The sequence below is a fragment of the Dama dama genome, chromosome 25, assembly GCF_033118175.1.
Source record: "Dama dama isolate Ldn47 chromosome 25, ASM3311817v1, whole genome shotgun sequence".
NCBI lineage: Eukaryota > Metazoa > Chordata > Mammalia > Artiodactyla > Cervidae > Dama > Dama dama.
In genome coordinates this window covers 63,808,780-63,876,974 of record NC_083705.1, presented here as the reverse complement: position 1 = coordinate 63,876,974, position 68,195 = coordinate 63,808,780, and the positions used below count along the sequence as shown (strand labels likewise).

At 42.1% G+C, this 68,195-nt stretch overlaps 1 pseudogene; it reads right to left on the bottom strand.

The window, feature by feature from the left end:
• Positions 1 to 7,857: 7,857 nt before the first annotated feature.
• LOC133046635 (large ribosomal subunit protein eL33-like) lies at positions 7,858 to 35,159 on the bottom strand (annotated as a pseudogene).
• Positions 35,160 to 68,195: the final 33,036 nt, after the last annotated feature.

Genomic DNA, 68,195 nt, shown 5'->3' with positions numbered 1-68,195 from the left:
CTCAAACAAGGTAACTCTTCTCTATATATCTAAATCTTTTGGACAGGTTCAGTTCTGTTGCTCAGTCATGTCCGATTCTTTGCGACCTCATGGACTGCACACAGCACACCAGGCCTCCCTGTCCTTCACCAACTCCCAGAGTCCATCCAAACCCATGTCCATCGAGCTGATGATGCCATCTAACCATCTCATCCTCTGTGGTCCCTCCTCCTCCTGCCTTCAATCTTTCCCAGCATCAGGGTCTTTTCCAATGAGTCAGTTTTTTGTATCAGGTGGCTGAAGTATTGGAGCTTCAACTTCAGCATCAGTCCTTCCAATGAATACTCAGGACTGATTTCCTTCAGGATTGACTGGTTTGATCTCCTTGCAGTTCAAGGGACTCTCAAGAGTCTTCTCCAACAACACAGTTCAAAAGCATCAATTCTTTGGCACTCAGCTGTCTCTACGGTCCAACTCTCACATCCACACATGACTACTGGAAAAACCATAGCTTTGACTAAGGTTCGGTTCAGTTCAGTTCAGTTCAGTCACTCAGTCATGTCCGACTGTTTGAGACCCCATGAATCAAAGCACGCCAGGCCTCCCTGTTCATCACCAACTCTTGGAGTTTACTCAAACTCATGCCCATTGAGTCGGTGATGCCATCAAGCCATCTCATCCTCTGTCATCCCCTTCTCCTCCTGCCCCCAACCCCTCCCAGCATCAGGGTCTTTTCCAATGAGTCAACTCTTCGCATGAAGTGGTCAAAATACTGGAGTTTCAGCTTCAGCATCAGTCCTTCCAATGAACACCCAGGACTGATCTCCCTTAGGATGGACTGGTTGGATCTCCTTGCAGTCCATGGGACTCTCAAGAGTCTTCTCCAACACCACAGTTCAAAAGCAACAGTTTTTTGGTGCTCAGCTTTCTTCACAGTCCAACTCTCACATCCATACATGACCACTGGAAAAACCATAGCCTTGACCAGATGGACCTTTGTTGGCAAAGTAATGTCTAAGATTATATACATCTAAAAAATAAGAAGTAAAAATGTTAGTCACTAAGTTGTGTCCAACTCTTTGGGACCCCATGGGTTGTAGACCACCAGGCTCCTCTGTCCATGGAATTCTCCAGGCAAGAATACTGGAGTGGGTTGCCGTGCCCTCTTCCAGGGGAACTTTCTGACCCAGGGATCGAACTTGCATCTCTAAAGCCTCCTGCTTTGGCAGGCAAGCTCTTTACCATTGGCACCACTTGGGAAGCCCATGGGAGTGGGTAGCCATTCCCTTCTCTTCCCAAAGGATCTTCTCAAAGCAGGGATTGATCCTGTGTGTCCTGAACTGTAGGTGAATTCTTTAAGATATGAACCACCAGGGAAGCCCATATACATCTAAACTCTTTTAAATTTTTTTTTTTTTGGCCATTTTTGGGTTGTGAATTTCTGTTTGATGGTGGGTGAAGATGATCCTGTTTATTTAACTTGATAAGAATTTTAAATCATGTCAACTAAACAAGATTAAAACCAATATTGCTTAGTTAACCCTCTGATGACAGTTTTTGAATCATTTCTATTATTTTAGCTGCAGGAAAGTGAGGTTGTTAGCCTGTTATATTTGCTTTAAATGTATAATTATGGCTTCTATTACAAACAGAAATTGTGAAACATACTCATCCACTGCCATAAACTTTTGACTATTAAAAACAAACACACAAGAAAACTTTTCACTCTGAAGCTTAAGTTTAAAACCAGGTGTGAGGGCAAAGAAGTTTGCTAATGCTGAACACGGGCTTTTAGTCACATGGAAAATTTGCAGTACATGATGGATAAAGTTGACTTTAAAAAAAATCACCTTCTTTTTTGTAGGAAATAGAACCAGAGTTACCTGAAAATCTGCCTCAGGTAACTGCAACAGTCATTTGACTCTAGACAGAAGCCAGAGCATCCTTAATACACAATCTATAGACTTAAGTCAAAGGGAAATTGAAGGTTAGGTAAAGCTAACAGCCTGTAGAGAGTGGCAGGGTCCCCTTTGTAATAACAGTGCTTAATCACTACCTTTGCCTTCTGGATGTTTTTCTACTATTGCGTCTCATCTCCAAGGCAGGCCAGGGAAGGTGGGATGCAGGCAGCTGTGGTGAGAGATTTGATGTAAGAGAGCTTTCTCCACACCCACACATCCCTCCCCGGCGTGGGCTGAGTTCCGGCCAGCCAGCCTTTCCTGACCTCCAGGCTGACTCAGCCAGTGCTGGTAACCTAGTCATATTCCCCGTCTCTGAATTCTGTCCCACAGGCTGGGCTGGTTCCCAGCTCACTAGCACTGGGCCAGTCACTACCATCCTCTCGGGATCTTCAGGTGCTACACAGAAGTGACCTTGGTGAACACAGAAGAGTTGGACATGAGTAAATGACTAACACTTTGAACAAAGACATGAAAAGATGCTTAGTAGCACTAATCATTGTGCTCACTCACTGTCTTGTCCGACTCTTTGTGACTCCATGGACTGTAGCCCGCCAGGCTCCTCTGTCCATGGGATTCTCCGGGCAAGAATATTGGAGTGGGTTGCCATTCCCTTCTCCAGGGGATCTTCTCGACCCAAGGACTGAACCCAGGTCTCCCACATTGCAGGCAGATTCTTTACCATCTGAGCCATCAGGGAAGTCAGTGTGCTTGTTGGCTATTTGTATATCTTTGTGTATAACTTGTTAGGCAAGATGGCTGTGTGGCAGGGTACTGAGGGTGTGGGGCTGCTTTGAATGAGATGACAAGCTGTCCTCTGGGGCCTGAGGCTCTGATGCTCCTGAGAGGATGATGCTGAGAGCACGGGGGTGAGCTGAAAGCAGTCCTTTTGCTTACATCACTGCTTCTCCTGTGGCATCCTGCCCTCCACATCTGCTCTAACATCACTGGCTTTCTCCACCCGCAATGCCCGTCTGTGCATCTCAAGAATATTTAGTGGGTGCTATTGCCTCTGATTTCATTCAACGTTGAGTTTCTTGACTTGAGAGCTGTTCCATAGAGACAAAATATTATTACTGATACTTCTGGAACGTTAAGACTTCCAGCTGCATTAGCCTCTCTTTTCCTGTAATATTTTCATTACCCGAATGAAGGAAAACTGACTTCTAATTCTGGATAAGGGCTTCCCTGGTGGCTCAGTCAATAAAGCATCTGCCTGCCATGTGGGGGACCTGGGTTTGATCCCTGGGTTGGGAAGATCCCCTGGAGGAGGGCAAGGCAACCCACTCCAGTATTCTGGCCTGGATATTGTCAAGTTATAACAACTCCAGCAGGATGTAGGTAGATTTAAATTGCTTTTAGATAGTTTAAATTCTGGTTGGATGTAAATTAATTCCAAAAGTTTATTCTTTAATTAAAAAAAAAAACCAGAGAGTGAACTACATATTTACCTTCTTTTCCTGGAACTTCCTGAAGAAAACGAGAGGGGGAGTGCCAGGTACCAGTAGTGAAAGAAATCAAGGCTCTCTTGGAAATACAGGGTTATTATTATAAGAATTAATCACTATGTTTTAAATGAAAGATGTAAGCAAACCTTTGCTGGAGGCAGCATCTGAAGTCCCTTTTCATTAATGTTATTCATCTCATCAAAGAGAATCTTCATTCAAATTATTTTCAAAGTTTCCCTGTTGGTTTCCATGAGATGCCACAGGTTATTCTATAAAAGGAAATACTAGCCATAGATTTTTTTTTTTTTGCCCTTAAATTGTATTTAAAAATTAGATGTAAGAAGACTGTTTAAGGCATCTGAGATTCCATCCATCACTGACAAGTAGACAACCTTTTATTGACTTACTGTCAAATTGGCATGAGTGTGCTTTGAAGATCACTCATCTGGCTATGTATCCTGTCTCTCAATTTCAATATGTATTAGTCTTGTTATTCCATGCATTAAGGGTGCCAACCAATTTCATTACTCAAATTCACTTCCCAAGATCTACTACTGACAGAGATGTTTAAACAGAAAAATGAGATATTATTGTGGTACTCAGACTGCTTCTACTGTAAATGAGCTGAAACAGGAACACTTTAAAGAAAATATTAATAATCACAGTCTTTGGTTTCTGTAAAAGATGCTGAAGATAAGCTACACATTTCAAAACAGCCTAATTCATAACTAACCAAACATTACACCACCTTTGGTATAATCACATCTCTGCCTTTGCTATGGTGTACCCATAATAAATAGAAATTTACATATTATAAATGGCAATGAGAATAAAATAGGCACAATTGGAGTACTGCATAGTTGCTGAGGTCCTGGATTTAGTATAAGAAAATGAGTTCAAATCCAGACTTCTGCTATTTACTCTTACTTCAAGTGTTATTTAATCTCACTAAACTTTTGTCCTCTCATTTATAGACTGAAAAACTCGGTAGCAGATACATGAAAAGTTTGTCTTGAGGGCAACTGTAATGTGTTTCAGACAGAGTCTGGTATGTAATAATGGCCTGAGCAGATTGGCTATTGTTATTAGTTATTCACATTGCTTCTTATATCAAGACTGGATATAGCAACTTCCTTCTAGCAGTGTATTAAAAATTAAAAATTTTATTTTCCAATTTATTTTTTTGGTCTATTACAAAGTTTACAAATCTCAGATAAATTTGGGATCATTTTTGTAGCAACTCAAGTTAGTATTTTATCTTAACTCCTGTTAGGATTTGACAGTGTTTCTCGGTCAAAGGATCGTGGGAAGGTGTGGGTGACATCAGCTATCATTTACTTATATTAAGATTTAAAAAATTGCTAAATGCAGTAAGAAGATTGGAAAATGGCTTTGCTTAGTCATTATATATCATTTTTGATTTAAGCAGGCTCATAGAGTTGGACATTCAAGTTGTTTCTCACATTTTGCTATAGTAGTGAAGGACATGCAAATTTGTAGAAAACAAAATTTAAAAAATAAAAAAATCAAACAAAACTGAGAACCCTTTCTAAATGGCTACAAAATAGACCCCAAAACTTGGAGATATAAAAAAGTGTAACTCATACGTGACTTGTGGGAATGTAAAATGGTTCAGCCACCATGGAAAGCAGCGTGGCAGTTCCTCAAAAATTAAACATAGACTTAGCACATGACCCAGCAATTCCACTCCAAGATCTATACACCCCCAGACTGGAAACAGATGTTCAGACAGAAACTCATACATGAATGTTCATGGGAGCTCTATTCACAATATCCAAGTGGTGTGAACAACCCAAATATCCAGAAAGATATCAGTGAATAAATAAATTGTGGTATATCCATGCAATGGAATATTATTTAGCCACAAAAATGAATGAAGCATTGATGCATGCTACAATGAAGTGCCTTGAAACCATGATACTATGTTGCAGAGGCCAGACACAAAACTCTACATATTGTTTGACTTCATTTATAAAAAGTATCCAAAATAGGTAAAACCACAGAGACAGCAAGCTGATTAGCAGTGTTTCAGGGTTGAGGGGAAACAGAAAGAGGGTGACTGCTCATGAGTAGGGTGTTTCCCTTTGAAGGGATGAAAATATTCAGGAATTTGATAGTGCCGATGGTTGTACAACATTGTTACGGTCCTAAAATGACAATGAATCGTACACTTTATTTATTTATTTATTTTTTCCGATTTCAGGTTTAATTGATACATTTTCATGTTATGTGTATGCAACACAATTAAAAACAGAATTGCTCCATGGTACCCCCCCAAAATACCAATACATGAAGAACCTGTAATTGGAGATATGCTTTCAAATAATTTGTCTGCTTTATCTTGGAGTCATCTCACCCAAATTGCTTTTGGTCAAATGATTTCCTGCTGAACTCTGAGGAGTCCATTTTCAGCAAATAGTGTTAGGTCTTTTTGCCCCATCCTCCTGGACTAGACTTGATTGAAAAAGCATTTTGATGGAGATAAGAAATCTGTAGTTTAGCTGAGGAGCTGTCAAGGAAATCCATTTCTTAATAGTTGTCTGTTGTTCGTATTCTTCTTCTCAGTCCCTCTTTGACTTTTTCCGATTCCTCTGCATCTTTCCTTTAACTGTTGCTTGTATTTCAGGCTTTCCAAGAATACAGAACATTCTTATGGTGATGCTTAGAGGTGGAAGTGGGTGGTCTTGGTTTTTGTTAGATTGAGACTAGTCCTTAAAAACCTTCACTAGACATATTGGGCTCTGCTAAAGACCTTTTCACGCTTGGATTTATGTCCGCGGGCTTCCCTGGTGGCTCAGCTGGTGAAGAATCTGCCTGCAGTGTGGGAGACCTGGGTTCGATCCCTGGGTCGGAAAGATCCCCTGGAAAAAGAAATGGCAACCCACTCCAGTATTCTTGCCTGGAGAATCCCATGGGCAGAGGAGCCTGGTGGGTTACAGTCCGTGGGGGTCGCAGAGAGTTAGACACAACTGAAGCGACCAAACAAGCACCAACAAAGGAAGATTTTTTTCCAATTGAACTGAAATCCTCATAATTAACCATTTGAAAGTACACAATTTAGTAGCATTCAGTACATTCACAGTGTCATGCAATTACCACTTCTCTCTGGTTTCAAAACATTTGCATTACTCTGGAATAACAGCCTGTACATTGACTATTCACTCACCATTCTACCCACCCAGCCAATCCCCTGGGAACCACTTATCTACCTTTATGGATTTTCCTTTTTTAGGTGTTTCATTTAAAAGATTCTTGTAACGTGTAAACTTTTGTGCGTGTCTTCTTTTACGGAGCATAATGTTTTCAAGGAGATTCAGTGTCATAGCAAAGGTACATTATCTTTTTGTGAACCAGTGAAGTTGCTCAGTTGTGTCTGATTCTGCGATCCCATGGACTGTAGCCTACTAGGCTCCTTCATCCATGGAATTTTCCAGTCAAGGGTACTGGAGTGGGTTGCCATTTCCTTCTCCAGGGGATCTTCCTAACCCAGGGATCAAACCCAGGTCTCCTGCATTGCAGGCAGACACTTTATCATCTGAGCTAGCAGGGAAGCATGGCTCAGTAATATTTTATTATCCCCTGGAGGAGGGCATGGCAACGCACTCCAGTATTCTTGCCTGGAGAATCCCATGGACAGAGGAGTCTGGTGGGCTATGGTCCATAGGATCACACAAAGTCAGACAGGACTGAAATGATTGAGCACGTACACATGCGATGACCAAAGATGCTGAAAATCTTTCCATGTGCTTGTTGGCCATTTATATATCTTGTTTGGAGCAATGTTATTCATATCTTTTGTCCAGGTTTTAATTGGGTTGTTTGTCTTTTTGTTGTTCAGTTGTAATAGTTTTTTATAATCTAGATGCTGTCTTTGCCAGATATATAATTTGCAAATATTTTGTCTTATTTTGTAGGTTGTCTTTTTGCTCTCTTGATAACATTCTCTGATGCACAAAATATTCTAATGTTTATAAAATTCAATTTTTTAAAAAAAAATTTGTGTTCCCCATCCTGAAACCCTCTTCAACCTCCCTCCCCATCCCATCCCTCTGGGTCATCCCAGTGCACCAGCCCTGAACACCCTGTCTCATGCATCGAACCTGGACTGGCGATCTATTTCACATATGATAATATATATGTTTCAATTCTAATTTTTTCTATAGTTGCTCTTCCTTTTGGCCTCATATCTTAGGTCCTATCACCGAATCCAAAGCCATAAAGATTTACCTCTGTGTTTTCTTCCAATAGCGTTTATTTTTAGACCTTATGCTTATTTAGGTCATTGATCAATTTTGAGTTAACTTTTTATTGTGGAGCAATAAGGGTCTGACTTTATTCTTTTGCATGCATTTATATACTTACCCCATAACCTTTTGTTGAGGAGACTATTCTTTTCCCACTTATTTTTTTTTTTTTTACAAATTCACAATTTTATTTACTTTTCAATAAGTTTAAATCCTCTGAGGGTACAGCATCACACTGATTCTGTGTCCAATGGTTTTAACAGGAAAGTTGCTTCAGAATTTGGCTTGAACCATGCCACTGTTTCCATGAACACGAGTTATCTTCTCTCAGATTACTCTGGTTTTATTAAGTTTTCCACCAGGAGTTTCTGTGTTGTTCTTTGCTTTATGCACATAAGCACATCCCTTGCCTGGATAGAACTCAGTTTCATCTCGAGCACATACACCTTGGATTTTCAGGAAAGCTGTGTGCTCCCTCTAGTTCTGTAGACCCTGCTTATAGCCAGCAAAAATGGCCTTGGATAACAGTCTTCTAGACACATTTGTCGTTTTAGAAGTCCTGTTCTCAGCAGGCCTCCACAGGGTCCAAGGTGGCTAAAGAGCTCCCATTTATTGATCTTGCCACCCTTGTTGAAAGCACTTGAGTGTAGAGCTTTGAATTTATTTCTGGGCTATCATTTCTAGCCCATTGGTCTATAAGTCTATTGTTATGCTAGTACTATACTGTTTTGATTACTGCAGCTTTGAAGTCAGTTTTGAAATTGCAAAATGTGAATCTTCCAATTCTTTCTTCCTTTTTCAATATTGTTTGGACTATTCAGAGCCACTAGCAACTCTATATAGATTTGAGAATAACATTTCTGTTTCTTAAATAAAATGAAATTTTAAGAAGGGTTGTGTTTAATCAGGGCTTCCCTAATAGCTCAGTTGGTAAAGAATCCATCTGCAATGCAGGAGACCCCAGTTTGATTCCTGGGTCGGGAAGATCTGTTGGAGAAGGGATAGGCTACCCACTCCAGTATTCTTGGGCTTCCCTTGTGGCTCAGCTGGTAAAGAATCTGCTTGTGATGAGGGAGACCTGGGTTTGATCCCTGGATTGGGAAGATCCCTGGAGAAAGAAAAGGCTACCCACTCCAGTATTCTGGCCTGGAGAATTCCATGGACTCTGAAGTCCATGGGGTTGCAAAGAGCTTAAAATCAGTAGAATGCTTTGGGTATACAGCAACTTTAGCAATATTAAGGCTTTCTGTACATGAATGCTAAATGGCTTTTTAGTTATTTAGGTCTTCTTTAATTTCTTTCAATAATGTTTTATATAGTTTTCAGATGTACAAGTCTTTCAGCTATGTGGTTAGCTTCATTGCTTGGTTTTCATTCTTTTGGATACTATTGTAAATAGAATTGTTTTCTTAATTTCCTTTTTGGACTGTTCACTGATGATGTACAGAGACGCAGCTGATCTTGTGTGTTGGCTTTCTACCCTGAACTTTGCTGAATTTGCTCATTAGCTCTTGCAATTCTTTTTGTTGGATTCATTGGGATTTTCTGAATATGGAAACATGCCATCTGCAAATATAGTTTTAATTCTTACTTTCCAAATCGGATGTCTTTTGTTATTAATTTTTCCTGCCAAATTACTCCAGCTAGGACTTCCAGTACAGTATTAAATGGGAAAAAGACCAAGATGCCCATTTTCACCACTACTATTCAACAGTCTACTGAGACTGATGGACTTTGCAGAACATGTTTTGTTTATTCTAATTCGCAAACTAAAGCCAGTGGTTTAATAAAGACCCACTTTTTCTGAGGTTAGGTGTTTTGGCAAATTTGTTATGTAGAACATATCTAATAAAAGAAATATTGGAAAAGTCCTCTTAGGAGGAATACAGGGACTATACAAAGCAATGTGTCTTACTTGATTAGATCTACTTTGTGATGAAAGACCATTGATTAAGGATCATTTCTAAAATTAGGGCTATTGATTTAGTAAAGTTAGTGTTTTCTTTGGTACCTTGTGGTTCTTTCTGGTTTATAATACATCATGAATTAAAAGTGGTGGAAAGAGTAGGGAACTTCCAACAGCTGACACTTGGAGAAATGCCAATTGACAACAAGGGAGAATGGAAGAAAAGCAGAAACAGAAAGAATTTAGTGAAAGGACAAGCTAAATTCTACTACTTCAGTGACCATCACCCTGCACTATGCAATCTGTTACTTACAACCTCGAGTTAGCAGTGAGAGACCATATTATGTTCAATATAACACATTCACTGTGTTTAACAAAAAGTCTTATAAATGTGAAATTAAAGTTTCTTTGGAAGGGAAAGGTTCAATTTTGTGTATTTTATACTTACTTTGCATATTTCATCCCTTCTCAATATCAGGGAAATAAGTCATTATTTGAATGATAAACAGTCTTACACATATTTTTTAATTGAAGTATAGTTGATTTATGGCTTTCCAGGTGGCTCAGTGGTGAAGAATCTGCCTGCCAATGCAGGAGACACAGGTTTGATCCCTGGGTCAGGAAGATCCCCTGGAAAAGAAAGTGGCAACCTACTCCAGTATTCTTGCCTGGGGAATTCCATGGACAGAGGAGACTGGTGGGCTACAGTCCATGGGGTTGCAGAGTTGGACGTGACTGAGCACACACACATACACACATAGTTGATTTAAAATATATTAGTTGCAGGTGTACAATATGATTCAGTATATTTATAAATTATGCTCCATTGAAAGTTATTTAAAAATATTTGTTGTATTCCTGTGCAGTATAGTATATCTTTGTAGCTTATTTATTTTATATATATATAGTAGTATATAAAATATACCTTTGTACCTCTTTGTACCTCTTAATCCTGTATCCCTATCTTATCTCTCTCACCTCCCCCTCCCACTGGTAAACACTAGTTTGTTTTCAAATGTTTTATTTTTTAGATCCACATACAAATGATATCATATAGTATTTGTTTTTCTCTGTCTGATTTATTTCACAAAGCATATCCCTGAGATCTATCCATGCTGTTGCAAATGACAGAAGTCCAATCTTAAAGCAATCTTTTAAAACAGAGTTCTCAGACAAATTTCTGAAGAAGTGGGTAGGGAAAAGCTGTGAAACATCACAGTAACTCCTCCTTGTGAAAATAGAGTGACAATGAAGAGCCTTCATGGAGGTAAGTTGAGTATAGCTCTACAATAAGTATTTAGACCAATGAACAGATGGTCCTAAGCAGCTAAATCTTTGGGGGCCACGTAATTATTATTCAAACCAGGACCCATTCGAGAAAAGGATGCACTATTAATTATACCAGGTTAAAAGGTATAAATCAGTAGTGTCTTGGGAAGGCAGAGACAGCTGGTCATTCTAATGAAAATGACTTATTCTTCATGTTATTATTGATTTACCATGGGAAAAATTAGTAGTGAAAAAAGTTTATTCTTCAAAGCTCTAAGCAGATTTTCAAAGAAGGGGAAAATGAGGTAAGAGTCTGTTATGTGGTTGCCCTTTTGGCTTTCCTTCATGCTTTTCTGGAGTGGTCTATCCTGGTGATGTGCACCTAGATGGAAGTCAACCAAATCAGTTTGATACTGAGTATGGCCAAGACAGAGCTGCCTGAGTTTGGTCCAGGCAAGGACCAGGGTGAAGGGGAGCTTGTTTCAGCCAAAATCTTTTGGGCCATTCTTTTGTCCTTCTTAGACTTCATACCAAAAAAAGGCAGCCTGGGACCACATTGGTCTCACCAGGGCCCATACAATGAGAAGTCCTAAAATTTGGTTTAACTGCACTTGGTGATACCGGGAAAGATTGAGGGCAGGAGGAGAAGGGGACGACAGAGGATGAGATGGTTGGATGGCGTCACCAACTCCATGGACACGAGTTTGAGTATAACTCCAGGAGTTGGTGATGGACAGGTAGGCCTGGCGTGCTGCAGTCTATGGGGTCACAAAGAGTCGAACATGACTGGGCGACTGAACTGAACTGAATTGCACTTGGTTCCAGGGATTAGCAGGAAACAAGCAACAACACTCTTCTCATTGGGAATAGTTTTATTCCCTGCCATTTCCTTGATAAGTAAATTTCACAGCAAAGCAATCACCATGTAATAAAAGCTATTACATGATCATACTTAATCATGTGGATGTCTTTTATGATTCCAAGGGCTAAAGGTAGAGATGGTTAAAAACCAGAAATGATTTCGTTTAGGTAAACATGGTGAAAATTACTTGCCTGGCTTCAGGAAGACCTTACATTTAATCGTCACTCTCCATTATATGATTGTGAGTTTGTGTATCCCTCTGACAAAGACTCAGAGGAAAAGGCTGTTGAAACAATGACAAACGTAATGGGGATCATTCTCTGAGTACCTATTATGTACAAGGTCCAAGTAGTTTGCCTAGAGAAACATGGATCATTAGGCCTCCTTGGTGGCTCAGTGCTAAAGAATCTGCCTGCAAAGCAGGAGATGTGGGTTGGATCCCTGGGTCGGGAAGATCCCCTGGAAAAGGGAATGGCTACCTGGTCCAGTAGTCTAACCTGGGAAATACCATGGACAGAGTAGCTTGGCGGGCTACAGTCTATGGGGTCGCAAAGAGTCAGACTCAACTTTGCGACTAAACCACAACTTTCAGGCAAACTCTTCAGAGTAGACTGTTGGAAACGAAAGTGAAAGTTGCTCAGTCGTGTGGGACTCTTTGCGACCCCATGGGCTATACAGTCCATGGAATTCTCCAGGCCAGAATACTGGAGTGGGTAACCTTTCCCTTCTCCAGGGGATCTTTCCAACCCAGGGATTGAACCCAGGTCTCCCTCATCACAGGCAGATTCTTTACCAGCTGAGCCACAAGTGAAGCCCAAGAATACTGGAGTGGGTAGCCTATCCCTTCTCCAGGGGATCTTCCTGCATTGCAGGCAGTTTCTTTACCAACTGAGCTATCAGGGAAGCCCCTGTAGACTCTTTATAAGCCTGCTTTGTTGATGGAGGTGGCAAAGCTTCTGCCTTTTGCACGCCCTGTCATTCACACAAATCATGACCAGTGTGAAGAAACTGATAGTATTGTCCCTGTTCTGTTGTGACACTAATTGACTCATTCTGAAATATCTATGTAGCTTTTCTGGGGAGGTATGTGCAAGATGGAGTGTATCTCTCTTTTTTCCAATTGGAGTACCCACCCCAATGCAAATACTTTCATTACAACGCTTTCGTACATACATTTCAAGGTAGGCCTTTTGAGAAATTATATCTTGGCTTCCAGAACTGTATGTGAGACTGTAATATATTTCCAAATGTTTAGTATCAACAAGATTTTGTGAATGCTGGTATCCCAGAAACTCAAAGAACATTGATAATGACAAAGGAGGCCTCTGAAATGGCCTTTTGTAGGTTCTCCTTTCTCTTCATTTGTTCAAAACTGTTAAAAGTGGGATGCAAAGCTTGGTATTCCATCACTTACCAGTTGTGTGACCTTGAGCAAGTTAATTAGCTTCTCCATACCTCAATTTCCTCTTGGAAAAATAAGTGTAATAATAATGCCTACCTTTGTGGTGATGCATTTTTTTAATTTATTTTTTAAGATTTCTTTTTCTGATGTGGACCATTTAAAAAATCTTTATTGAATTTGTTACAATATCGCTTCTGTTGTTTATGTTCTAGTTTTTTGGCCAGGAGTCATGTGGGATCCTAGCTTGACCAGGGATTGAACCCACACCTCTTGCATTGGAAGGCAAAGTCTTAACCACTGGATCACCAGGGAAGTCCCTGTAGTGATATATTTTAAACCATGCACCCATTTTCTATTTTTTAATTAGATTGAGTCTACAATTCCAACTGAAGATACGGAAATGAAAGAAAATTTCTACTCTTTTTGGAATGGTAGGGGAAAGCCTCAGCTGAAGTATTTTAAGAGAAGATTGATTATATCTCATGATAACTTTTGCATTGAAAAAAAAAAAAATGAGCCTCAGGGTCTTGAGAGAAGAGAAATGGTATCTCTATATCCTGACATCTCTCTCCTGGGCAACTTGATGTCTCCGTTCCAGTTGCAACGTTTGGATTAGACTGTAGTCAATCTGGGGCTTCCCTTGTGGCACAGTACAAAAGAATCTGTCTGCAATGCAGGAGAAGCAGGAGACATGGGTTTGATCCCTGGGTTGGGAAGACCCCCTGGAAGAGGGCATGGCAACCCATTCCAGTATTCCTGCCTGGAGAATCCTGTGGACAGAGGAGCCGGGTGGGCTGCAGTCCATTGGGTCACAGAGTTGGAAACGACTGAAGCTGCTGAGCGTGCACACGTGTAGTCAATGTGGCTGGAATACTATGACCCAGAGCTAAGAGGACAGCTAACTGATTGGAGACATTCCTATCTGTTTGTTGATGAAGGAAACAGTTCTCATCTGATGATAAAGAAATAATTAGCAAGAATTTGTGCTATGAAGTTGATGGAATGAAAAATGTTATTCTTGATGGAAGCTTGTTAGATTAAGACATTGAATCCCTATTTATTTTGTGTCTTCATCTACCAGTCCACAATGGTGGCTGTTTATGGTGTTTATAACTAAAGCCATGCCAGGGTGAAGAACCATTCCTTTTATTCAATCCTCTGGAGCAAATATTTGAGAACCCCGAGTTTCTAAACTGAGATAATCTGCCGGCAAACTCCTGGCCTGGACATTTTACCTAAACTGTAATTTGTTTCCCTGGGTGATTGACATCTGCTTAAGATATTATGTGCAGCTTAGCCTCAGTATTTTTCCTTTTCTGTCTTCTGTCCCCCCCTTTTTTTTTTACATTTGAATGAACACTTGATGTTATGGCAGAAACAAACCATTATACTTATTATTATGAAGCACAAAAGCATCTAGAAAAATACCTACTGACCATTTACCCATGAACCATGACTAATAGTTATCTAAATGGAATGAAGTGTAATGACTTCAAGAAGTTCATAGGAAAAAAGGGCTCAGTGTCTCATAACAGTAACAATTGAAGGGTTATTTCCTCTCTTTTATAGAAGCTTTAATCTCAAAGTGCTTAGCAAAAGCTCTTTTATATATCCTGGCATGATTCCTTTTTAAAAAATTTTCTTTCTTTCTTATTTAATTGAAGTATAGTTGGTTTACAATGTGTTATTTTCAAGTATACAGCAGAGTGATTCAGTTATATACTTCTATGTATGCATATATGTATATATATTTATATTATTTTTCAGATTCTTTCCCCTTATAGATTATTGCAAGGTATTAATTGTAGTTCCCTGTACTACACAATACTAATTTCCCTTGTTGCTTATCTATTTTATATTTAGTTGGAATAATTCTTTTTGACAAGCCTTGTAATACTGTCCTCAGAAACAGATTATGGAGAAATGACAAGAATAAGATTGAAGTTGACCAAATTCCTCAAAAGAGATAATTTTTAAATTCATAACTCAGGTCTGTGATGTAGTGATGTCATGAACTCTTCCCCATGCTGTTGCCAATGGCTCCTGTATCATAGGCTTTTGTGAAAATATTTTCCAAACATTCAACCTCAGGACATGTTTCTTGTCTTTGATTTTTAGTTTTTAATATAGTTAGAGAAGACAGAGATCTCTGATAGAGGGTGTCCTTCCATTATACTTTGGAATTAAAAAAGATAAAAATGGTAGATATTTCTTTCATTGACTGCAGTCATCTCTTGAGCTTAATATTTGGTGTCAGGGGAAGATGAATTCCTCAGAGATTGCATTTTAACTTGAAGGTTCAGTGAAGTGAAGTACCTAAGTGTAATAAGCAGACACAGGGACCAGAATGCTTGGCTTTTCCCACCACCCCATGGATGGATGAAAGGACTGTCTTGCTGAAAATCTTACCTCCTATGCTTACAGACCTGGGGGGCTTAGAGGCACAGAGTGCATTTCCTTCATTTTCTGTGGATAACTAAGCTATCAAACCAAATCAAATCAAATGTACTTTTTATCTTAGACATTATTTCTGGGTTATCTTTTCATTTCTCAGTATATAGGATGACTCAGCATGTTTGAAACTGTGACATTACCTTGGTTCAAAAATAACTTTCTGAATTCATTATCCCGCTCTTATGTCACAGGCAGAATTTGAGGAAAAAAAGTCATTTGATATATTTTTATTCTATGTTTTAATTCTAATAAGAACCAAAAATAAATAGTAGTTAAGACAAAAAAATCCTCGAGTCTATTTGACAGTACACATCAATCCTTGAATTCATATAACACCTCCCTCCCAATTTGATGGTCTCAGGAGAGTTGCATGATCTCCAGATATTCAGAGAGACAGGAGCTGAAGGATCATCTGACTTCAAATCCCAAACCTGACAGCTACTTGCATCTGTCGTGTTAAATATAGTTCAGCATCTTCACCTTACTCAACGCTGTGACATTTATCAAGTCCTCACACAAAGATGTGGGTGGTGCAGAATGACAAGATCATATTATTTAATAGACTCATAAAGTCAACTAAAAATAATGAAGCTTCAGTTTTGATATCATTCGTTTTTTTTGTTTTGTTTAGGGTTTAGATGAATGTTGGTCAACATGCATATATACCAGTTGGTGGGGTGGGGGGGCTTACATTTCAGGAAAGGGGCTAATTATCTGAAGTGATTTGTTACTTTGAAATATTGGTATGAGAGAGATTTGTGTAGATGGTCAACTTTTTGTAGAGACAACAAGATATCCTGTTTAATCAACTATAAATGATATACTTGAAGAGAAACATTATAGCTTTACAACACATGCATTAGACTCTACAGTTATATAGTAGAATGCATTTGCTCAAAATTCTTGTTTCCACCAGTCCTGCCTTATTTTACTCTAGCATACATCATGAATTAAAAGATGTATCAGGATCATGGAGCCAGGAATGGACACCTTAGGATAATTTCTCAGGTGTCTTTGTTTTATTGACATTGCCTCCACTGTTAGCTTCCACCTGATGTCATACAAAGCCTATCTGTTATCTCCACAGAGTTGTTTAACTTTTGATCTCTCCTTAGGTAGTTGTTTCTTTCAGAAGTCAAAATTTCCCTCCTACCTAAACGCTCACTGACTTTAAGGTACACAGCCTTGAACATGAGCCCTGAACGTCTCTAAAGCAAGCTTTCTGTCCAACTCAAAGGCCAGTATGGTACCTTTGTAAAAGCACAGTTGTCATTAGAGTGGTTTTTCCTGTTGTTTTGACTCTGTTGTTGTTTATGATTAGAGACATATATGACTTAAGCCATTGAATTGGTTTTAAATAATCATTAACGATAAATGCATCTATCCTCAAAGTGGGCATTCTATTTGCTCAAATAATAGACCATTTTTGGAATTCCCTTCAGAGGGTTTATTGCCCACACGAGAGAGTGAGTCATTGCTTCACTTCAAAGGTTCGGTCTCTGGTTGTCCCACCCTCTTTCCCGTGTTATTCACCTGACCTTCACCCAGGCTTATCCTGCTTTTTCAGCCACTTTAGTTGACTGTTCATGAGTCTGCAAGTAAGTGGGCTCTCTCTCTGGACCCCTTTAGCATCTACAAACAAAACTGCCTGGGAACTAAAGCCATCTTTTCCTAAAACTCTGCTCAACTCAAAGATCCAACAGAATGATTCTTCTCCATCAATCAAATTATTTTCTGAACTCAGTTTGTGTACACATCCTTGATTTCCTAAATACCACAGCTTTCTTTCCAGCAGCTTCATCTCCCATGGTTCACCCACCCAGAGAGGTGATACAGATTTATGCCTCTATTTACACATCTTCCTGTCTTCTTCAGAAAAGTAGGAGGGTTTCTAAGTCTCTATCATTACTTGATTAACACCACACTGGGTGCTTACACTTTATACAGGCTTGCTCTTCTACTGTATCCTGAACTTTTTCATTGACATCCTTAAATATTATATAGTAGTTAACATCAATGTATAATAATGTTGATTAGCAATAATAATTGCGATTCTTGGAACCATCTTTCCCCATATCAAGTCCCTTATATACAGAATTAATGAGATGTTTTTAAAACTAAAAATATTTGAAGGGGCTTTCATATAGTTAAGCTTCATGGGGAATGCCTACTTGTCTTACACACTTAAAGGTTGTCCAAGAATGTTATTTCCATGAGGCTGATGGTTGTGTCTGCTTTTATACACCAATGAATTTCCCGTGCTTAGAATAGTGTTCAGTACACAGTAAGTTCTCAATGACTATGCAGTCTGCTCTTTAGCTACTTTGGGAAGCTTGAAGATATTGTTGATGGTGCTGGTTTATGAATCGAAGCATGGCAGAGTAGGCATTCTGCCCCAGATCCTGAGTAACTGGGAACCTAGAATCACATTGGCCACAACACGCCCTGAAAAAGTAAGGTCAAAAGCTGTCTAATGCATTTGCACAGTGAGAGATAAATCAGGAGGCTTTGGTTTCTAGGACATGTTAATGGGATGCAGGTTTAAAATTTGGCCCAGAACAACATTAAATGCCTCTGATTGGATATCACATCCTGGGCAAATATTTGGGAAAATAGAAGGAAAAATTTTCTTCCTGTTTATGATCATATAACCAGTTGGATGAAAAGAATGATGCTCTTTTTTGCCTCCATTTTAAGAATTATATTTGCTACTGTACACTGTTATATTTTCTGATAGGTGAAAGCTGAGGGACCAGAAGTCATGAGCTTAAACAGCACAGTGGTCTGGATGAGGCTCCAGCTGAGGGAATGTAACCTCAGGTTCTCAAGATACAACTTCCTGGGTGGAAATGAATGAAGAACTGCTGCTTTCCAATATGCCTGATAACCATTCCAGGATGTGTAATAAAGCATTGGCATATGCCGGCCAGGGGAGGGCACCAGGACCATAAAACCATGTACCAAGATAGGCCTTGTGTCTTGTTTTGTATTTTTAATTACTTTAATCACTTCACCTGAAGCAGGAGCTCTGCTACTTTGGCCACCTGATGTGAAGAACTGACTCATTAGAAAAGACCCTGATGATGGGAAAGATTGAAGGCAGGAGAAGGAGACAACAGAAGACGAGATGGTTGGATGGCATCACAGACTCAATGGACATAAATCTGAGCAAGCTCCGGGGGTTGGTGATGGATAGGGAGGCCTGGCGTGCTGTAGTCCATGGGGTCGCAAAGAGTTGGATACAACTGAGCGACTGAACTGAACTGAAGATAGGCCTTGTGTCTTGTTTTGTTTTGTATTCTTAATCACTTTAAAAAGATTTACCCGAGTATCAAAGAGTATTCACCCTGTGAAGGGGCTTAGTACACATCCACTGATATTCATCTTGCGAAGACATTCAGTGCTGGTAAATTCCATGAGCTGCTAGCACTGAATAGCTCATTAGAAACAGAGCCAGAGTTTAAATTCAGTAGCGTTTTCCCACTTTACTACTACCTATTTCTTTCTTTAATGTCTCCTCTATGAACATCATTGATCCAGGATCTAAGAGGAAGAACTTATTTCTGCAGTGCAATCTACAGAAGCTATGTCGGAATAACCAGGGTGAGGCCAAATTCTTCCTGCTGAGGGATTTTGCCCCAGAAGCCTTGCCCTTTACAATGCCACAATGAGCCTTTGTGGCATTCCTTGGGGAAGTGATCAAGATGCTCGTTTCCATTTCTGGGCTGCTGTGGTGCTTTGGGTGACCCTGACAGAATGAGGAGGAGATTTGGGTTGAAGAGTTTAATTTGTTTTTGCTCAAGCCTTGACGTGGTGTCAATGGGCCAGGAAAAAACAGCACAATTTGTTGACTGTACTATGTAGATTTCTTTAGGGCATTCAGAAAATGGGTTGGAAAAACTGGAATCAGACATAAAGCAACAAAAGGTCACTATCAGTGTGCAGAGAAATTGTATAATGTTTCTGGAAGCAATTTTTTGAGCTTTCATATAGTCCTCTAGCCTTGAAAACTCCCAGTTCAAACTCCAGGCAAAATCAATCCCTTACAAATTCCTACACCTGTATATTATTGTAGAAATAACTAACCCGCTCCACATTTCCAGTTGTTTTTATGCAATAGTAAACGCACATTTTTTGTACATTAAAAAATAAACTATTTTCTTTTTTCAATTGAAGTATAGTTGATTTACAATGTTTTAACTGTACAGCAAACTCATATATATATATATACACACACACACACACACACATATATTCTTCAGATTCTTTTCCATTATAGGTTATTATAAGATATTGAATATAGCTCCCTGTGCTATACAGTAGATCCTAATTGTTTATCTGCTTTGCATATAGCAGTGTGTATCTGTTAATCCCAACTTCCTGATTTATTCCTCCCTCCTCCCAAATATGAATTTTTAAATAGTGTTACAAAAATAGAAAAAGATGCATATTTGGTGAACAGAAATTACAAATGCCATCTAGGCCAATATAGAGAACATTACTGGCAACCCAGAAGCCCTCCTCAAGACACTTTTCCCCCCAAAAGTAACCAATATCCTTACTTCAATCACTGGTTGTTGGTTTTGCAAATTTTTGAACTTTCTGTAATTGCACTTGTACGGTAGGTACGATATACCTTTAGTGTCTTGTATCTATCTTTGATCCAACATTTGCCCGTCCTATGAGAGTCATTTTTTGTTACCTATAGCCAGGTTGTTCACTCTTATTGCCAAGAGCATGCCGTCATTTGAAAACACCACCGTCCGTTTACTGTTGGTGGACTTTGGAGTTTCCAGTTTCCGTAAGCAGAGTGTTTCTGTGAGCATGTGAGCATCTTTCGATACACATATGCGATGTTTCTTCTGGGGATACACTTAGGAGTGGAATATCTCATCGTAGGGGCAACCTGTGTTCAGCTTCAGGGGCTATGGCTAAACTGTTTTCAACTGATTGTGCTAATTTACACGATCACAGCAGTCTATGGTGAATCCATTTGCTTAATATCCTCGCCTGAAGGAGACATGGGTTCAGTCCCCAATCTGGGAAGACCCTACACGCCACAGAGCAACTAAGTCCATGCCCTGCAGCTAATGAAGCCTGTGCGCCCTAGAGCCTGTGTCCACAACGAGAGAAGCCCTGCAATGAGAAGCCGGCGCACCGTCAGGAAGAGTAGACCCTGCTTGCCGCAACTAGAGAAAAGCCCGTGCAGCAGCAAAGACCCATCACAGCCAACAATAAATACCAGTGTCACCCGCCAGATTCCTCTGTCCACGGGATTTCCCTGGCAAGAATACTGGAGTGGGTTGCCATTTCCTTCTCCAGGGCATCTTCCTGACCCAGAGATTGAACTCACTCTGCATTGCAGGCAGACTCTTTACCATGTAAGCCACCAGGGAAGCCCCCAAAGGCAGAATCTTTTTCATCTAAGCCACCAGGGAAGCTAAAAAATAAATGAATAAATAAAACTTTTAAGAAAATCAAGTGACATATGGCACTTGAAAATATGTGGGTTATTTTCAAATATCTTTTGATACTGATTTCTAACATAATTTCACAGTGTTAAGAGAACAGACTCTATGATTTCAATACCTCAAGGCCATGAAATTTTTGCACTTTATGTCCCTGGATCTGTTCCAGTGGCTCCTAGTTTACAGCCTATGGGAACTTGAATAGAATTTGTACCCTATTGCTATGTGAAAATTGTATAAATCTTAATTATGTTGACTTGATTCACAGTACTTTTCAGATCTACTATATCCTTCTACTTCTCTGAATATTCATTCTATTAATTTTTGAGAGCTTGACATTGAAACTCCAACTAAAAATCTTAATTTATCTACTTAAAAAATAATTGTAATATATAGTGGAACTATACTTAACCTTGTCCTGCATTTTCCAAGTCTCCTGTAAATGTGTTATCATTCTTTCATAATTTAAAAAAATAAAAAAATCAACTGATAGTATTTTCACTGTCTATTCTGTGATGTAGGTCTATTGATTTATCTCTGAATCTTTTTCTAGATTGTTTTTGGATCTTTGCATTTTCACATAAATTTTAAGTCAGATTGTAATTTCCATAAAAATTCTTGCTGTGATATAGATTCATTTGGGAATCACTGACATCTTTATAATGTTGAGTTGAGTTTTTCAATACATGGGCATGGCATAGTTGTCTTCTAAATTAGATTTTAATAGATTTCTGTCAATATTCATAATTTTCAGTGTAGAAGTCTTATAAATCTTTTTCAGATTTCTTATTTTTTTTATCTTTATTATACTAGCTGAAACCTCCAGTTGTTTGAACAGAAGTGATCATAGTGACATAGTTATTTTATTATCTATCTCAAACAAAGATTTTTTCATATTTCACCATTAAATATATGGTTTATTGTAAAGCTTATTGGATACTCTACATCAGGATAAAGAAATTTTTTTTCTATGTTTCCTTAAAGTTTTTACTTTTGTTAATATGAATGTTATGTTATGCTTAGTCACTCAGTCGTGTCTAACTCTTTGTGACCCCATGGACTGTAGCCCGCCAGGCTCCTCTGTCCAAGGGGATTCTCCAGGCAAGAATACTGGAGTGGGTTGCCATGCCCTCCTCCAGGGAATCTTCCCAACCCAGGGATCGAACCAGTGTCTCCTGCATTGCAGGCAGATTCTTTACCATCTGAGCCACCAAGGAAGCCCTAATATAAGTGTTGAATTCTACCAAATGCATTTGTGTATTTATTGATGTGATCATATGATATTTCTTTCTTTTTTCCTGTTATGGGGTGAATTAAATCAATTGATTTTTTTAAATGTTAAGCTAATATTGCATTACATTCCTGGAATCAAGCCAATTGGTTGTGTGCATTGTTATTTTTAAAATAGTGTTGGATTTGATATGTGAATGTTTGATGAGTACTTTCCATCGTCAACAACTTCCAGTCAAAGACCACCAGGAACACACTTGAAGCTGAATGATATAGGTTTAGTGCTCATTGGAATGAGGGAAACTGATCACAATGGAAATCATCATAACTCAATAAGAGGGAGTTAAGAATTTATTATAAGATTCAGTGTTTTCAGGGAGGGTTTAAGGAAGTAGAACTTTGCTCTAATCATGTTGTCAAGGATAGAGTGGAGAAGGAAATGGCAACCCACTCCAGTATTCTTGCCTGGAGAATCCCAGGGACAGAGGAGCCTGGTGGGCTGCAGTCTGTGGGGTCGTACAGAGTCGGACATGACTGATGTGACTTAGCAGCAGCAGCAAGAAGCGAGAGGCAGGGATTCCCTGGTGGCTCAGTGGTAAAGAATCTACTTGCCACTGCAGGAGACACAGGTTTGATTACTGGTCTGGGAAGATCCCACAAGCGGAGGAGCAATTAAGCCCGGGCACCACAACTATTGAGCCTGTGCTCTAGAACCTGCAAGCTGCAACTTACTGAAAGCACGTGCGCAACTCCTGAAGCTCGTGCATCTGAGAGCCTGCGCTCAGCAGCAAGAGAAGCCGCCACGATGGGAAACCCGCGCACCGCAACGCCAGAGTATCACCCAGTCGCGCAACTAGAAAAAAGCCCAGGCAGAAACAAACACCCAGCACAGCCAAAACTAAATAAGTAAATAAACTTATGTAAAAAAAAGAAGCAAGGGGCAATTCTATAATTGGGGATCTTAATAAATCTTATCTATAGTGCAGGAGGAATGCCAGGAGGCTGTTAGGATAGAGTGAATGAATTAGTGTTAAGTCGCTCTGTCATGCCCGACCCTGAGGTGGGTTAGTATTTAGTCGTTTTCATGGTTTGAATAGTGGATTCATTCAGTCTGTGTTCAGACAAGATCATCTCAGTCTGTCTTGATCTACCTGTAGTTACAGAGCAAGTTTACTTGACCTTGGTGTTCGTGGAACGCTTTCTGTTCAACAGGATAATACTGAGGCCTGACTGGTAGGAGCAGCCAGCACCCAGCTAGTGTCAGAATCTGCTTTGCTCTTTCTCACATCTGTGCTTGTAAGACAGACTGGTGTGCAGTAATGTTCTTTTTTGCTTTTTTTTTTTAAAATTTCTTAGATTTTGGACTTCCCTGGTGGCTCAGATAGTAAAGACTCCACCTGCCAATGCAGGAGATGCAGGTTCAGTCCCTGGGTCGGGAAGATCCCCTGGGGAAGGAAATGGCAACCCACTCCAGTATTCTTGCCTGGAGAATCCCATGGACAGAGAAGCCTGATGGGCTACAGTCCACAGGGTTGCAAAGAGCTGGACACGACTAATTAACACTTTCAGATTTTGTCACATTCTTTTTGGATTTTGGTATCAGGTGTATCCTAATGTGAATCAGGAAAGCTGAGCACTGAAAAATTGATGCTTTTGAACTATGGTGTTGGAGAAGACTCTTGAGAGTCCCTTGGACTGCAAGAAGATCCAACCAGTCCATCCCAAAGGAGATCAGTCCTGGGTGTTCATTGGAAGGACTGATGCTGAAGCTGAAATTCCAATACTTTGGCTACCTCATGCGAAGAGTTGACTCATTGGAGAAGACCCTGATGCTGGGAGGGATTGGGGGCAGGAGGAGAAGGGGACAACCGAGGATGAGATGGCTGGATGGCATCACTGACTTGATGGGCATGAGTTTGAATAAACTCTGGGTGTTGGGGATGGACAGGGAGGCCTGGTGTGCTGCGATTCATGGGGTCGCAAAGAGTCAGACACGACTAAGCGACTGAACTGAACTGAACTGAATGTGAATCAGGAAGTGTGGTCTCTTTTTCTATTCTGTAGAAAAGTCTGTTCAATATTGGTATTAATTATTCTCTGAACATCTGGAGAACACCCAATGGTGAAGTTGTGTGAGCCTTGGCAAACACTCTCTCCTTGACCGAAGTTTAGTCAGGCTCTTCTGAGCCCTTTCTCAACCAGGCCTTCACCTTGGTGGCCAGTTTGGCCTGGCCTGCATAGCCCAGTTATACCACAGATCCAACTACGTTAAATTAGAAAGACTCCCCTATCCTTAATATCTGCTCATTCTGGCATGATGTCAGCAAGAATCCTGTTAAATTGGTTTGGCAGGAGTCTCCCCCTCCGCACTCCCAAATTTTCATCTACTGAAAGGTCCATTTTCCATACATTCGTTCTGCTTGTTGGCTAAAACCCCCAGCTATCTTTTCTGTATGACGAATTGAGCCCAATTCTAAACTGAGCTGTCTTTTCCCTGATTGCAATCATTTTTGAATAAAATCTGTTTTTACTGCTTTAGCTACTATATGCCTCTAATTTTCTCTCACAGCCTGGAGATATCTTCATGGAGTTAATACTATGATTAAACTTTCAATTTCTTTTTTTTTTCAGGCAAGTCTTTATTGGGCTCTTGCACTGGTTTTAGGAGAGAGTGAAAACAAGTAACAGATCCTTTTGCTCACTCCGAGTATGGGCAAGCTGGTTCCTCAATCGGAGTGAGGGTAGGGTGTGTCCCAGGATCAGGCTGGAGGGTTAGCTAGGTGGTCTGCCCACCCTTTGTACATTTTAATTTCTTTATTAGATATATCACTATTCAGATTTTCTGTTTATTTTAGTGTCACATTCAGAGTTTTTTAAAGTGGAATCTGTCCTTTCATCTGTGTTTTCAAAGTATAGTTTTGGAATAAATTTTGTAAGATTGCTTTAAGATCTTTACATACCTATGCGATTGGCAATCATATCCCTTTTTCTGCTGTTTATCTTTATATTTTATAGCATTTCTTTTTCTTTTAATCAGTCTTGTTAGACATTTGATTTTGCTGATAGTATCATATTTAAATCTCCACAGGACATTATTCAAAGCTGGCTTAATGCTCAACATTCAAAGAGCAAAAATCATGGCATCTGGTCCCATCACTTCATGGCAAATAGATGGAGAAACAATGGAAACAGTGACAGAATTTATTTCCTTGGGCTCCAAAATCACTGCAGATGGTGACTGCAGCCATGAAATGAAAAGATGCTTGCTCCTTGGAAGAAAAGCTATGACCAACCTGGACAGTATATTAAAAAGCAGAGACATTACTTTGTCAACAAATATCTGTATAGTCAAAGCTATGGTTTTTCCAGTAGTCATGTATGGATGTGAGAGTTGGACCATAAAGAAACCTGAGCACTGAAGAATTGATGCTTTTGAACTGTGGTGTTGGAGGAGACTCTTGAGACTCCCTTGGATTGCAAGGAGATCAAATCAGTCAGTCCTGAAGGAAATCAGTCCTGACTATTCATTGGAAGGACTGCTGCTGAAGCTGAAGCTCCAATACTTTGGCCCCATGATGCGAAGAACTGACTCTTAGGAAAAGACCTTGATGCTGGGAAAGATTGAAGGCAGGAAGAGAAGGGGACGACAGAGGATGAGATGGTTGGATGGCATCACTGACTTGATGGACTTGAGTTTGAGCAAGCTCCGGGAGTTGGTGATGGACAGGGAAGCCTGGCAGGCTGCAGTCCATGGGGTCGCAGAGAGTCAGACACGACTGAGCAACTGAACCGAACTGAGCTGTATATACATTGCTTATTATCCCTACATATCCCAGGTGGTGTTAGTGGCAAAGAACCCACCTGCCAATGCAGGAGACATAAAAGATGCTGGTTTGATCCCTGGGTCAGGACAATTCCCTGGAGAAGGGCATGGCAACCCACTCCAGTATTCTTGCCTGGAGAATCTCATGGACAGAGAAGCCTGGTAGGCTACTGTCCATAGGTTCACGAAGAGTCAGACATGACTGAAATGACTTAGCATGCACGCATTGCTGTGTTGTAGTCTTCTGTTTGATATACTGGGGAAAACCATTGCTGAATGCTGGATTCATTCATTCATCCACTCCTCTTTCTTTTTGCTACCTTGGGCTCTCAAGGCCTCTTGTGTAGTCTCAGAGCCCATTCACTCTTCCTGGCTCTGAACAATTGCTTAAAGCTCTGTTGCCTTCTCTACCCCAGTCTGCTATGGATGCCAGAAATCCCTTCAATAAAGAACAGATTCCGTGGGTAGAGGAAGTTTAAACGTTTCAAAACTCTGAGAACGCAGGAGAACATGCTGACCCTGGTGAAGGACAGACAGCAGATTCTCCCTTAAGAGCAGGGGTAGGTGCGGGAGAGACAGGCTATGACAGAAAGAAGCCAGTCACGTGTCTGACAGTGGGCACTGGCAAGGGATCCTTCTACTGCTGCAATAACCAGAGGGGCCAGGAGCCTTGATTGTCCTTGTTTCTTCCTCCATTGGGGTATAATTGCTTCACAATATTGTGCTAGTTTCTGTTGTATAACAGCATGAATCAGCCGTATATGTACATACATCCCCTCCCTCAACCTCCCCTCCCACCTCCCCTCCCCACCCCACCCCTCTAGGTTTCCACCGAGCACTGAGCGGAGCTCCCTGTGATATACAGAAGCTTTCCACTGGCTGTCTATTTTACTCCAGTTTACTATGGCAGTGTATATACGTCAATACCAATCTCCCAGTTCGTCCCACGCTCTGCTCTCCCGCCCACCGTGTCTACATGTCCGTTCTCCATGTCTGTGTCTCTATTCTTGCCCTGCAAATATTACTCAGCCATAAAAAGGAACAAAATCGGATCATTTGAAGTGATGTGGATGAACAACCTAGAGTCTGTCACTCAGAGTGAAGTAAGTCAGAAAGAGAGAAACAAATATCGTATCAGTTCAGTTCAGTCGCTCAGTCGTGTCCGCCTCTTTGCGACCCCGTGGACTGTAGCACGCCAGGCCTCCCTGTCCATCACCAGCTCCCGGAGTTTACCCAAACTCATGTCCATTGAGTAGGTGATGCCATCCAAGCATCTCATCCTCTTTTGTCCCCTTCTCCTCCTGCCTTCAATCTTTCCCAGCATCAGGGTCTTCTCCAATAAGTCAGTTCTTCCCATCAGGTGGCCAAAGTATTGGAGTTTCAGCTTCAACATCAGTCCTTCCAAAGAACACTCAGGACTGATCTCCTTATATTAACATATATAAGTGGAATCTAGGAAAATGATGCAGATGAACCAATTTGCAGCCTTGACTGTCTTAATTGCCTACTCAGACCCCCAGTCCTCAGGGAGATGAGTAACTGAGAGGGTGTTACCAACCCACTTTCTGATCATCTTACCCCTGTGCCACCACCTCCCTGGTTATGCTTGTGGCCTAGGGAAGTCAGATGGCAGGAAAAACAACCCCATTTCAAGCTCTATCTCTGGGATTTTATTTTACTAATTAGTCTGTAGGGGGCGCAGCCCTTCTGAGAATTTGATTACTGTGGAAGCATGGTGTGCTTCTGGTATAAATATTCTCTTCTCATCTGTTGTCTGTTTGCGTATGGGCTTCTATAAATACATTAATTGGTGCCACTTTTAACTGTCACTGCTGTCCCTTTTTTTGACAAGCATATATTAAACTCTCTTATGATGGAGCAAAATAAAACCACCCAGCAATAGGGGTCTATTTTGGCAGAAGAGGAATGTAACAGAAAGAAAATTTGTAGTCTTTTGTGGTAGAGAAAGGACTGTTAAACTCATCGGTGATAGCGTGCATGAAAAATTTAGAATATAATTCTTAGATGTGGATTAAAGATAGAAAAAACAAAAAAGAAAACAACCCTGCAGGATATGACTGAAATAAAGCAGGTAAAGTGAAATTATCAGAACAGCTGCAACTTAGGAAATGGGCTGAAACCAATTTCAACTTCATTTGAACATTCATCAAGTCATACTTATTTTAGATGACTTTGGTTTTGGTAGTGTTTCAGAAACCATATTCCATATGTGTTCCTATCTGCTTGGAAAGGCTGTAGCCACTTAACGATGGAAAGCTAACTAACACACATCTCAATTTCTTTGTGTGTGTGTGCGTTTTATTTTATTATTGGGCCATGCTGTGTGGCATGTGAAATCTTAGTTCCCCGACCAGGGATCAAACCCATGGCTCCTGCCTTGGAAGCACAGAGTTCTAACCACTGGACCGCCAGGGAACTCCACAAGCATCAGTTTCAAGCATCTTTTCAGCTTGGTAGAAATTGGGATTGTATAAAATAGAGTATATTCTTACTAACTCCTGTCTACATGACATTTGAGGACATAGTAGAAAATCCTTTTAAAGGTCTGCTACTCTGTGCTCTAATGGTCACAAAACCAATGTCTTGGGATTTGTCAACTGACTAAAATTTAGGGCATACTGGGGCCCTTTATGTCCCGATGAGCTTAGATCAATGCCATCCCAGAGCAACCAACTAGTATATCAGTCAGGATTCAGCAGACAAACAGAACCAGTGGCTGGGACCTGGCACTTCTGACATCACTAGGGCAGGCATTAAGAACTGTCTGGAATCTCTCAGGCAGGAACTAATGCTTCAGTCTATAGGTGAAATTTCTTCTTCCACCCAGGAACCTCAGTTTTGCACTGAAAGCCTTCAGGGGATTGTGATCAGTTGCTCACTTGTGTCCAACTCTTTGCAACCCCATGGACTGTGGCCCACCAGGCTCCTCTGTCCATGGAATTCTCCAGGCAAGAATACTGGAGTGGGCTGCCATTTCCTCCTCCAGGGGATCTTCCCAACCCAAGAATTCTACCTGTGTCTTCTGTGTCTCCTGCATTGCCAGGCAGTTTCTTCACCACTGAGCCACCAATCATATTATCAAGGGTAATCTCCTTTTTTTAAAAAGTGAATTGACTACGGATGTTAATCACATCTACACAATACTTTCACCTTGATTAGTGTTTGAGTAACTGGGTATTGTAGCCTTGCTGTGTTGACACTTGAGACTAATCAACTGGTCATGAAAAACTCTCCTCTGCTTTGAAAGGAATTGTCTGGAAGTGCCATGCAGTATGGTCATTAGAAGCAGCATCAGGCATGAAAGTCTTGGACTGTGCAGTCTGCTTTCCAGCTCCTCACTGGAGTCCTTCTTGTGGTGTGAGAGAGAGCCCGGATCATGCTGCCCTGTTCTTGGGGTTCCTAATACTTGGACGTGGGACTTGAAGGCAAAGCTCTCTTGTTGCTGTTGTTCAGTTGCTAAGTCACGTCCGACTCTTTGGGACCCCACGGACTGAAGCACACCAGGCTTCCCTGTCCTTCACTATCTCCCTGAGCTTGCTCAAACTCATGTCCATTGCGGCCATGATGCCATCCAACCATCTCATCCTCTGTCACCTCCTTCTCCTCCAGCCCTCAATCTTTCCCAGCATCAGAGTCTTTTCCAATGAGTCTGCTCGTCACATCAGGTTGTCACAGTATTGGAGTTTCAGCTTCATCATCAGTCCTTCCAATGAATATTCAGGGGTGATTTCCTCTAGGATGGACTGGTTTGATTGGCTGTCCAAGGGATTCTCAAGAATCTTCTTCAACACCACAATTTGAAAGTTTTCTTATTCTACATGAAAGAGGCACAGAATGAATATCTACCCTTGGTCAGCATCTCTTTGCCTCTTCTTCTAGAGAATGGAGTATAGGCAAGGCCATTGATAATTCGTAATCACTGTTTAGTTCTGAAAGATGCTTCATTTGAAAGATCTTCAAATGAATACCATTTCTGTGGGTATGGATTCTATACGTACAGGCAATGTTTCCTTTTAGGACAAAACATGCGCTTGATCGATCAGTGTTCATTCGTAGTAGCTTTCACTGTGGCTTCATATTTTTAGTAGCTGGAATAATGTTCATTACAGCTCATGTAGCTTCTTTAGCTTGTTCAATACTTTTACACTTTTCACTATGTTTTATGCCAGATCATACAAAATGAATGCTTTAAGAATAAATGTAACAGGCATCCAATAAGAAAGAAAATTACTTTGAACTTAGGTTTAGATTCTATTCCTTGGTCACTAAATATTGACGCAGCAAAGTGAAATATGAAGAGGAATAATTATCCAATTTATTGTTAAGTGTAGCTTGTCATAAGATTATAGAAATTCTTCTTCCATGAAAAGCTCTTTCAATCCTCTTTTTTCTTGGGTAGCCTGAATTTCATCAAATGTAACTTTAAAATTCAAGTTCTGTTTATATGAACATGTTCAATCATACTAAGATACTTTGATGTCTCCTAAGCATGACAGATATTCCTTATAAAACCTTGGCTTTTTCTTTTTAAATGCCTCTATACATGAAGAGTAAAAGGGAAGTTTAAATATTTTGATTTTCACAATGATCTCTAAGAGAATTCTAAGGAGGAAAAAAAAAAAAAAACCCAAGCTACCGTGCAATATTGCTTATTGACTGAATAAAAAGCAACATTGTCCTCATTTTGTGCAAATAGGAGGTGACTCCAGGTGCCCCAGTGCACAGCCAGGGAGCTGACAAGAGCAGGACCCACAGGGAAGCCATCTGGGGCAGTGAGGGCAGTCAAGCTGGTGGCCCAGGGCATCCTTTCAATTTGTGGTGGTAAAACCTGGGGGTTGGAACCTGCTGCATGGAAAGGAAAATTTTTATCCCACCCCTTTTCATCTAGATTGAGGGAAAACATAAATGGGAGTACTTGTGTTAGAGCCTCTTGTAACAGATTTCTTGGAAAGCATTTTTTTCTTAAGTGTTTTCTTAAAACTTTGAAACGGAAAATGTGGACTATAGGGCTCATTGGTGTGTCCATGGGTGGTCTTCAAAGGCTGGACCGAGACTCTGTGTTGGGTGTGTGCCCATGTGGGGTGAGAGAGGTGTGGGTAGGCCTGGCCACCTTATTTCTGAGACCTCTAGAAAAGAAGCCACATGCTTTTTCTTCTTTCACGTTCCTGAAGCTCCAGAACACTGGCTCCATGGTATCCCAGCGAGGTCTCGTTTCAGAGATTTCCAGAACTGGGAGGCAAGGAGGGGCTTACCCTGCCTCTGCACACTGCTCAATAAAACATTCTGGTGAAGTGCTAAGTCCATGAGAGCAGTCCGTTATGTATCGGTGATAACCTAGCAATCACTGTGATTTAGGTAGAGAAGTCTCATTTCTATTATAATAATGCATAGACTCTGATTATGAAAGATACATTTTACATTGTGTCTTAGAGCACAACTGGATTTGTATATGTGCATACATACTTACAAAATTTAAACAGAAGTTTCACAGACCAGTTCCCAACCTTGTTACCTGTGATTGGTCTGACATTTTCTGTCCCATCCCATCCTATCATATCCCATCCCTTCCCATCCATTCCATCTATCCCATCCCATCCTATCCTATTTTATCTTATCCTGTCCTATCCTACCCTATCCATGTTCAATATGTTAGTTATGACTCATTAAATTGGTCTCTTGACACTTTAACACCAGGAGAAAACACTGGGTCTACTCCAAAAAATAAGATCAATGGTGGTACAGCTTTGTGAACAATGACAATGAAAGAAGCTCTTCTGGACTGAACAATCTGGGGCCTTCAGATGCACCGATTCCTGCCCAGCTCTCCTCCTCCCCAAGGTGAAATGGAAAAGAGAAAAGATAAAAAAAAAAAGTTAAAAGGATAAAGGTATGCTCTTTCAGTCCAATACAGATACACACAGAGATGTGTATACTCTTTATTCTTTACTATTCATAAAGGGGACTCTTTGTGGCCCCATGGACTATGCAGTCCATGGAATTCTCCAGGCCAGAATACTAGATTGCATAGCTTTCCCTTCTCCAGGGGTCTTCCAAACCCAGGGATTGAACCCAGGTCTCCCGTGTTACAGGCAGATTCTTTACCAGCTGAGCCACAAGGGAAGCCCAAGGATACTGGTGTGGGTAGTCTATCCCTTCTCCAGTGGATCTTCCTGACCCAGGAATCAAACTGGGGTCTTCTGCATCGCAGGCAGATTCTTTACCAACTGAGCTCTCAGGGAAACCCTCCGACTCATAGTCCCGAAACTTGGCTTTCCTTTCCCTGAACTGGGATGTGAAAGAAGAAAACCAGTGGCAGCTAAACTGGACTGGGCATTGGTGCTGGGAATGGGGACTCTTTTTTTTTTCCAACTCTCACACCTCATCCATACAGAAGTTCCCATCAGACAGGACTTTGAGTAGACTACTTGGTGATCTGGATTCATGTCTTGATGTGGCTTTAGTTTGCTCTTAATGGTCAATTCAGGCAGACATTCTGAAAGCCCCTGAAAGGGAAATTAACTGCCTACTTTTCCTATGATGTTAATGGTGCTCCCTTGGGCTTTCAAAAGCAACTTTCAAAGGAGAAGGTGATTTGGTCCATACTTGTGTTTATTTTTTGGTTTTCCAGTGTCTGGACTTCTTTATTAAAGGCTGTCACCTTTGGGTTTTAACCACAAAGATTTAGTACCATGTTTTTAAGAAAAAGAAAGTCAAGGGGGTTAATGAAAGTTAAAACTCTTTGGATCTCCTGGTAGGTCTCCTGTACCAACACTTGTTTTGCCGCCGTCTCTTGTCTGGGTACACCAGGTACACTAGGTCTTTGCAGACCATCTGGACCAGAGGAAAAACAAAGTAAATATTACCAATGGTGGCCGTCAGCCTCCTTTTTTTTTCATACTGGACAAGTCTCTTTTTTCTCATCCCCTTTAAAATTTTGTCTGTATTTGACATTTTGAATCACTCCAGAAGACGGAATATGGTTTTTGTTGAAGCCACCGGCTGAGCATCTGCTACGTACTTTGTCTGGAAAAAGCCCCAGACATCCCTTTTTATTTGCCTCTGACTTTAGGAAAATACTGCTATCCCCGGTCTCACTGGGTCATGACTCTGAGACTGTGGTCCTGTGGCTTCAAGCATGGAGGAGATCCAGTGTGGAGATGAATACCGGAGCCAGGGTATTCCGGATACCCTGATACCAGAGCTTAGGTATCCCTAAGCACCATGGAGTTGACCTTCCATATTACAAATGGCCCTGAGACCTGGTCTAGGAGGATCTGGCAGTGGGTTTGCCTGGACTTCAAAGCTCAGATGCAGTGAAATGCTCCCACCCCTCACCATGTTAGTCACACACTGAGTGAAAATACTGAGATTCTTGGAGCGGCAGTGATTGAAGTGTTAGAAGCAAGCTTGTCATAACAAAAGTCTCTTGTCATGGCTTTGCCTAATGGACAGGTGGATCCGACACTGAAGCATAATTCTTAGTCTGAGTCTCTGTCAAGATAGTCACCATCTCTTTTCTCATTCCCCCAAGGCAGCTCCAATCCTTACTTTTATTTCCCTGTTTATCCAATCTCTTCTTTTGAAATGCTAGTTCTTTTACTCATAGCATGCAAACCTGTTAAAAAATCTCTTCCACTTTGGAAATCAAAGTCTGCCCTTCACTGTCCTCTTCTCCCTTCCACCAGTGGTTTCTTCTTTTTCTCCCCAGGTATAACCTCTAGGCCTGTGTGTCTCAAATGTTGGTCTGCACTGGGATCGTCTAGAGAGCTTATTAAGGCATCAGTGACTGGGCTTCTTTCCCAGAGTCTCTGATGCAGTAGGTTTGGGATAGGGTCCAAAATATGCAATTCTAACAAGTTCCCAGGTGATGCTGACAGTTGAGGACCCAGTGTGAGACCCACTGCTCCAAAGAACACTCTCCATTGGCTCATTGCATATAGTCTCTTTTCATTTGCTACCCCACCTGTGGCAACCTGACCTCAGCCCCACCACCACTGACACCCACATGTTGAATTCAGTGGACACTTTGTATCTTCTTGAGACCCCTGTGACATTGCTCACCCAACCACGTCTTTTTTCCTCATTTGGCTCCCATGACACCACTCTCTCCCTATCACCTCCCATCACCTCCTTCCTTTCCGCTTGCTCTTTCAGAGATGCTCTGATTGAGATACTTTTCAGCAAGCTCTTCCAGTCACAGCAGGTTTCATTCTTCCTCAGAGCCCTGTCCTTGCTCGCTGCTCTTCTCAATTTATATCCTTCCTGAGATGCCTCATCCGTGCCTGGAGCTTTGCTTGGCATGCCAATAATCCTGATCGACTCCTCTGCCACACACCTCTCTTCTAGCACTGCGTCTGTTTATCCAGACTCTTGAGGTTAAGTGTGTTCCCAAACAGGCTTTTGAAATTTACCCCAAGTCTCCTCCACTTGTTTTTCTTCTTTCCTCAACTGATGTCCATTTTTCCTGAGCCAGAAATCTGCGCCCCATTCCTATTTTTGCTCCCTCATCTGTCATCATGAAGTCCAATTCACCATCAGGATGTCTCTTCTATCTGCCTTTCTTTCATTTCTCATTGCTAATGCTTTCGTTTGCTGCTGCTTGCCGAGATCACTGAAAAGGCCTCTTAACTGTTGACTCTGTCTCCAGGCTAGAAGGACCACAGGGGTAGTTCACAGGATCAGAGGAGCGAAGGAAAGGACATTAGCTTTCTGGCATCTCTGGGAGCTTTTTAAATACTGGGAATAAATGGGTCACTCAAATCATGTGACATTTTGCTATACCTCGAATTCTGGTCTTGTCTCTTGATGCGCCACCACTTTTTATGAGAATCACACATCTGGAGCAAATATAGCATTGCCATTCATTTTTGATTTTCCTCTAGTACAGTGCATGCCATCTTCTTTTTTCCTTTGGGTTGTATTTACTTATTTATTTTAAATGTATATTTATTTATTTATTGGCTACACCACACAGCATGTGGGATCTTAGTTCCCCAACCAGGGATCAAACCTGCATCCCCTACACTGGAGGAGTACCGTCGCACCCGCTGGACCACCGGGGAAATCCCTGTCATCTTGACTTGGCTGTGGCTTTTTTTTTTTTTTTTCATGACACATCACTGCTGAGATGGAAGACACCTCCCTCAATTTGGATTTTTTGTTCTGGGTATTCTTTAATCTGCATACCTGCTAAGTCATTTCAGTCATGTCCAAGTCTTTGCACCCTATGGACTTCAGCCCCAGGATCATTTGTCTGTGGAATTTTCCAGGCAAGAATATTGGAATAGGTTGCCATTTCCTACTCCAGGGAATCTTCCCTTCCAGGGATTGAAGCTGCTTCACCTGCATTGTCAGCAGATTCTTTACTGCTGAGCCACTGGGAAGCCCACTTAATATGAAGCACTGCCATAATTCTAGTTTGCACATCTGCCTCTTCTTGAGTCTGTAAATACCTTTCTCAGACATGGTCTTATTGGATCAATGGCAGCATAAGAGAGTGCTGAAAAATGAGGACTCTGGAATCCTGAGTTTAAATCCAGACTTCTGTGAGTTAGTTCTGTAATCCCAAGTAAGCTACTTTACCTCTTTGTCATGAGACTTGTCACATGTGAAAATTTGTCAAATGTGAAATAGGGATTATTGTGAAGACTGGCCAAGATAACCTAAATTGCACCACATAGTGTCTGGAACAAAATAAGCTCTCAAAGTTGTTAGTTATTCTGATTGTTTTTTTCTGTAATTTACTGAACCATCCTTCTTATTGCTGAATACTTGAATTGCTTCCATTTTTCTCTTTTTGTTATTGTAGCTAACATTGGTAGAAAATGTAAATAAATAATAAGTAGTGACTAGAACTGGGATTATTTCCATGTCTTCATATCTGAAGTCAACAAATTGATGTAATTTTTCATTTATGTTTGAAATAGTTGCTGAAAAATCTTTCATATTATTTGTGATCTTTTCCATACCACACAGCTCATTGGACCTTCCAAAATGAAGTATTTCTATTCTGCCAAGCCATTGGAAGAGAAAAGTGTAAAGGAAACATACAACAGATGAGTTTTTACTCCAGTGATGGGTAGAGAGAAAGCGTTGTAACTTTGTTTCTCTGTTTGGATTGTTCTACTCTTAGATGGGAGAACTTGAGGCTTGGAAAAACACCTGGCCTTTTTTCTGCTGTACCTTTGTCTCTATCCCAAATAACCCGGTTTGTAAACAGAGATTGAGAGGCACAGCTTCTTCTAAGAAATGGGCTAAGGGAAAGCACCTTTGAGGGGTTGGGATTCTACCTATTGACATGACTCTGGCTTCAGCCTATGTCTTAGTCCATTTAGGTTGCTCCAACAGAATACCATAAGTTCAGTTCAGTTCAGCTGATCAGTCATGTCTGACTCTTTGCAACCCCATGGACTGCAGCATGCCAGGATTCCCTGTCCATCATCAAGTCCCAGAGCTGGCTCAAACTCATGTCCATCGAGTCGGTGGTGCCATCCAACCATCTCATCCTGTCATCCCCTTTTCTTCCTGCCTTCAGTCTTTCCCAGCATATCATAAACTGGGTGGCTTTAACAACATGCATTTCTCACTGTTCTGGAAGCTGAGACGTTCAAAATCAAGGTAGCAGACCAGTTTTTTCCTGGTGAGAGCTCTCATTCTGTTTTACAGATGGCTGCCTTCTGGCTGTGTTCTCAGATGGTAGAGAGAAAGATCGAGATCATTTCTTTCATGTCTCTTCTTGCAAGGGCACTAACACCATTCATGATGGCCTCACCCTCATGACCTAGCCACCCTTCAAAGGCCTCACCTCCAAATATCTTTGTTTTGGTGATTAGGTTTCATATATGAAACTTGAAGGGTCACAAATCTTCAGTCCAAAGCGATTTCCTTCAGGAGGTGAAGGATAGGGAGTCTTCTGAGAGGAGGTCTTTAAAAGGCCTCCAGAGACAATTACATTTTGAGCATGATGCCATCAGCTCATGTTACAAAAGCAGGATGTATTTACAACTGGAGTTTCAAAGGACCTACCAAAAGAGGTATGATATTCATCTCTGCCCTTATGGTACTAAGTAGCAGAGCTGAGATTTTATCATTGTTTCTTGTTCTTATTAGTAAATAATCCACCAGTAAATAAGATTTTTATGCTTAACCAAAATCTATCCTATTATAATTTAGTGAATTTGTTTTAGTCCATGTTAGAGTGGAATGGGGTGAGGATAAAGATGAGTGATCTTCAGCTTTGGTAGTTCCCTTAATATATTCTTTTTCATAGTAAAAATTGAACTGTTAGAGAGTGTTTCTGTTTTCTCCAAGATTCAGTTCAGTTCAGTCGCTCAGTCATGTCTGACTCCTTATGACCCCATGGACTGCAGCACGCCAGGCCTCCCTGTCCATCACCAACTCCCGGAGTTTACCGAAACTCATGTCCATTCAGTTGGTGATGCTCCAAGGTAACTAGCCTCAAACTCATTTCATCCATCTACAAAGTTTCAGTTTTAGCACCATGTAATGATCTGAGGCTCTCCTATGTAGTTTGCTGCTGGTCCCAGGCAGTATTTTGGATCTCTTCTTTTCCAGGTTTGCAAATCAGCATTGTAGCCTCAAAATCAGCATGAACAGTCCCTTTCCAACTGTATGCACCATCCTGGGTGGGTTATCTTTGTTTGCTGGGTAAAGTTCTATTAGCTTCCTCAGAGCAAAGATCCTGAGATGAGAACATTCATCTGGGGTTCAGAGAACAGGGAGCAGGGAGGTAATGTGCCTGGGGACAGGCATGGACCACCTTGATAAAAGCGGTCAAGGTGGTTAATGTCAAAGTTTCAGTCACCTAACTCCAAAATGTGGAGTATATTTAATATCATTTACATGTGGACTATGCTTTTACTCCTTGTTCATTCTTAATTACAGGTTAGCTCATCTATGGAAAATCTTTATTCACTTTTGTTTTTGGCAGTGGTTAACATAGCCTGTAAGTCTCCCCTTGACTGTGGTCTTCATTATATAATATTTATTACCTCACTTAAAAAGAAGCGTGGGAATAAATATACTACTATATACAAAATAGATAGCTAATAGGGACCTCCTGTATAGCACAAGCAGGTTTTCCAGGTGGCACTAGTGGTAAAGAACCTGCTTGCCAATGCAGGAGATGTAAGAGATGCAGGTTCAGTCCTTGAGCTGGGAAGATCCCCTGAAGGAGGGCATGATGACCCGCTCCAGTGTTCTTGCCTGGAGAATCCCATGGACAGAGGAGCCTGGCAGGCTACAGTCCATGGCGGGGTACAAAGAGTCAGGCACAACTGAAGTGACTTAGCATGCATGTATAGCACAGGAAACCCTACTCAATACTCTGTGATGGCCTATATGGGAAAAAAAATCTCAAAAAGAGGGGATATATGTATATGTATTTAACTGATTCACTTTGTTGTACATCTGAAACTAATACAACATGTAAGTCAACTATACCCTAATAAAATTTTTAAAATCAAAAGACATATTTCTTTCCTCTTAAATTACTATTCAGTATTATTTGATTTTTTATTTATCTGCTCTGCTTATTTTTTATCTGCTCTGTTCAGTGTCCTGATGATTCTGGCATTCTGCCATATTATGTTACTTTTTGTAAAGGTGAAGCTGAAGATCAAGGTACCATTTTCTAGCTTTGATTCATAAGAAATAAGAAAATAAATAAAATTATCACATGTCTAAAAATAAATAAATAAAAATCACATGAAAGAAACAACAAACATGGGATGAATTCATGTTTAGATTATATACTGATGCTTTCCAGAATTTCATACCTTGTTATGAGGAGAAATGGATAAAAATCCTTTGATTTAAACAACATGAGTGAAGTGCTTATTTGTTTCTGTAAAGCCTCTCAACACTTCAAGAAGATTTTATAGTTTTATGAAACAGTGAGTTTCCTTGCTAAGTGATTATGGCCAAGGCATATTTCCCAGATTCCTTTCAGTTAAATATGGTCATGTGAATGGTCACTAGAATGACCATTCTAGTCAATAGAATGTGAATGGTGGTGAAGGATGCCATAGCCAAGGCTGAGCCGTATCATCTCCAGCTTTCTCTTTCAGAGTCAACCTTGGAGGGAAAACAAGGAAGACAGTGAAACCACAAGAGAGGTGGAGCATAGATTAGAGTAATTGCTTGAAGGATAATCTTCATCCGAGACATCAATTTCAGAATTTTCATGAGCAAAAATAAAGCTCAGTTGCATTAATCTGCTGAGGTTTGAGTGTTTACCCATTTTATGTTTAGAAGATTTTAATTTTATACCATTTTTTTAAAGGTAACTTTCCACATACAGTTATTATAAAGTATTGGCTATATCCTCCATGTTGTACAATACATTCTTGAATCTATCTTCCACCCAACAGTTTGTATCTCCTACACCCACACCACTGTGCTCCTCCTCTCCCCAATGGTAACCACTGGTTTGTTCTCTATATCTGTGAATCTGCTTCTTCTTTTTTTTTTTTCCATTTATTTTTATTAGTTGGAGGCTAACTACTTTACAATATTGTAGTGGTTTTTGTCATACATTGACATGAATCAGCCGTGGATTTACACGTATTCCCCATCCCGATCCCCCAACTCCCACCTCCCTCTCCACCCGATTCCTCTGGGTCTTCCCAGTGCACTAGGCCCGAGCACTTGTCTCATGCATCCAGCCTGGGCTGGTGATCTGTCTCACCCTTGATAATATACATGTTTCGATGCTGTTCTGTTTCGAGTCTGCTTCTTTTATGTTATATTCACTAGTTTGTTGAATGTTTTAGACTCTACATACAAGCAATATCATACAGTATTTGTGTATCTCTGACTGACTTATTTCACTTAACATGATGTCCTCCAGGTCCATCCACGTTGCTGCAAATGGCAAACTTGTATTCTTTTTCATGGCTGAGTAGTAGTCCATATGTCAGCTTCTTTATCTGTTCATCTGTTAGTAGACACTTACGTAGTTTCTATGTCTTGGCTACTGTGAATAATGCTGCTGTGAGCATTGGGGTATGTGTGTCTTTTTGAATTAGTGTTATTGTCTTTTTTTCTCAGATATACGCCCAGGAATCAGTTATCTGTTTATCTTCTGGTAATTCCTTAACCAATATGCTAGGCCCGGGTTTTTGCCTCGGATTTTGCCATTGCCACTGTTAAGACCGCGAGCTTTGGAATCGCGTAGACCTAGGATGGAATCTCCTCACTAGCTCTGCAGATAGTTTGACTTCTCAGGACTTCAGTTTCCTCATCTGTAAAATGGAGACATTATATCTGCTGTTTGTGAAGGTTAAAGAGAAAGTATTTTCACAGTGCCAAACATATAATAAATATTTTATATTTCTATTTTATTTTCATCTTTTTGTTTACTTTAATGGAAACTGGTTCTAATCTAGAGGATTTTAACTATTATCTCTGTGATCTCTATGTTATTTATGATCAGATTACACGCTATGCAGTTCCATCAATATGGTTATTTTCTTTGTCTTCTCTCTGTATAAACGTCCCTTTCTTCATCTGGAAAAAAAGAACTCATTCTTAAGGCTAGCTCAAAAATTACCTCCTGTGGTATATTTTATTTTGCAAAAATGGCCACAGCAATATTTGTGATCTTATAAGCTCTTCTGGAACTTCACTATTTCCTCATCAGGACAGGATTTTGTGACCATATCCTTGAATAGAATGTTAGCAAAGTTGATGTTGTATGACTTCTGAGACTAGGTCATAAGTCACATGGTTCCCATTGACACTCCTTTTCTGGAAATTCACCCTTAAAGCCCAGACACCATGTCGTAAGGGAGCCCAGGTAATGTGGAGTTGCTACAAACAGGGGGTCCAGCTCACAGGCCAGGTGAGGTCCCTGGTAGGAATCAACATCAGTCTTCAGAAATGTGACTGAACGAGCTTTCAAACAGCCTCAGCTGACGCAGAGCAGAACAGAGGTGGGCTGTACCCAGTGAGTCCTGACCAAACTTCAGATTCAGGAGCAAAGCAAATGTCATCATTGTTTTACGCTTCTAAATCTTGCGGGTAGTTCATTAAACAACTATGAATAGCAGAAACACCTCCTCTGTAAAGCCACCCTGACAGCCTTTTGGTTTTCTCCCTTGCCCAGAACTAATTGCTTTCTTCTGTATTCCCTGGCATTTTATTTATTTCACAAACCTTTAACACTTTGTTAAAGGTTTATGAAAAATTTGAGGACAAGGATCAGAGTTTATTCTTTTTTGTATTCCTTGTAGCATCTAACACATAGAACATAGTCTAGAGAAGGTACCGAGCAAGGGTGTATTAAATGATAATTGAGTTAATGTTGCCCTTCTGTGTCAGAGCTATTATGCCCCACGTAGGAATTTCCACACTATATTAACTTCTGGAGACACATACATCAAACAAGTTGCATAAAGTTCAAGAGCGACAATGACCATTTGGGAATTTATAATGAGAGTAGATGGGAAAAACCACCAGAAAGACATGAGAGGATGTCCAGCAGTTATTAAGCAATACTTGCTGTTTTTTCTGGTACTCTATATAGCAATTTTAACACATGCTGTCAGGGGGTTTCAACGTCATGGAACCCTTGATTACCCTGACCAGAGTATCTTTTGCAGAAGGAAGTGTTAAAAATGTCATGAGCTCACCGCGACTTTCAATGCTACTCTTTTCAGCTAGATCACAACATGTTCTGATGTACTTAGGAAGCACAGTTCTCATTTTCCATAGCTATTTTCCACGTTCTATCATTACCAACTTTGGTACAAGGAGATATGCGTTTATTTCAAGAGCTTCAGGATCATTTTTTTCTCATAAACAGAATGAACATTCCACTGAATGTCTAGGGACCTAATTTTTCCTCCTTGCTCTGCCATTGCTGGGTGCGTGATGCTCAAAAAAATTCCTTTTCTTTTCTTCAGGTTTCCATTTCCTCACTTATGAGATGAGATAAAGATTAATGGTCCCCGAGGCCATGTCCAAGTCTAGCTGTAACCATTCTATAGCCGAAAAGATAACACTATATATATATATATATTTTTTTTTTATGGAAACACAATGAGCTTAGACCTTCCTGACCCATAAACAAAACTGAGGGGGTAGGGAGCATTAGGGGGCTTCCCTGATGGCTCAGGGGCTTCTCAAGTGGCACTAGTGTAAAGAACCCACCTGCCAATGCAGGAGACATAAGAGAAGTGGGTTCAATCACTGGGTCAGGAAGATCCCCTAGAGGAGGGCTCAGCAACCCACTCCAGTATTCTTGCCTAGAAAATTCCACGGACAGATGAACCTGGCGAGCTGCAGTCCATAGGGTTGCAAAGAGTCGAATATGACTGAAGCGACTTAGCACACACTGGCGGCTCAGACGGTAATGCAGGGGACCCAGGTTGAATTTCATCCCTGGGTCAGGAAGATCCCCTGGAGAGGGGAATGGCAACCCACTCCAGTGTTCTTGCCTGGAGAATTCCATGGACAGAGGAGTCTGGTGGGCTACAGTCCAGGGGGTCACAGAGGGTCAGATACTATCGAGCGGCTACTATACTTAGGGAGCATTAGGATTCTGAAATTATGACTATCTTCTCAGTGACTGCACAAAACTAGCCTGTTTATCAGCTATTTTCTTTTCAATGAGTTGAAACAACAATATATTTTAACTGCTCAGAAATGATTACAGAGAGGCACCATTCTGAAGAAGAAATCCCAACAGGGCTACTGGGGGGCAAGTCTTTGATCTGTCATATCAGATTCCCCTATCTGTGTACATTCACTGTAAGATTAAAGACATTTCTATGACCCCTTTAAAGCTAAATCCATTAGAGGTTTGTCTTAAAGAGATACGGAGCAAAGGTTAAAAAATCACCCTAGGGTTGCATTTTTATACAACAAGAATATCCAGCAAGATGATATAGATAACGAGAAGCAGCCAGGATTACATTATTTTTTCCCTGGTGTGTTCTTTGACTAATAAAACAGCACAGAACTTGTCTTCCTATGACATTTTTCCAATTTTTCTGGGTGGTCAATGAAGGGGAACATCACCACCACTGTTTTTTCTCACCTCATCTAGGAGATTTTTCTTTTTGTTATTTTTAACACTTTAAATTAGAAAAGCGTTTCTAGCTCTTGGATTTTGCAGTTACTAGTAACAAGAAATGAAATGACATTTTGTTTACAAGTCTTATAATAATGGGAAACTAAATGATGAAATAGATGGCAGGTATGTAGCATCGATTTTTGTGACACGAGACTGTTTCAGGCTTCATCTTACACCTTCAAAATCAGGTCATCTTTGCCCCATGTCTATTTCCTCATTGCTCCACACTCATATATGTTTATAGAACGTTTATGTGTTTTTCAGCAGTTGATGGTGATTGAAATAGTTTAGGTTCCAAGAGCGAAATTGAAATGATGTTTTCCGGGGCTCAGAACATCCACCTGGAGGCCATGAGACGGTGGACTCTTCTGTGCTGGGAATCAGGGCCGGGCTTATTCTGCTACTTCTCCCCATTTTATGATCTTGTTAAGGCTGACTTCGACCTATCTTGTGGTATTTTTCCCACAAAAATAAAATTCTTAATTGGGCTCATTTTCATGAGTGACTGTAAAATTTTTATATTCAATCCCACTTGTTAACAGAAGGAAGCAGCCCTTCCTTCCCCTCTATTCTTGGAACAAACAGAATAAAAACAACAAACAGAATAGCTACTAGAAATATTGGACTAACTAAAAAAAGATAATGAGTTCAGTGTTAAATGGTATAAGAGTCTTAAATGGTCCTCAAATATAGTCCTTCATTTAATTTAAAAATGCTGTGTTATTCTAAAACACGTCTCCCCCTTTCCCTCCCCTTTCTCATTGCTCTGGACATTCTTTTACAGTGGAGAACTTTCCATGATAGAATTGTCATCATATTCATTTTAGGTATGGGTTATTTCTGGGAGAATGAAAGATTAATTGACCAGAGGCTGGGGCAATCTTTATTATTTATTATTTCAGTCCTTGCATACATGCAGGCTAAGTCTTTTCAGTTGTGTCCAACTCTATGTGACCCCATGGACTGTAGCCTGCTAGGCTCCTCTGTCCATGGGATTCTCCAGGCAAGAACACTTGAGTGGGTTGCCATGCCCTCCTCCAGGGGATCTTCTCGACCCAGGGATCGAATCCACATCTCTTACGTCTCCTGCATTGACAGGTGGGTCCTTTACCACTAGCGCTACCTGGGAAGCAATTCTTAAATATTTAGTAGATCATTTTCTTGATTAAATTTGTTTATGAATCACGGTAACTTTGATAAACATTGTACAAGGTTACAGTTGGGCTTACCTGGTGGTTCAGATGGTAAAGAATCTGTTTGCAATGCAGAAGACTCAGGTTTGATCCCTGGGTCGGGAAGATCCCCTGGGATAGGAAATGGCAACCCATTCCAGTATTTTTGCCTGGAAAATCCCATGGACAGAGGAGCCTGGTGGGCTGCAGTCCATGAGGTTACAGAGTCAGACAGGGCTGAGCTACTAACACACATACACAAGGATACAATAATGCAGCTTTTCTTATTGTACTATAATATTATATTTGAGTTGGTTTTTAAATCAATGGAAATCTAATTGGTCCTCAGAGATGCACAGGCAATTCCTATTGTGTGTGTGTTTGTGTAAGGGAGGAGGGGAATTGAGGAGAGAGGCAGTTTAGACCCCTGGATCCAGCTGCACCTAAAGGCATATATACTTCCAAGAGTTTCAATTTCAGGAGCCTATATATTCCTTTTCTTACCTGAACTCGTGTGAATTGGGTTTCTGTCATTCCTGTGAAAAAAAGAGAAGAATATAAACTTAAAAAATTATATTTAGAGGGCTGAAGAAAAGCTAAAGAGTAGGTAATAGGAGCCTGCAGAGACCAATCCAAGAAGTGGGGAGACTGGGTAACATGTCATGTCATCACATGTTGGGGGCAAGAGCCCCGTCCAGAAGCTTGACTTGGGAGCCAGGACAAACTCCCAGGGAACACTCTTAGCAGCAGCAGGCAGAGGGGAAGGTGCGCTGCCAGGAGCTGGGGAAAGAGTGGGCGGTTTCCTTTTTCCATAAAAGGGGCTCCTAGTCACTTTGGCTTGAAACCTTGGCATCAGCACTTCCGCACCCCTCCTCCCCCCGCCACAGCCCACACATCCAGTCATCTTGTGCTGTAAACTCTCCTTCCACAATTCCTCTTGGACTCATACCTTCCTCTGCCTTCCCACTGCCAGCAGCTTGGTCCAGGTGCCCACCAGTCCTTTCCTGGCACCGTAAGGGCCTCCGTGCAGCTCCCGTGCCCACAGTCTGGGCCTCTGTCATCTGTTTTTCATTCTGTTTCCAGATTAGCCCCAAGGCTTGGTTCTGATTATAAAACAGCCGCACGTGGCCAGAGGGCCTCGGATCGGGGACCCAGGGCGGCTCGGACTTGCTTGGGATCTTAAGAAAGATGAGGAACCTTGCTAGCTTTGGGACTCTAATCTTTTTTTTTTTTTTTTTAAGATTTTAAAATTTATTTTAGTCTTGGCTGTACTGGGTCTTCGTTGCTGGGCGTGGACTTTCTTTAGTTGTAGCAGGGCTGCCCTCTCGTCATGGAGCACAGGCTTCTCACTGCGGTGGTTTCTGTTGTTGCAGAGGACAGGCTCTAGGCACTTGGGCGTCGGTCGTTTTGGCACATGGGCTTTGTTGGTCCCTGGCACATGAAATCTTCCCCGACCGGGGATTGAACTGGTGTCCCCTGCATTGACAGGCAGATTCTTAACCACTGGACCACTGGAGAAGCCGAGCTTCAATCTTTGAAGTGAAAGGTATACCAGGTGCGCTGAGATTCATGGCCTCTACATCATCTATAAAAAGTCCCAGCCCTAATCTAACTGTTTCAGCTCTAACTGCTCTAGCATGTGTATACCTTAGCCACCGTGAAATACTTTTTGTCCCTGACTGCCTCCATCCCCTTCCTTGGACATTGCTACCCCTGTTCATTCCTACCTCTGCTCATTTCACCCTCAGACTTTTGTCCACATGGACATCCTATCCAACCTCCCAGTCCAAGTGCTGCCCATGAAGCTTTCTTGAACTCCCAGCTGAGAGCCAACTCATCCCATCTTCTCTGTCAGGATGCTTTGCTATGTCCTATTTTTGTGTGTATGCTAAGGCGCTTCAGTTGTGGCAGATTCTCTGCAACCCCATGGACTGTATGTAGCCTGCCAGGCTCCTCTGTCCATGGGATTCTCCAGGCAAGAATACTGGAGAATCAAGTATTGCCATTCCCTCCTCCAGGGGATCTTCCTGACCCAGGGGTTGAGCCCACATCTCCTGTGACTCCTGCTTTGCAGGCAGATTGTTTACTGCTGAGCCACCAGGGAAGCCCCGGGCATACATCATGCTTTCTGCCAAATTATAGCTCAAGGATCGAACCTTGGCGGTATTCATCATTGCAGCCCTTAAGGCATCCAGTGCGGTAGTTAGTTCTCAGTAAATGGTTGAGTGAATGAAAACACATCCTTTATTCCTGTGTGGCCAACTCATCTTGCAAAGCCCCTGGGAGCAGCCTGATGTTGTAGGTCTGTTGAACTGAATTATAGAATAATAATAATAATCATAAAGGGCCTTTAAGTTTCCTGCTTAGTATCACTGGGGAAGCATGACCTCATTCCAGCCTGGGTCAACCGGTTGTCAGCCATGCTGAGTGTTAGTGAGAGTCTCATTCAGAAACCTTCTATAGCTCCACATTGAGACCAGTCTAGCCAAGCTTCTCCTTATTCTTTGCAAGACAAGAATAAGCCTGTTCCGGGCAGAAAAGGGTGGTCTCCTTCTGGTCCAGATCTTGACAGTGTAGACAAGGGTGGAAAGGCTAGTTCAGAAGAATAAAGAAGAGATAAAAGGAAGGAAGAAAAGTCTGGGGGGAAATGGTAGCTCAGACAGTAAAGAATCTGCCCGCAATGTGGGAGACCCGGGTTCGATCCCTGGATCAGGAAGATCCCCTGAAGAAGGAAATGGCAACTCACTCCAGTATTTTTGCCTGGAGAATCCCATGGACAGAGGAGCCTGGCAGCCTACAGTCCACAGGGTCACAAAGAGTCAGACACCACTGAGCAACTAACTCACAACACAAAGAGTACATGGAATATGGAGATGACAAGGGTCCCATAATCCTTTTCATAGCAAGATGACTGACTATAGATCTGTTGACATGTTGCGGTGAGACTCGGGACTGACAATACCAGATCCTGGGGCTAGCCAGGGCCTAGAATTACATGGCTCTCTCCCACCTTACACAGTGAACCTTGAGACCTTCCTCCGGAATGCTGGCTTTTCTGCAGGGCTGAGGGGAAACGGGAAGCTGTACTTGGGTGAACCTTCGCTTCCTCCTCATTGGCTTCCCCTCTCCACCCACAGCAGCTTAAATCATTAAAGTCCCGTGTAATTAAAACTTCATCCAAGTTCCACCAGTTGTATTTGCTGGCCACAGTGAAGTGTATAAATATCTTAGAAAGACATAAAGACAGAGGCTGCTTCCTGTCCGTGGTTTGCCCCGCACACAGGATGCTGTCTGTCTGCTTCTGTCTGCAATCAACAGCCCAGGGAAGCCTGAACTCTCTGCTCCCACCAGCCCTGCTCTCACCGGACCTTTGTCCTGTAGCTTCATTTTTACACGGCTCAGGTCTGAGGGTCTTTGTTGTCAGTGGGGTTGGCTGGCTTTGCTCTGCTCATTACAGGACCTGAACTCTTGTTCTCTCCATTTCTCTCTCTCCATCTCTTTCTCTCTTCTCTTCTCTTTCTCTCTCTCCATTTAGGTTTTGATCTCTTACTCTTGCACACATTTATATTAAATTATCTAAATAAATGTTCTCGATGCAAAGAGCCACCACATTGGAAAATACCCTGATGCTGGGAAAGATTGAGGGCAGGAGGAGGAGTGGGTGACAGAGGATAAGATGGTTGGATGACATCACCGACTCAATGGACATGAGGTTGAGCAAGCTCCGGGAGATGGTGAAGGACAGGGAAGCCTGGCGTGTTGCAGTCCATGGGGTCGCAAAGAGTCGGACGCGACTTAGAACAACAGCAAATAAATTTTCATTCTCTTGTTTAACTAGAAAACTGAAGTCTCTCTCTCTTTCCCCCATCCTCTATGACAACATCAGATTAATTTCTCTGAAACAGATTGGTATCACTATTTCGTTGCTCAGAAAGATTCTCATTGCACAGTGGTTTTGCGTTACTTACAAGATGATGGTGACGGTCTGCTGTGTGTCCATTCACTGGATGACTAGTGGTGAGCACACATCTCTTGTCAGGCGCTGTCAGGGGCTCTCCCGGCATAGATGCTCCAGGGCAGCTGCGGTGAAGGGATTAGCCTGTAGATTGGTCTCTCGTGTGCGGTTCTGCAGACCTTGTGTCATGGGCAGTGTGTGTCTCTAAGTCAGAGCATACCTTGCACGGTGTGGGGTATCATTGAATTGGTGACGACTCTGCCATGACATCACCTTACCTGAGATGTTTGCAGCAGGTTTGGGGTCAGCCTGTGTCTTAGTTTGAGATGGGGATGAGAATGCAAGTATTAATAATTTTTCTGGGAGATGGTCCCAGATAAGAAGGGGATGAAGCCACTAAAGAAGGCATAATCAGATCAGTGACCTGAAGGTAACAGGTCTGGAAGCCATGCAGAGCAGGCCTCAGACTTACCCTAGCTGAGGCTCCGGGCAACCGGGCATCATCCGACCTGTGTCCCCAGATGTCATTGCTGAGACCCTGGCACCACTGATGTCCCCAGACGTGAGTAGTGTCAGGGCCCTGAAGCAATCGTACTTCTTGCTCACCTGTACATCCTGTGGTCAATGACATGGGCTTGGGGTTGCCAGCTCTGCTCTAGAGAGAGGGGCAAGGGCTGAGGGGATGCGACAGAGGACTGAGGGATTCGCTGTAGCAGGGAGACCCCCTGTTTCTGGCCTGTGGAGCCCCTTGTACAGTTGATTCTCATTATTTGCTCAGGAATGTTTGCTAGAGTCACTGTGGACACCAAAGGATGGAGCACTGAACCATTGCTTCAGAAGGAAAGGTACTTTTGGGTAATGAGTCGACATACTGATGCCCGACCTTGTTTGATGTGTTTCTGTTTAAAGACACTGTCTATAATATGCACTGTTCATTAACATTGGACTCAAGGCCAACTGCACTTTAATTCACACCTGATGAAGCTTGTCTAACATGCTTTCTCTGATAAGGCCCGTCCCAGCCTTTTTGCTCCGTGACACTAGATAGCACTATGTTTTGGGGCCGTTTTAAACAACAAAATCACCAAAATTAAGCACAGAAAATGTGAAAAGTGTGGTCCAGGTAGACCATGAAAAGGCCGCCTGTTTGCATTGTGAGAACTGACGCCAGCAGGCAGTGTTTTGCCTTGTTAGACCCCCGCTGGGAATGCGTGCATCGGGCAACTTGACTTTTGCTGTGCCGTCTGTGTCCTTAAGTGATTGTGAAAATGCCTTGAGTTTCATTGATTTTGGGGTTACAGAAAAATTTTATTGAGTATGGTGTGTGGTAAGTAGCTAAGTCGTGTCTGACTCTTTGTGACCCTGTGGACTGTAGCCCGCCAGGTTCCTCTGTCCCTGGGATTCTCCAGGCAAGAATACTGGAGTGGGTTGCCATTCTCTTTTCCAGAGGATCTTCCCTACCTGGGGATTGAATCCACATTGCCTGCATTGCAGGCAGATTCTTTACCGCTGAGCCACCAGGGAAGCCCTTTACCGAGTAGGTGAGTTTCAATTATGGAATCTGTGAATAAAGAGGATTGAATGCCTTTGCCTTAGGATAAATATGGTAAAACCTACCATGAGGCTTAGTGGGATATGTCCAACTCCACCACACAAACTATGGCCTGGTGTTACTGTGGGGATAAAGAAGTGACTAGGGCAGGCCTGTGCCACCAGTCGAAGTCTGTTCAATAGTTACCTGTCCTTAAACAGTTGTTTAAAAACACCAGGAGGTAATGCTCCTTAACAGAGAAATCTCCTTGAATCGGAACAATGTGTCTCTGGCCAATTTGGATTTTCTTGGTGATACCGGCGTCTGCAGTGATGCAGAGAGGTCAGCACCTGAATTAGATGGATATCCATATAATTAATACATGAGTACATTTCAGATCACTTATTTAATGTGTTGTACATGAAGGAAGAGGCTTAGAAACATGAATTGGCTTGGGAATAAGAAAGGCAAGCAAGAGATAGTAGTTTGTGCAAGTGAGAGAGGAAATAAGAGTTTGCCTGTGTGTAACTATCTTATATATAAAAATAAAAAATTAATATAATATATATATATATTAGATGTAGGCTAAACCAACTAGCGCTGATGCTATACTGGCTGGAAACAATGGTAAGCACTAGGACAAAGGAACTAGGTTTGTGGCTGATACAGCCATTTCTAAATGGCATAGAGCCGGGGAAAACTGGTTAGAAAATTAGAGAAATGAAAGTGCTAAATATGTTTCCTTTTTCTTGTGAAGGATGTTCAGTTGTTTTTGTCCACTGTCTCTCTCTCAGTTAATTATGGCCCATGTTTGATTATTGGCATGGAAGAAAAATTGACGAATTATTTCTGGATAGATTTTGAGGCTAACATGATAATACGTGTTAATAAACATCACCTGTGACTTTTTGTTTGTTAAATTCTACTAAGATAGAGTCTTTCACTGTAATTCAAAATGAATGCTTGCATTCATTCATTTATTCACTTGTGGGTCACATACTGAGTGTTCATTCTGCCAGACACCCTTCTGGGTATTGGGAATATGGTAGTGAACTAAACCTAACTCCTTCCCTATGGAGCTTACTCAGTAGCTGAGAGAGGCAGGTAATAAATAAATATACACGTAAAACAGAATTTCAGATGCTGGTAAGAGCAATGGAGAAACAGCGGGGAAGGGAATGGGGCACCTTTGGTATGGTGCTTCAAGTCCTCAGGGTCCCCCTTTGACCCCAACTTCTGCCATCAGGACCAGTTCTGGTGACTTTGGCCAGCTGTGCCCTCCCTGATACTGAGCCTAGGACACTTCAAGGAAACCAGCTTTATCCTTGGATGTTGTTGTTGTTCAGTTGCTCAGTTGTGTCTGACTCTGTGACCCCATGGACTGTAGCACGCCAGACTTCCCTCTCCTTTACTATCTCCCGGAGTTTGCTCAAACTCACATCCATTGAGTCGGTGATGCCATTCAGCCATTTCCTCCTCTATCATCCCCTTCTCCTTTGCCTTCAGTCTTTCCCATGATAGGGTCTTTTCCAGTGAGTCAGCTCTTTGGATCAGGTAGCCAAAGTATTGGAGCTTCAGCTTCAGCATCAGTCCTTCCAATGAAACTTCAGGGTTGATTTCCTTTGAGACTGACTGGTTTTATTTCCGTGCAGTCCAAGGGACTTTCAAGAGATGCATAACCCCAAAGTGCAGGCAGGAAGGGGTCAATAAATGCTTCTTGTTTATGCCCCCAGGGGTGTAATTCTGATACCCGATTTCCTAAGTGTTCCCCCAAAGGCATCCAGAAACATCAGGGAGACAGTCACCTAGACTGCACATCCTTGGAGGCCTTCCTTTCTTGCCTGTTTCTTTCACCTGACCCTGCCCTTCTGCTGCCCTGGGACTGAATTCTCAAATAAGTTCCTGTGTGTAGACTTTTGTCAGGGCTCTGCTTTAGGGGACTCCAGGCTGAGATGGAGAATGCAGAGATTTGGATGGACTGCAGATATAAGTGGTTGCATAAGATACAAGGTGTTGCAGCTATAAATGGAGTTTTCAGGGAAAGTATCACTGAGAAGGTGTATTTGAGAAAAGGCCTGAAGGAGAGATGTAGCAATCACGTGGATAATTGACGTGTGAGTGCTGAAGATACAGGAGATGATAGTAAGGACAGAGGCCTTTTATCAGTGTGGCTGGAATGCAGAGTGAGGCGGAGTAAAAGAAGATGAGGACATTGGGATGAAGGAGGCCCAGGTCCCGTCCCATGGTGCCGTGTTAGGACCTGGGTTTCATTCCAAGCGAGAGAACCAATGTATTCTCAGAAATTCTGAGCGCTTTGCCCATTTTTATTATTATTTTATTATTATTATTATTTTATTTTATGTTTATTTATTATTTATTTTTATTATTATTTTATTATTTTATGTTTACATAATATCTTTGGATCCCCATTTTAATAGGCAGGTAAGTATTGTCTCCTCAATGAGAGCTGTATATTCTCATTCTCAGCTTTCTTGGTTTGCTAACCAACAGGTAACTTCTTTGAGGACAGCACTTTCCTGGTGGTTCAGAAGGTAAAGAATCTGCCTATAATGCAGGAGACCTGGGTTTGATCCCTGGTTCAGGAAGATCCCTTGGAGAAGCGAATGGCTACCCATTCCAGTATTCTTGTCTGGAGAATCCCATGGACAGAGGAGCCCAGTTACAGTCCATGGGGCCGCAAAGAGTCAGAGATGACTGAATGACTAACACTTTGAAGACTGCACACAGATATTATTGTGCTATATCAATGCATGTTGGTCCTAGAATATTCTAACTTCACTTATTGAGCAGATATTTACTGAGTGCTACTGTGTGCAGGACACTCTGCGGCAGCAGGAAAAACTCAAGATTCCAAGTGCTTGAGAACGTGGTAATGCACAATGCCTTCTAAATCAACCGGAGACAGTTCCTGGAAGTCTTCTAATTAAGTATGACATATTCAGTCTGTCTCTTGTACATTACTTTCTCTCCTTTTTGCTTCTTTCTCTCCTCTTTTGCTTTTCTGGGAAGAACTTGCATACATCGAACCACGTTCCTGATTACTTCAGATTTCATAAATCCTATCACTATCTTCATGCATTTTACATCTCTACTCTAATTTGTCCCTATTGACTACAGAAGTAATTCTTCTTGGGAGTCTTTTGAGAGAAAAGGAGAGAGAGAGAGAGAACTAACTGCATTGAGTGCATATATATTTACCATTGTTATATACTCTGCTTGGATTGATGGAGAGAAATAACCGGAGTGGGAATTCAGTGGATATGAATGACCTGCGAGGGCTTGAAGAATTTGGAAATTAAAGGAATAACATAGATTAGCGCTCAGCTTTTCTATCTGCTGTGCTCATTCAACATGATATGGGTTCTCTAAAGGGTGGTCACATCCCATGAATGTCTTCTGTCTTGCTCCTAAGAGAGTCTCCGTCACAGCTTTAGATGTTTCATCTGGCCTCACCTTGTCTTGACTCTGACATATCTGGCTCTCTGTTTGCAGGTCTTTTCTGTTTTTACTTTTTGGCTGGGCTCCATCTGTATTGCAGCCTGTGGGCTTCTCCAGTTGTGGCACTTGGGCTCTCCGTTGAGGTGTACGCCTCAATAGTTGCTGTGGGTGGGCTTAGTTGCAGTAGGTGTGATATTAGGTCCCAGACCAGGGATCGAACTCCCATCCCCTGCACTGGGAGCACAGAGTCTTATTCACTGGACCACCGGGGAAGTCCCTATGTTTACAGGTCTTTCCAGTATCGTGCTGTTGTACAGAGATCGTTTGCGATTGTGTTGCGTAGTTTTCCTTTTCTTGGGCTTCTCTTCCCTCCTGAACCATCTCAGTCGGCGGGATCCCGCCTCTCGTCCCCTGGGAGCTCTTGGCCTTGTTAGCAGGACTCCTATCTGAGCCTGCATTGGATTTCACGTCTCTTGGAACTTCCTCATAATTAAGAAGAATCGCAGGAAAATTACTAGTTCTTTTGTCACTTCCTTTACTTTCTGAGAAGTGAAATTGTAAGTAAGGCAGGTTAAATCCAGACATTCATCAGATGACCTGATTTTAAGATGGAAAATTCCAATATTTCTAAGTCAATGAAGTCTCTCTTTATTTCCATAACTTGCCAATGTGCCAATTTTTTGATTAGAGTCAAGATTAACCAATTTCTTCAGCATGCTTCCATTACAGTACCTCTTTTGTTCCTTTTTCTATGTTTTATACACATCTTGTATATGTATATGTATATGATATATATGTACATGATGTTTATGTATACATATTCTGCCATTATCTAGATTTCACTACTAAAATTTTATTCTTGTATTCACAGATTTCCCCAAAGGTTAGAGGGACCAAGTGTTACAATCTGCCTGAGACACTTCTCATTTATCTGTTCTTCCTGGAAGAACTAATAATTAATACCTCCTCTTTTGTTTTCAAAGGTGTGCTAGTGTGGATTCTAAACCACATGATTACCCTATCAAAGTTGTTCTTTTTCCTCTAGCGTTCTGTATCCCCTCTCAACGACTGAATCCTGAGTTGGAAATCAAGATTAAAAACAACATCTGTGCCCCCTGGACCTTTAATTTCCTGACCAGCGCTTTTAGCCCTTGGGGATTTTTCTAGTCACATGCTCCTGGCTGTGTTGAGTCCACGTCTGGCAGAACTGTGCCATCCACTCCAATGGTTTTTTTTTCCCCCCCTCTTGGGTCTTTGACGCCTTAGTTTCAGTGTGCTGGTTCCTCTGATTCTTTCCTGCAGGATGTGATGTTTTGGTCCATCTTCACTGGGTCATCGGTCAGGCCTGTGGGAGGTTGGGCTCCACCTTTCATATGGGTGAACAGGTTCGGAGTCTCTTTTTTTCCTCTTCCTCTTCTCTTTCACCAACCTGTATCCTGAGAATCTTTGATACCCAGAATTGTTATTTTCTTCTGGGAATTGCCATGCGGAACCCCACAGGCATGCAGACAGGAGTTGGCTCCAACGTTTTGACCTGTTCTTCAAGCAGGGAGACCAGCTTAGATGAAGGTGGCCTGCAGCAGAAAGAAAAAAAAAAAAAAAAAGAATTCTAGCACATTCCCATAGATTGTAGAAACAACCCTCCCCACTTGTCCACTTCTGGGAAGATAGGATGTGTTGAGGTGTCAAGCCCTTAACTTCTCCCCTCACACTTCCCGGAGCAAGCTCTTCTTTGACCTGTCCCAGGTGGAAGGACACAGCCCAGCGTCAAGTCAAGTCAGCCGTCAAGATTGTGATCTTGAAGTCAGGGAGCTCTGGATTTTGTTCTTTGCTCTGTGGCCTCAGGCAAGTTACCTTATTTCTAAGTTGCCTTCCTGGTGAAATGAGAATATCAGTTCTTACCCTACTGGACTTAGTGTTAAAAGTGTTAGTCGCTCAGCTGTGTCCAACTCCTTTTGACCCCATGGACTGTGACCCACCAGCCTCCTCTGTCTGTTCTTGGGATTCTCCAGGCAAGGATACTGAAGTGAGTAGAAATTCCCTCCTCCAGGGCATCTTCCAGACCCACGGATCGAGCCCTGATCTCCTGCATTGCAGGAGGATTCTTTACCATATGAGCCACCAGGGAAGAGAGGACTTATTGGATTTAGGGGAGCGTTAAATGAGGGCTTCCCAGGTGACTCGTGGTAAAGAATCCGCCTGCCAATGCAGGAGATGCATCTTTAGGTTGGGAAGATCCCCTGGAAGAGGGCGTGTCAACCCACTCTGGTATTCTTGCCTGGAGAATTCTGTGGACAGAGAAGCCTGGCAGGCTACAGTCCATGGGGATTCGAAGAGTCGGACATGACTGAGTGACTAACGTTATTACACCTACTACTAAATGAGGTCATAAGCAGAATATGTTGAGCATTGTACCTGGCACTTAGTGTATACTAGTAAAGAGCTATTATTCTTATAATATTAACTATTAGTATTAGCTTTAGGGTCAGAATTATACTGAACTATCGACGCATCAGATTCTATCTTATGGAGGCGACAGAAAGCCCTAACACAATGACAACAATCGTTGAGCCAACAGTGAGACTCTGAAGGCAACCCTGTCTTGTACTTTTGAGAGGCTACTGGTGGCTAAGAATGCCAGAGTCAATTAACCAGCTCATAGACCGTGTGATGGTATAAAAATGAGTTTGTCTGCATGAGCAATTGAGTGACTTTGATTTTTGTTTTGCAGATTCCTCACTTTTTAACTGGGCAATGGATAACATCCACTGTTACTTTTCTTCTTGGAGAAGGGTAACATGGTGTGAACAAAGAGTAGAGAGAAACTAAGGTCTCAAGTAGATCTTGAATTGATGACCCGACCAGCTCGGAACTCTCGAGAAAGCTTTACAGGTATATCTGAGAGTGTAACCCTCAAATGAAACGTGAGTGTTGCTGAGCTATTTTTCCTTCTGGAAGCCAGGGGGAAATTCCTGACCCTCTTTGATTTTTTTTTTTTTTTCCTTCTTAAATTGTTTTCCAGATCCTATCTCAGTTGGTACTCATAACCAGCTGAACCAACACTTGCTGGAAGAGTTTTTGATAACTCCTTTCAGTTGGTAAAGTTAATTAGAGGATCCTGCTTTTCTTCTATAGCCAATGTTACCCATTTCACGAAGCCTTGTATTCAGATGATATTATTTCTTTTTAGAGTTCAAACTTATTTCCTATTCCACATAGTCAGATGATCTGGTTATTTCTGAGCACCATTTCTAGGTGGGAAAACTGTGGATAAACTGAAGTTCATAGCACTTAAGCGATGCTCCTAAGAGCTTATGATGAGTCAGGGAACAAAACAGGAATAGAAACCACGATTCTAGTCTCCCAAACTGTTTTTCTGACCACTAGACCACACTTCCTCTCTAGACTATGAAACACTGGAAAATAAGAGTCAGGCAGAGAGTAAATATGGGAGGCAAACCCACAGAAACACAATTTTCCTTGTACCCAAATCATGTCATTTAGCAAAGGAAAACAGAAAAACACCCCAGACTCTTTGCTGTCATCAAAATTATAGCCTAAACCCATAAAGGGATATAGAATAGGAAGTGAGTCTGCCCGGAATTGACATACACTTTCCATTTAAAATGAACTTGAAAAATGGTCCGTTTTTCAGTCCTGATGTGTTTTCCCCTTGTATAAAAGGAGAATCTAAGCATTCAGTTTTATTTAGATTCAAGGGTATTGTGTTACTCTCATTCTTTACACAATAAAGACGTATTAATCATTTATAGTGTGTTTAAGGCTTTGTGGGAACAACAGGCTTATTAAACATAGTCTCTATCACTAAACTTAACATTTTGTTGGCCAGAGACTACATACCCCCATGAAGAACTGAAGACAGTTGATGAATATCAACGAGTAGGAGTGATTAGAAAGCAGTTTCTGATGCACAATAGTGAAAACCTAAGCCACATTGTACGAAGACTTGGGCTTGAGTCCCAGTGGTACCAATAGCTAACTTTCAGTCTTGGACAAATCAGATTCTATACATCAACTGGAAGCAATAACAATTATCTGCCTGTCTTCCAACAGCACTGGTGAGGAGACCACCATGAGAAACTATGTGTAAAATGGACTGTAAACTGGAAGACAAAATGTGGCAGGAATTCACCTTGTAGGAGGTATCAGAATCAGGCCAGAGTTACACAGACAAGCCTTTCTCCTTTGTATCCACAGTCCCCCGTGATCCAGCTTTCATGAGGTATTCGGCATGTCCAAATGGAAAATAAAACAAGAAATTAAAAGCAGGTTCCCTTTGAAATTATTTTTGGCTATGAGTACAGAAAATAATATGATATTTTTCCTTTGGCAAATAGCTCCTTGCCTCATCCTTTGGAATGAGGGTGAGTGAGAGAGCTGAACACCTTGTGTGAAACTGCTGACAATGGTTGTGAACAGATTTTACTTGCGAGGGACTTCCCTGGTGGCTCAGATAGTAAAGAATCTGCCTGTCAATGCAGGAGATGCAGGTTCAGTCCCTGGGTTGGGAAGATCCCCCGGAGAAGGAAATGGCAACCCACTCCAGTATTCTTACCTGGAAAATTCCATGGACAGAGGAACCTGGTGGGCTACAGTCCACGGGTCTCAAAGAGTCAGAATGACTGAGCACACACACACACAATGGATGTGAGAGAGGAAATGGAAAATAGTTTTCCATTTGGAGGAGCAAGGCATGCCACTCAGGGAAGCCGGGTCCTCTGTTGACTGGGACACAGAACGCCCAAGTCCTGCCCACCTGTGGTTCCCAGGAGGCATCGGCAGCACCACTTCATCACCCAGGCGATGTGGCAACCAACAGGAATCCTTGAATGACCTTTTCATGGAAACAAGCCTGAAATTATGTTCAGGGTTCCCATCTGTGGATGAAACAGGGTATTGTCGAATGGGAAACTTGAGAAAAGGCAGGAATTTACTTTTAAAATTAGGCAAGGAAAATTTAACATAATTATTGTTAAAGTAGAGTCTGCAAGAACATTTTATTTCCCGGAGGTTGTGTGATCTTTCTTATCGAGGAAACGACTAACTGGAAGACTTTTGTCTAAGATGCTTTCATTCATCTCTGTATCAAGTTACTCTTTCACTGCAGTAATTCATCACATTTTACATTTAACAAAAGAATGTAGATTCTTACGTTGACTGGGTGACCCTAATTGTGATATCAAAAGAAAACTATTTAAAGTTGTCTTCAATCTAAAATAAAGCAATTATTTAGACTACAATCCCTGTCTTCTTTAGGGGGCAGTGCATGGCCTAATGTAAATAAGGCTGTAGAGTCTTTGTGCCAGATGTCGAATAATAGGCAGCATTTAGGAAATAATAATATTCTGGCGCCTGCCAGTCCTCAAGCATGTTCTTGCCTGTGAAATTCATATGAAAAGCATTGTGGGTGGTTGTAATATATTAGCGCCACCTAGTGGTGATGGGCAGAGCGGCCTTTGTTGACTCCCCAAGATTCCGCCTCCATTAAACAGGGCTTCCCGGGTGGCGCTAGTGTTAAAGAACCTGCCCGCCAATGGCAGGAGACCTAAGAGATGCAGATTTGATCCCTGGGTTGGGAAGATTCTCTGGTGAAGAAAATGGCTACCCACTCCAGTATATTCTTGCCTGGAGAATCCCATGGACAGAGGAGCCTGGCGCGCTGAGTCCATCCATTAAACAAATTACCGCCAAGCACAGCTGATTGAACTCCATTTATAGTCTTCTATTTAAATTTGTTGCCACTTTCCACTTTAAAAATTAAAGGTACTGTACAGTCGAGGTAAAAAGATAGAGAAGTGTGCAAACCATTGTAATAAGGGCAGTAATAATAATTGCTAACATTTATTGAGCACAAATATGACAGACTTTATACTAACTGCCTTTTATAATCCTTTTAGTCAGTTCTCACAAGATGCTTCCATGCTGGCTCAGCGGTAAAGAATCTGCCTGCTAATGCAGGAGACTGAATTTGATCCCTGAGTCGGGAAGATGCCCTGGAGAAGGAAATGGGAGCTCACTCCAGTATTCCTGCCTGAAAAATCCATGGACAGAGGATCCTGGCGGGCTACAGTCCATGGGGTCACAAGAGTCAGACAAGATTTAGCAACTAAACCACCACCACCAGCACCATGAGATTCTGTGAGGCTGATATTCTTTTTCTCCCCATGATGCAGGTGAGGAAACTGAGGCACAGAGTTCCGACACTAGCCTAGCGCACACACTGGTATTTAGAGGATTAATGCCTTCCTTGGCTCGGGTGTGATGCTAAGTTGCTTCAGTCATGTCCGACTCTTTGCAACTCCATGGACTGTAGCCCACCCTGATCCTCTGTCAGTGGGATTCTCCAGGCAAGAATACTGGAGGGGGTTGCCATTTGTTACTCCAGGGGATCTTCTGCAACTAGGGATGGAACCTGCGTCTCTTACGTCTTGGCAGGCGAGTTCTTTACCAGTAGCGCCACCTGGGAAGACTTACTGTAATTAAATTTTCAGCCTTTTCCTGTTGGTACCGTTAGGAGCACCTACGGTAGGATGCTGTGAGTAGATGGAGCTCATAATTTTCCTCCAATTCAGAAAGAACCAGCAACTAGGGAAGCAGTGGGGCGTCCTGATTGAGAATGGATGCTCCAGGGTCAGACCAGAACTGAGTTCAGGTCACAACCCAGTCAGGGATCCCTTCTGTATCCCCGGGCAAGTTACGGTATCCACCTAGAACCTCTGTTCCCTCTTCTGTAAAACAGAAATCCTATTACCCTACTCACTGAGGAGCTGGCAGTGTTGGGTTAGATATGTGTGCTTAGAGTCTGACTTATAGGGACTATGGAAGGACTATTACTAGATTACTATAAATTTTTTTTTTTTTTTTAGATTTTGTGAATTTCTATCTTAATTTCTTTGAATGCTGAAATCATACAATGATTGAAGTTCTGTATCTCCACCCAAGCTATCAAAAGGCTCATTTTGTGGATGAATAATAATGAGACAAGAGGTTTTTGTTTTAGGGTTCACAGCAGACCTTTGGTGCAACACAAATCAGTGTAACTCTGTTTCTAGTTCATCACTTACCCTGGAAGGAAGGGGTGGCTCCTTCACACCGCAGAGTGTTGCTGCCATTGGCAAGTCTGCTTGCAGGAGGCAGAGAAGGTTCACATGACGGCCTATGGCTTTTTTCTGCCTGGAGAAGACTGTGGGTGGTGGGGTTTGGGGAATGACCTTTTCCCCTCTCAAGGGCACACCCTCCATTGCAGAAGGCCCTTGGCTTTCATTCTCGATTTTCAGGGTACTGCGGGGATCCCCGCGGGTGAACAGACAGATCTCCTCCCTCTGTGGGGCTCTCTCTTCTCTGTGATTTGTCTGGGGTTGCTGCCAGAGGGACTGAGATTGTGGGATGGGTGAAGAATTTAAATCTAGAGGATGGAAGGCAGAGGACAATACATGGGAGGGAGTTGGACCCAGTGTGGCTTATTTAAAAGAAAATCAGATGCTTCCGACTGCCTGGGATCAACTCAGAGAGCCTGATTCCTTTCTCCTTTCCTTTGGCATGACCATGACCCTGTTCCCGCTCTTTCTACGGCTCTGAGCTACGTGAACATAGAGAGCGGCTTGGTTACTATCATGATGTCCTATTGTCTCTAATACTGTCTCTGCCTAGCAGCCAGAGACACCTTTTACAAACACATGTGTGTGCTTAGTCAGTTCAGCCATGCCTGACTCTGTGTGACTCCATAGACTGTAGCCCTCCAGGCTCCTCTGTCCAAGGGACTGTCTGGGCAAAAATACTGGAGTGGGCTGCTATTTCCTCCTCCAGGAGATCTTCCTGAACCTGTGTGACCCCATGGACTGCAGCACGTCAGGCTTCCCTGTCCTTTACCGTTTCCTGGAACTAGCTCAAACTCATGTCCATTGAGTCAGTGATGCCATCCAACCATCTCATCCTCTGTCGTCCCCTTCTCCTCCTGCCTTCAATCTTTCCCAGCATCAGGGTCTTTTCCAATGAGTCAGTTCTTCCCATCAGGTGGCCGAAGTATTGGAGTTTCAGCTTCAACATCAGTCCTTCCAATGAACACCCAGGCCTGATCTCCTTTAGGATGGACTGGTTGGATCTCCTTGCAGTCCAAGGGACTCTCAAGAGTCTTCACCAACACCACAGTTCAAAAGCACCAGTTCTTCGGTGCTCAGTCTTCTTTATTGTCCAGCTCTCACATCCACACAGGACTATTGGAAACACCATAGCTTTGACTAAACGGACCTTTGTAGGCAAAGAAATGTCTGCTTTTTAATACGCTGTCTAGGTTTGTCATTGCTTTTCTCCCAAGGAGCAAGCATCTTTTAATTAACCTCTCCCACGAGACTGTGTCTGTTATGTTCACTTCTCCATGTTTAGGGTGTGGCACAGGGCCTGGCACTTAGGAGGGAGGGTGGGAGCGGGAAGGTGGATTTATCAGTTTCCCCACCAGCAGCAGGGGGCAGTCTCCGAGGATGCGAAGCTGCATCTTGAAGGGGTTCAGGTGCCTGCGCCCACGTGATGAGGCAGCGGAACAGCTGCTGAGAAGACGGCTCCCTGCTGGGAGGCCGCCCACAATCCCCCACCTGCGGAGAGTGCTTCCCTGCCTTTGGTAGATCAACTGCTGGGCTATGGCAAGAACCAGAATGACCAGGGATTACACTTCATCATGGGCAGCCCTCCTGCAAAGGGTTGGCCTCTCATTTTTAATTAATTGTCTTCAGGAGTGAACAGTTTACCGAGTAAGGTAAACTCAACAGGCAAAGGATATTTCCACTTGACTGTTACTCAATTCTTTTTTTTTTTTTTTTTTTGGGTAGGTTGGTCCAAAGGCTTCCCTGGTGGCTCAGATGGTAAAGAATCTGCCTTCAATGTAGGAGACCTCAGTTCGATCCCTGGGTTGGAAGATCCCCTGGAGAAGGCAATGACAACCCACTCTAGCATACTTGCCTGGAGAATCCCATGGATAGAAGAGCCTGGAGGGCTGCCGTCCATGGGGTTGCAGAGTGATTGAGGTGTAGTTGATTTACCGGGCTTCCCTGGGGGCTCAGTGGTAAAGAATCTGCCTGCCAGTGCAGGAGACCTGGGTTCAGTCCTTAGGTTGGGATGATGTCTGGAGTAGGAAATGGCAACCCACTCCAGTATTCTTGCCTGGGAGATTCCACGGGCAGAGGTGCCTAGAGGGTTACAGTCCATGAGGTTGCAAGGAATTGGACACAACTGAGCCCACTCACAGACAGACACACACACACACGGTTCATTTACAATATTATGTTAGTTTCAGGTATACAACATAGTGATGTAAAATTTTTATAGATTTTACTTCATTTATAGTTATTATAACATAGTGGCTACATTCTCTGTGCTGCACAATATATTCTTATTTAGCATATTTATTTTATATATAACAATTTGTACCTCTTAATCCTCCATCCCTATCTTGCCCCTCCCCAAGGGCAACCACTAATTTGTTCTCTATATCTGTGAGTCTGTTTCTTTTATGTTATATTCACTAGTTTGTTTTATTTTTTAGATTACACATAGGTGTTAACATAGAGTATTTGTTGTTCTCTGTCTGATTTATTTCGCTAAACATAGTCCCCTCCAGGTTGATTCACGTTGTTGCAAATGGGAAACTTTCATTCTTTTCTATGGCTGAGTAGTATTTCATTGTATATACATGTTGCTCAGACTGCACCTTATCTTGGCTATTGTAAATAATGCTGCTATGAACAGCAGGGTGCAAACTATTTTATTGATAGTGTATTTCTTAGTGAACATTCAGTGGTATGGACTAGAAATTAAAAATAAGTTAGTATAGCAATAGATTTGCATGAAAGCAGCCTAACAGTATCAAGATAGCCTTAGAATGTATCTTATGGAGACGAGAAATAGGCTTGTGTATGGCCCCCAATATGGTATCTTGAGGCACAGCATAAATATGATATCAGAGAGATAAAAAAATTAAAGGCATGGTGTTCATATATAATGCACTGTATGGTCAAAGCACAATGACAGGGCCACCCCGGCATCAGTCTTAATAGATTGCCTTTTCTTCTGCATTCACTTTTATAGATTTGTTGTATTGTATCACGAACATGGAAACATATCTTATGGAAGGGAAATGAAGAAGTAGTGACATCTAATGAATACACATCCAAATTCGCATCCACCCATAGATTTTGTATCTAACACTTTCTACAACCGAACGTGGTTCATTTTAGTGTCTCTGTTTCTCCACCTTTAAAATGAGAGTAATACAACTTACCTTTAATTAAAGTCTCTAATTTTTTTTAAAGCGCTTGGGAAGTTGAGTCCAATGGAAAAATGAAGTACTCAAGGATATGACTTAGCCTGTGCTAGGAATTTTATGGGCAGTTCACCAAGGATTTTTTTTCCAAGCAATTTGAACGATGTGCAAAATGTACTTTAAGCTGAACATCTTTGACTGAAAGCCATGCGTGATAACCTGTCCCCAAAGCAATGATCACATCAGGACACACCCGTGGGGATTCAATGCTCCTATTTAAAGTCTGTCCAAACACCACAGCCCACGTGTATAATGGCTTTGGCAGCAGGGTGAGAACCAGCATCTGCGAGAGCCTTATTTAACTGAGCAGGAAATGGATGTTTTCCCAACCAAAGTTTTGAAAGTCGAGAAATACCTATTTTGTGAACAGGATTTATGGTTTCATTCCTCCGAGAAGGAGAAGTCAAAGCAAACGGACAGAATTTAATTCCATAAGGAAAGCACCGCTCTGAAGCCCATTTTCCGAAGGGAATTGAGGGTGTCGGTGGAACAAGTTGGCTTCTGGTAACACAGGGACTTTCCTGAGCATGAAAAAATATTTTGCTCTCTGAGACTTCAAGTACAACATTCAGTTCAGGCGTTGCCTTTTCCAGGAGGTCTTTATGTCCTCCCCCTGTTCTCTGGGTTAGAAGCTCTTTTTTTCTTTCTTTTTTTTATGCTGCGTGTCTTTCACTGGGCTTCCATATTGTTTTGGAATTGTCCTCGTCCCCATTAGATTGTGAGTTATTGACGGATGACCATGGATGCTCCTTCCCTCAAAGTTGTTCCTGCTGCAGCTAGCACGGTTTGAACAAGCCATGAGTCTTGTTTGAGAGATGGTTGCTATATCAAGGGACAAAGGGTTGAGTCCTGTCATTACAGTTCTTGGCTTGGTACAGTGTAGGTGGTGATATTTGGAATCCAAACAAGAAAAGCTCGTCAAGAGCCACCCTTGTCTGCACATGACTAACTTGTACCAGCATCTTGCGTCATCCGAAGGTTGAGGGTCTGGCATGTCAGGAGGCACTGTGGTTCCATTCAGCCAGTGTATTTTGGCAGTGCTGGGTTCTTGCAGTTGCCTGCTCTGGTCATGTAGGGAGGCAGGGAGGAGGGGGGAGGGAAGCCCAAAGTAATTCATCAACAATAATTCCTTCTCTGTCTTAGAGAAGGAAAAATATCGTATGACACCGCTTATACGCGGAGTCTAAAAAGAAATGATACAGACTTATTTACAAAAAGAAAGAGACTCACAGACTTAGAGAACGAACCTGTGGTTGCCAGGAGGAAAAAGAGGGGACGGGATCGTTAGGGAGTTTGGGATGGATATGTACATGCTGCTGTATTTAAAATGGATCACCAACAGGGGCCTACTGTCTAGCACAGGGAACTCTGCTCGATATTATGCGGCAGCCTGGATGGGAGGGGAGTTTGGGGGAAAATGGATTCATGTATGTGTATGGCTGAGTCCCTTTGCTGTTCACCTGAAACTATCACAACATTGTCAACAACTATTTTGTTGTTGCTACCTGCTCCGGTATTCTTGCCTGGAGAATCCCATGGACAGAGGACATGGACAGGCTACAGTCCATGTCACAAAGAGTCGGACATGACTGAAGCGAGTTAGCAGGCATTCATGTATGGCTGATTCCACTACGGTAGAGCATAAAATTCTTCCAATTTTTAAAATACTAAGGTAAAATTTCATGACATAAAAGTGCCTTTATTTAAAACTGTTGCTCCCCTTCCCCTAATTATACAGAAATAAGTGACTTAATTTCCAGGAGACTCAGTGCTAAAGAATCCACCTGCCAATGCAGAAGGTGCAGTAGAATCGGGTTTGATCCCTGGGTGGAGAAGATCCCTTGGAGAAGGAAATGGCAATCCCCTCCTGGGTGTTCTTGCCTGGGCTATCCCATGGACAGAGGAGCCTGGTGGGGTACAGTCCATGGGGCCACAAAAGAATCCGACATGACTAAGCGACTGAACAACAAGGGCTACCAAAACAAACAGCCAGACTGAGGGCCTTAAAAAATTTTGGATGGTGGAAATCTGAGGTCAAGGTGTCTACAGGGATGGTATATTCCTGAGGCCTCTGTCCTTGGCTTATTAACAGCTGTCTTCTCCCTTTGTCTTCACGGAAGGCTGGAGGGCTACAGTCTGTGTGGTTGAAAAGAGTGGGACGTGTCTTAGTGACTGAACAGCAAAAACTTCCTGGAATCTTCCCTCTGCATGCCTCTGTGTCCAGAAATTTCCCCTCCTTAACACTATTAATCATACTGAATTGGAGTTCACCCTCGTGATTTCATTTTAACTTAATAACCCCTGTAAAGGCACTTTCTCCAAATACAGTCACATTTTGCAGGACTTAGAACTTCAAATTGGCCTGTTGGAATTAGAATTGGCCAATTAGAATTCTGGGGCTTAGAACTTCAACATATGAATTTTGGGGGAGATAAAATTCAGCCCATCCAAAGGCATCCTTGGAGAGCAACACGGGTACCTCTTTCCCCTTTGCCACGATGATGAGCAGCCGTGTCCATGAGACAGGGCAATTCCAGGCAAGGGGAATTGAGTGGGTGTCCCCCTCTGCCCTTGACTTTTCCAGTCAAGGAAACCTCATGTCTTGATAAACTGACTGAAAGTCCAGTCAACTCTTGGATCTCAGTTTTCCCAATCCAGTTATCACAATAAAATTCTGATGTGTGTTTTTGAAAAGAAAGACTGCTTTAAAGTCACTATGTGAAGATAACAATTTAACACTTCATAAGCATTAAAAGCAGGGTGGGGTAAACGTAGACTCGTAAACAAAGATGGGTTCACAAGCTTTGTTCAGCAAATATTCAAGGGCTTGTCCTCACAGAGGGACCAAGTGAGGCTAGTGGGATACAAAGAGGAAATGTGGAGAATTCCTGCCCTCAAGGCACAGGGTGGGGGAAGAAAGAGAAGCAGAGAGCCCCAGAGCAGTGATGTGAGTTGTCACCGAGCTCTGTCCTGGTGCAGTGGGACTGTGAGCAGGATTGAATGAAGCAGAGCTGGACAGGTGGGTGGTAGGGCTCTAGGTGAATGCCACAGCACAGGTAAGGGTGTGGAGGCAGGACAGGACTCGCTGAGGGAAACATGAATGCTTTTGGCCTGGTGGGAAAAGTGGGGGTTGAGGAGGAAGAGGTGAACCTCAGAACTTGCAAAGAAGGTTAGACCTCGTGCTTAGGCAAGGGGGACCCTTTAAAGGGATGAAAGCAGATACTTAGAAATCACGATATCGGGCAGAAGGATGGACAGGACAGGATGTGCGTGCAGAGTGTCCTTAGTATGTTGTTGCAAGAATTTTTGTGAAGAATGGGAAAGGCATGGACTAAGCTGGGGTAAGGAGGAAGGGTTGATTACCGAATCCAAACCCAGTCTGCTTGCTGCTCTGACAGGCCAATAGTCAGGAGACGAGGAGCTGAGACAGGAATAATGACTTTATTCGGTGTCCAAGAAGATGTTGGGTACCCTAGAGTACCATCTTACTGGGGTCTGGATGCCAGTTTTTTTTAACAGGACAGAGAAGAGGAGGAGACAAGGAAGTAAAAAGACCATTGCGTGGTCTGCCGTGTCTGACTCTTTGTGACCCCATGGACTGTCTAGCCCACCAGGCTCCTCTGTCCATGGGATTTTCTGGGCAAGAATACTGGAGTGGGTTGCCATTTCCTTCTCCAGGGGATCTTCTCCACCCAGGGATCAAACTCAAGTCTATTGCATCTCCTGCATTGGCAGGCAGATTCTTTACCACTGCAACACCAGAGAAGTCCAAGAAGTCCATTAGTCTTGCAAAATATCTCTTGGCTTGGCCAACATCAGAGAGGGAGTGTGTTAATTTCTTTTCTGCAGCCATTCACAGGTGGGCATGGGCAGAATGTCTCCCATGCACGGAACAAAGACACTTTAACATTCAGGTAGAGTGGCAGGTTCCCTGAGAGAGGCCAGTATGTATGCCTACAGCTATAGACAGAATCCATCTAGTGATTATAACAACAAAAGCAAAAAAAGGCAAAGGTTTAAGTAAAAGCCACGGATACAACAGAGTCAGGTTTTGCTGTTCCCTGTTACCATTAGAAAGACTTTTAGGATAGAATCAAGAGCTTGATGACTCTTGGAAAGTGAGGAATGAAAGAAAGGGAGGAATCTAGAATGTATTCAGTGACATTTATCTAACCAAGATTTACTAAATTCCCACCACATGATAGGTTATTGGCAGACTGTTGAGTCCACGATGGTGGGGAAGATAAACCGGGCCCCTTCTGTCACTAATATCAAGTCAAATGAAGATGAAAAACAACTAAACACTTATTCAAAGTGAAGTGAGATAAGTGTGATAGTGGTGGAATGTCTTTCAGATTGTTTTCTTTGTGTTTGCTAGTATTTCCTACCAACTAGAAAGTCCAGAAGACAGAAAAGATGCTATGTCTGGTTTTGGACATGTTGAGTTTAAGGTGGAATACACAGAAAATAATACATTATTTCCTGGTTCCATATACATATATATGGGGCTTCTCAGGTAGCTCAGCTGGTAAAGAATCCACCTGCAATGCAGGAGACCTGGA